The sequence below is a fragment of the Lontra canadensis genome, unplaced genomic scaffold, assembly GCF_010015895.1.
Source record: "Lontra canadensis isolate GAN:19392208 unplaced genomic scaffold, GSC_riverotter_1.0 scaffold12, whole genome shotgun sequence".
In the NCBI taxonomy this organism is placed as follows: domain Eukaryota; kingdom Metazoa; phylum Chordata; class Mammalia; order Carnivora; family Mustelidae; genus Lontra; species Lontra canadensis.
Window position 1 is genome coordinate 9,785,266 of NW_022631006.1, and position 72,089 is coordinate 9,857,354.

General features: G+C 40.1%; 2 protein-coding genes across 3 annotated transcripts; one reads left to right on the forward strand and one right to left on the reverse strand.

Annotated features, from left to right (window-relative positions):
* Positions 1-217: 217 nt before the first annotated feature.
* Positions 218-39,413, reverse strand: MAPK6 (mitogen-activated protein kinase 6). 2 transcript variants are annotated; one of them, XM_032856463.1, is made up of 6 exons: positions 39,249-39,413; positions 17,118-18,307; positions 15,058-15,202; positions 9,499-9,663; positions 4,546-4,747; positions 218-2,580 (listed from the first exon to the last, which is right to left on the reverse strand). In XM_032856463.1, exons 2-6 carry the CDS (start codon positions 17,670-17,672, stop codon positions 1,479-1,481), a joined length of 2,169 nt encoding a protein of 722 aa, XP_032712354.1. In that variant the 5' UTR covers positions 17,673-18,307; positions 39,249-39,413; the 3' UTR covers positions 218-1,478. The 2 variants fall into 2 exon arrangements, with proteins under 2 accessions (XP_032712354.1, XP_032712356.1); XM_032856465.1 differs by lacking the exon at positions 39,249-39,413 and adding an exon at positions 38,571-38,767.
* On the forward strand, positions 23,171-39,569 carry LOC116867392 (proline-rich protein 2-like). Its single transcript, XM_032857042.1, has 2 exons — positions 23,171-23,266; positions 38,586-39,569. Exons 1-2 carry the CDS (start codon positions 23,171-23,173, stop codon positions 39,567-39,569), a joined length of 1,080 nt encoding a protein of 359 aa, XP_032712933.1.
* The last annotated feature ends 32,520 nt before the right edge of the window (positions 39,570-72,089 follow it).

A 72,089-nucleotide genomic window follows, 5' to 3' on the forward strand; every position in this document is an offset into this window, starting at 1 on the left:
AGTCCGCTTGAGATTTTTCTCTCTCTACCTCCCTCAGCTCCTCCCTCCATGCTTGCGTGCTCTCTCAAGTAAATAAATAAATAAAATGTGTAAAAAATAAAGTACAGCTCCAATTTAAAGATGCCAAAGAGTAGAACTAGGTAAAGCTTTTGCTAGTGGTTTTTATTCTTTCTAACAGGTAATGTGCATTACCTAAAGAGTTCAACAGAAGCCATACTCATTGGCCATGTTTTATTTGTCCTTCTCTTTGAACAGGATAAGCAAAGATACAGACAGTATTCAATAAAATAAAATATAAAAAACAAATTCTAAGAGACAGCAAAGCCACATGCTACATTTAACCTAATTTTATTCATGCTTGCCTTGGGATGGGGAATAGATCATTCAGTAAAAACATACAGTAAAAACAAAATATGTCTTATCATGTACAACTTTTAAACTACAATAATGATGTACCTTAGTTACTTCCATGCACACAAGTCTAACATTACAGTTTTTTTTTTTTAAATAAACACAGTTAAGACTTCTAGGAGCATTTTATAATAAAGTAATTCCTAATGTTTCTTTGTAGATAGATCAAGCACCTCCAAAATACAAATTCCTATACACAGTGAGCGCTTTACTTAAAATGAATACTTAAGTAAATTAAGTACGTGGACAGCCTTAGGATGAGCTGACATTATATAATCAGCTAAGTAGGCAACAAACCATAGTGCCAAATGGAAAAGTGTGTTTGCAAATAAATTTCAAAAACTACGTTAACTTTTTATAATTAAATACAGAAAATATACTGATTTGCTAAAATAAATAAGATGTGATGTAGTAACACTTCACTATAAAGAATGCATACCAGAACATTTATAAACGGTGCGTGAATCTTATTAAGAATAGTTTACTACAATAAACGCTGGCTAAATAGAAGTGCATATGTGAAGCACTATGGGTGGTCTATGTTTTGCCACATACTTTTGTTACCTTGAGGTAGATAACACATGTGTACCAAATTCGGCATTCATTTTCAGTTGCTGCTGGTATCATGTGTCTTAAGAAATGTGTACAGTATGAAAAACTTGAAAATACTCATGAATGAAAAATGTTTTAGGAAAAAAATAGATATTTTCATGCAATTATGTACAGTCTCACTGTGTAAATTTCAAGGCAAGATTTTTGTTTCCTGTAAAACAGATCATTGTTCTATGAGAGAATGTTTTTTACTTGTCTTAGTGCATTTCTTTTGTCGCCTCCTGCATTGCATTATTTTGCTCTATTCTTTATTTTTTGTGTGCAAACGACATGCCAGTTAAAATGAAAACCATCTCACATGTAGAAAAAAAAGTATGGATTTTAAAAACCAAGAACTAATAAAATCCTTTCTAAATGACACCATATGATTCAAGTAAAAAAATGACTGAAACACTAGTAATAAAAAAGACAACACATTTCATGAAGAATACAAAGAGAAATGTCTGCTGAGTGTTTTAGTTCAGATGTTTCAGAATGCTGCTATATGTCTTATGAGGAATCTGAGGGGAAGATTTCATAGCAGAAGGTGTTAAGGTGGCCTGTATTGACTTAAGTGGGGACCCAACCGGGCTGTGAAACTGCGGGATGCCTATGGATTCAAGCTGCTTGTTAAAGAGGAACTCCCCACTATTGTTCAGAAATCCTTCCTCATTTCCTCTCTCCCCAAGCTTCCCATCCTCTACTGGCTCAGTTTCTAGCATTTCAGTATCTTCTTTCCTGCTAAAGAACTTGTCCAAGTAACTGGTATAAGTGTTTTCCTTCTCAATTTGTTCATCCTTCCTTACCTCACAACAAAACTGATTAATGAGAAAACAGTCCTCCCCACCACCCACAAACTGGCTATCCCAAGAAGATTGGTACAAGGCTTCTAATTGAGCCAAATTTGCCATTCCTTTTTCCTGTTTTTCTCGGCTTACTGACTTTGATATCAAACCTTTCAATTCTAGTTGGGACACTGAGCTATTCAAGTCATTTAATTTATCAACAACATCAGTAGGCTCATGTTGTGAACTAAGTTGAATAGTTCCTGCAATAAAGGAATCAAAGTCAAATCCCTGATTCTTTTCCCTTTCTTTTTCAGCCAGTTGCTGTGATGCTTCCTCTAGAGCTATCTGGGCTTTAACCAATCCATTCCTTTCACATTTTGACTTGCCCTTCTTATCAGACTTTTCTTTGCTTTGTTCTTTCCAATTGGAAAGATCTATAATAAGCTTGGGTTCATAATAATGGTTAACTTCACTCTCTCTCCAAACTAAGTTATCTAAATATGATGATGACCTTGTTTTGTAGTTACAAGTATGGCTACACTCCAGATCACAATATTTGTTTTCATGATGATCTGGGTACTGCCAACAAGGATCAGTGGAGTAATTGGTATCAAAAGCAGGATCCTCCAAATACTTTTCACGATCTCCATCCAAATATTTTCGAGGATCAACCTGTACTTCTTCTTCATCAGTGACATCAGACAGAGCTCTTGGGTCAAGCTGAACTTCATCAATATCAAAGTTGTTATGTATAGGCCAATCGTGCTCTGAAAATTGACAATCATGGTACCTGAAAAAATTAATGCAGTAATGTGAGTTTTAGGTATAGGATTTCATTTTCAAATTCACTGAGTGCCTTTCAGGTGAAAGCACTCTGCTAGGTCTATATGGGGACAACAGGAGTATAACTCATAATTTTAATGGATAGGTAAAATTGTTACTACATATAGTAATATGAGACAATTTTGGTAATTACCAATGAAACATATAATTACAGTAAAATGCTGAGTCATCCATTCTTAAATTTAAGACAAATATCATTTCACACTTGTTCCATCTTTTCTCTATTCTATTTTTCATTAACCTTCAAAGACAATTGCGGATAAACATTGGACTGGTTGGCATGTCTACAGTTCAATTCCAACAGTTTCATACAGAGAAAAAATACTTCATGGCCACAAAATAGCTATCTCTAATCTCAATCAGGTCTCTTACAGATTTTCACTCTCCTGGTAACAAGTCAGACTAGAACAGAGGAAGCCTTGCTGGGATTCATCAAATAGAAAAATAACCCTCTCCATGTACACGCACTATTGAATGTGGTGTGCTCGTATTGACACATCACAGCAAGGTGGCTGTTCCATGCCCCACACAGAGGCAGACGGAGACAGACAGACAGACAGACACATACACACCAACACACACACACTTGGGGGATGGGGAGAAGGGACTAGAAAAGAGACTGGAAAACATCTGAGTACATATGAAAGAATTACATGTAGACAGTAGAAACGTTCACGTAGACCAACAGGTCGTTGCCAGATGTGTAAACATACAAATACCTCAACATTTCAGGAAGGGAAAAAATGCAATAACTAAACAAACTAAATTAATACTAACTACTTCTTTAATTATTAAATATTGTTCTTTTAAACATAGAGATATATGAAATTTTAAAGTTTTAAGATTGTCATTAGTGACTGACACCTGGCTAAATATTGAAATCACCCGAAGATTTTAAATAATATTGATTCATGGGATGCCCTGGGTGGCTCAGTGGGTTGAGGTTCAGACTCCTGGGTTTCAGCTCAGGTCATGATCTTGGGGTTGTGAGATCAAGCCCCACATGGGACCGTACGCTGAGCTCAGAGTCTGCTTGAAAGATTCGAGAAAATATCTCCCTCCCTCTCTGCAACTCCCCAAGCTCATGCTCTCTCTCTCTAAAATAAATAAAATCTTTAAAAATAATTGTATTGATTCATTAGTATATGCCATGAACCTACTTAGAAGCAAAATTATATTTAAATTTCCCTAGGAATTTAGAAATCCTAAAAGAAAGCTGAGGGAAAAAAATCTTTAACTAAAATGTGTAATATTATCCATTTTGATATTTTATACTATTCAAAGTAGAAGAGTCTCTTTATACTGAACCTGCATTCAAACAGCCCAAGATTAATTTTGTGTCATCAGGAAAACAGATCTGAATAGCATATACCATGAATCAAAATAATTTCTATCCTAAGATACAAGAGATTTTACATAAAAATTTGAGACATTATGGATATACCTATTTGGATACAGTTGTCTTATTACCCAACATTTGAAAAACAATTGTGATTTTTTTGTAAATACAAAAGCAATAGTTTAAAATGGTTCAGATTTCCAACCTTCAACCCTCATGTTTAAATAAGGACCTTTTATTTGTTAACAACTAAACATGCCTTAATGGCTTTGAAAATGTTTCAAAGTAGAATTTACATTTTCCCATTATGTATATATCTTATCCAGTAACTATTAAATATTTAAATTATATAAAGGCTATTCAAAGGTATTAATAACTTTATCAGAAACCCAAAGAGACCATTACTAGGCTTTTAAAACATCTATACTGTCCTGTCCTATATAATTCAAAAAATAAAACTCAATTCATTATGGTTTATTGAAAAGAAAATAAATGGGCCACGATCATATAGTAGTCAGTACTCTGCACTATGAAAATATAACAAATGATATTTTTCTAACAGGATCAATTTACCTTTCCCAGTTATAAATATGACTATGAGTTTCATCCATAAGCAAAATATCATCAACTTCATCTTCAATATGAAAAGGATGACTTGAAATTGGCTCATCCATTGGAAAAGAATATATGCTCATGTAAGGATGGGAAAGCGCTTCTTCTGCTGTCAACCGATCCATTGGGCTAAATGTCAAAATTTGTTCCAGGAAATCCAGTGCTGCAAAAGAGAGGGATAAAACACCTTAACTGTACTGGAAGTCCACCAACCAATGAAGGAAAGAAAAGGAGTATATAATTTTATCAGGATTATATAAGTTTATCAGACAAATAAAACTACTTTATCTGATTTACAGAGTAAAAAGAAAAGACACTCAATAAACACAGTAAATATTTGAAATGTACCCCAATCTCATACTATGGTCAGTTACAAAAAAAAAAGAATACATTAAGTTGAACCATATAAGACTTCTATTTTTGTCAGTCAAAAATGGTCAAATAACAGCAATTTCATATGGTTCAATCTAATACTTTAGAGTTCATAATCTCGGCTCTCCAACTCACTAGCTTAAATGAATTACTCACTAGCAGTAAAGGACTAGACAGGGCTTAAACTTACTGAACTTCAGTTTTTTCATGTATAAAATGGAAACAGAAAGATATAAAGTATAAAAATTAAATGTAAAAGCATAGTGTCTAGTGCTTCATAAAAAATCCTTTCCCCTTTCCTTCCCTTATCTGACTAGCTGTTGTACTAATTTGTTGATCTCTGTTTCACAACAATCACACTCCAACATCACACACAAATGCACTTGATCACTTTAGGGCTTTGGAAGAGTTACCTACCACACACCCAATTCTTCCCACTAACTTAGTTCATAAGCTCCTAACCCACCCTGAACCATTATCTGTCACCAGCCTGAAGGCTGCCTTTATACAACCACACACTTGTATACCAATCCTTAACTGTGAATCGCTTCCCCCATCTACTTTCCCTGTGCCTAGTCATACAGCACTGATGAAAGCTCAATGCAAAAACCACACCCACCCCACCCACCCCCCTCCCACACACAGAGCTCACGAAAAATTCATATTATAGGATTGCAATTTTGCCTTTGCTATTGCTCAGCAATGTTCCACACCATCTCTTTATGCTCTCAATCTTTATCATATCTAAACCTACTGCACATTTATCCTAATACCTACTTCTTCACTAATGGCCTGTCATATATCTTCTTATCCTTACCTCTGTCTCAAAGGAAAAGATAATCCTTTTCTCTAAAATTAAGCTATACTCTAGAAAGGACACTATTCTCAATTCCCAATTTCTTATTAATGTAAACAACAGCTGATTTCTTATAGCCTTTTTATTTTATGAAGTGCTTTCATATGTTATCTTATTCAATCCTCAAATCATTCCAATAATGACTAAAGAAACCTAAAGCTCATTGCTACTCATACCCTTCAGTGGCCTGGAGCTGAGGACTTTGTTTTCTATACCACCCCCCACTTATATTACCCTAATCTAGGAAGTCATTTCACAATACATCAAGCTATTCTTGATTCTCTTGCAAAAGAGTCCATCTTAATTAGCCCAGGGCCCTTGTGTCTCAAGGCAAGAGAGACTCTAAAGCACAGAGCTATAAAGGGCTTACCCAGCACAATCACCATTCTCAGAGGGAAAGGAAATATGTATCCAACTACACAAGAGGAATATACTCTAAAATCCCTAGCATTTGGGAACTGTAAGCAGCAGGAAGAGGTAAGAAAGAAACTAGCCCCTAAGCTGAGCTCACAAGTGCATGCAGCGTACGCACATGTAAAGTATTTCCGTAATTGCTGAAAGTTCTATTGGATAGCACTGCTCTAAAGGAAATCAATCTATTGCCTATGATGGTGTTGTAGTATGCGAAGATACAGAAATGCATGGTAAACTACAGCAAAAGGGAGGATGAGAGCTAAGTATAGAGGAAAATGAAAAAGGATATTTCATCTAAAGACAAAAGACCACTAGGGTTCCTAATTAATGTTTTAAAGCATATGTACTTAATCTTGTTTTTTTACTCTCTGAAGATCATGAACATGTGAGAAAAGAACATGTATTATTCTTACCAAGTCCCCAATGCCTCAGAATATGCTCTGCCCAAGAGTAAAACTCCAATATTAATCAAGAAAAAACTGGTATAGAATGTATCTACATAGTAAATCTTTAGTTTCAGGAACTTGAAAAACTCTGCATTGCACTTGTATGTGAACACAGCTCTGCCACTTATGATCTTTGCCTGATGGTTAATTAACCCATTATAAGAGACATACAGTCAATGCATTATGAATAATTTCAGCCATCAGCCAAATAGTCAAGTTGGTTCACAGCTAAGACATAATCCCAACCCTAATGAGGGCAGGGAAAACGAAGATTCAAATTTGGCTACACGGCAAATGCTGCAACAGCATGTCCTACATTACTAGCTTGCCTCTTTTAATAAGACATAGCAACAGCGACAATGACGCCAAAGGCAATCAAGTTTATTCCTATCCCTTAACCTGGCTGAGCAGAGCCAAACCTGTAGTGGGTTTTAAAAATACACAGGTGGGGCGCCTGGGTGGCTCATTCTGTTTGAGCATCTGACTCTTCGTTTTGGCTCATGTCATGATCTCGGGGTCATGGGATGGAGCCCTATGTGCCAGGCTCTTCGCTCAGCTCCGGGAGGAGGAGTTCCCCCCACTCTCTTGCCCCTCCCCCCTGCTCACATGCATGTGCTCTCTCTCTCAAATAAACAAACAAACAAACAAATAAATAAATAAATAAATAAAGTAAAATAAGACACATGCTCTGCTCCCCACCCCCCTTTTGAATTCTGACCTAATAGCCTGCATTTTTAGAAAGCTTCCACAGATGATTCTGAGGCACAGTCAAATGCTATGTGACTACTGTTCAGTTATGAACAAGGATGTCATCACAGGGGCTTCAAGGTCAGGAGCAAGATAACCAGCCCTGGAATCTGATTGCGAAGATAGACTTAAAGGCCAGATAGGAATGTAAATACTGAAAAGGAAGCCTACAAAACCTGCTGAAATTAAATACAGCTGGTTTCCTTTTTACTTAGGCATTTATTATAGGAGTTTAAAGCACATTTGAGAAAACAAAAAACGTCATGACTTTGCCATCCAGTGCCTATTTCTCAAAACCCTTGCTCCTTTATAAGTTTTTTTTTTTTTTTTTAATTTGACAGAGATCACAAGTATGCAGAGAGGCAGGCAGCGAAGGGGGGAAGCAGGCTCCCCGCCAAGGGGCTCAATCCCAGGACCCTGGGATCATGACCTGAGCCGAAGGCAGAGGCTTAACCCACTGAGCCACCCAGGCACCCCTATTCAGTTATTTTTAAGTAGGCTCCACGCCCAGCACAGAGCCTAACGGGGCAGTGGGGGGGGGGGGGGCGGGCACACACAACCAACCCTGAGATTAAGACCTGAACTGAGATCAAGAGTTGGTTGGACACAACCCACTAAGCCACCCAGATGCTCCCAAACACTTAAATTTTAGAACACTTTGATACACAATATCCTGAACCACATATAATGATCAGAGTGGGTGTTATGAATAAGGGGTATATAATTCAGACAAACCTTAATATGCTTAGAAAACTGTACCTTCCCAACTTGTTGATTCATAAAGAACTATAAATCCTGACACTGATGCATCTTAATACAATTCTTAAAGCTATAAGACACAATCAACTTTTAAGAAAGACGTTTCTCATGTCTAACCCTCTTCCTTAAACATATGTTATCCTGGGTGCCTGGCGGGCTCAGCTGGTAGAGCACGCAAAACCTGATCTCAGGGTTGTGAGTTCAAGTCCTGTACTGGGTATAGAGATTCCTTAAAAGTAAAATCTTAAAAAAGAACAATTGCGGGGTGCCTGGGTGGCTCAGTGGGTTAAGCCTCTGCCTTTGGCTCAGGTCATGATCTCAGAATCCTGGGATCGAGTCCCGCATCGGGCTCTCTGCTTGGCAGGGAGCCTGCTTCTTCCTCTCTCTCTGCTTGCCTCTCTGCCTACTTGTGATCTCTGTCAAATAAATAAATAAAATCTTAAAAAAAAAAAAAAAAAAAAAACAATTGGCATGCTTGGGTGGCTCAGCTGGTTAAGTAGCTAGCTGCCTTCAGCTCAGGTCCTAATCCCACATTGGGCTCCCTGCTCAGGGGGAGCCTGCTTCTCCTTCTCCCTCTGCTTGCTGCTCCCTCTGCTTGTGTTCTGGCTCTCTGTCAAATAAATAAATAAAATCTTAAAAAAAAATTTTATCTTATGGCAGGTAACTACTACAACAGTTAAAGACTTTTGTGTATTATTTATAGCAACAAATCCTAAACACATGTCACTCTGAAACACAAAATTATTTGCTTTAGTGGTCAAAGGTTTGATTTTCTTCAAGTTTCTATCCCTTCCAAGCTTGCACAAACTCTCACATTTAACACCTAATATTCCCAACACGATCTACAAACTCTTATGTAATGTGTTTGTTCATACAGAGTTTTTGCTCTTTCCTCCATCTCTTCCTTGCCCTGAAGTCTTTGCTTTCCCCAACTCAATTTATTTTTTCATACCTAAATCACATTCATGTTCATAGCCACACTTACTTATCATATAACCCTCACAAAACTCCATTTTAGCTTAGTGAGGGACAGTGACTCTAGATGTTTGCCTACGGTAGATAGTTATCAGAGGTATAAGCTGTAAAGTTGATGGAGTTAGAACCAGGAGAGGAATACACTTTATGTAACCTGAAAAATCAGAGTAACAAACCCACAAAGCCCTGCCTAAGAGCCAGACAAAAATGGGAAAGAGCTGAAGTTTTAGATAAGGTATAGTGTCTAAAGATGATTTGGGATACACAGATCCTGCTTGTGTCCATGTGCCCATGCACACACACACCCACCCCCATCACATGATGGTTACTCTTGAGTAACAATACCTTCTCGACTAATTCCTGGAAGCAGCTGAGTTAAAGGTTTGTGTGGCTCAGTCATGTCATTTCTAATGTAAACTGGAATTACGCTGAGAAGCTCCTGACGATCTTCCTCATGTACAACAGGAATAGATTCTAAAATCAGCTGCATCTGTTCAAGTTCATGTGCACCTGAGATTAAATAAACAACAAATATAAACAAACACATTCCTCAAGGTTTACTTATTTGGCAACAGACATTCTAAAGCTGTAGGAAACTAACTTAAATACTGTAATGACCACTGGGAGGAAAATGACTAAATGAATCCTTAACCAGCAGATTTCTTTGCTCTGAATATCAATCTACTCAAAAAGTGCATCTGTGTCTGCTCACGGACATACTTACTTTTGGCTGCTTTGTTTCCCTAAGAAATTGACCCTTTAAGTTTAGCCTCATATTAAGGTACCACAAAGTAGTGAAAAAAGCAATGAAGTGGGATTCAAGAGACATGGATTCTAGTCTTGGCTATACCACTAATTAACTGGCTATGCCTCTGGGAGTACTTAGCATGGTAATGACTTCATTTCATCATCAGTAAAATAGAGGGCTGGACTAGATTCGCACTACAGGAAGTTTTATAGTTACGGGTCAGGCTCAGGTAGCATTTCAGAACCACTATTAAAGAAATAACAGGGGGAACATTAAGCTAAATAGTGACTAGAAATTCAGTTTGCTTTTCCACAGATTTCTAGAATTCATTGCACCTCTAAATTTTTCTTCAGTATCTACGGTGAGCAAGGCACTTTAAAGTACAACTGTGAGGCAAAAGAGACCAAGTCCCTGCTTTTGTGGAGCTTATAATCCAGTGGAAGAAGACAGATAATAACTGTCAACATTTATGTCAAATGGTGACAAACACTATGAAGAAAAATTGAGTAAGCAGGGAGGATAAAGGGCACTTTATGAGTAGGATTGCTAATTAATACAGGATGACCAAGTAAGGCCTCAGTGAGAAGCTAAAAATAGAGGAAGTTGGGGAACACACCATGCATTCACAAGGAGGGAGTTCCAGGAAGATGGGAAAAGGTGAAAAGGCTCAGAGGAGAGTGGGCTTGGTGTGTTTAAGAAACAGCAGTTAAGTGTAGCTGAAACAGAGTGGTGGAGGGGGAGGGGTGTGTATAAGAAATGAAGTGGTACCAGAACACAAACAAAGGGTTTGCTTTATCCTGATTTTGATAGGGAGACACTACAGAGTTTCAAGCAGAAAAATGGCATGTTCTGATTTATGTTTTCAGAGAACTGCTATGGCTGCCATGTGGTAACTAGGCTACAGACAGCAAATATTAAAGCAGAAAAAGCAGTTAAATCCTGCATTAGACCAGGAGAAACATAATGGTTGACTGAACTGTGGGGAGGCAGGTAGTGAGAGAGATAATAACAAGCAGTTAGATTCTATTCATATTTCAAAGGAAGAGCCCATAGAATCTGTACTGACAGAAGTGTAGGATGAAGCCAAGATTTTTGACTCAGCAACTAAAAAGGGGATCTGGTTTACTAAGATGAAGAAGACAGCAGAAAAAGAAAAATACGAGAGAGAAATATCAGGAGTTCAATTTTGGATAGGTTAAATTTGAGACACTATTAGACATCTCAGTCTGTGCCTTTTATTGCGCTGTGCATTTGGAACCTGCACCTAATAAACATATCTCCATCATGCTGCTTTTACTGAATGGTTCACAAATCTCCCTTTACAAGAAAGCAGTAAACTAAAACTGGATCTTTCAAATCATTTCCGAAACAATTCCCATTAACTGTTAAAAGTTTACATGGGTTTAAGATCAAAATTATGTTATTTAGAGGTTTCTTAATCCAATTATTTTTAGTGCTATACTTGAACAATTCTAAATATGCTGAACGAACATTTATAAATACATTAAGTACCTATTACATAATTAGAACAGCACTAAGTTTTGACCCCATTTCAAATAACTTAGAGCATGATCTAACAATTTTAAACAAATTACTTTTCCTTATAAAATATTCATTATTGTGGTAGCATTAAAATTATGTCCACCCAGGGATGCCTGGGTGGCTCAATCAGTTAAGCGTCTGTCTTTGGCTCATGTCATGAACCCAGGGTCCTGGGATCGAGTCCCGCATGGGGCTCCTTGCTCCACGGGGAGCCTACTTCTGCCTCCGCCTCTTCCCTCTGCTTGTATTCTTTCTTTCAAATAAATAAATAAATAAATAAACAACCCCCCCCTTTTTTATTAAATGTCTCAGGATCATGAGTTCAAGCCTCATGTCAGGCACTGAGCATGGAACCTCCTTAAACAAATAAAAATAAAATAACTGTGTGGTGCCTGACTGACTCAATTGGTAGAGCATGTGACTCTTGATCTCAGGGTCATAAGTTCAAGTCCTAAGAGGGGTGTGGACCCTACTTTAAAAAAAAGTCCACAAATTCTTTGGCCCTATTCCCTTCAAAAAGTGGAATTCAGGGGTGCCTCGGTGGCTAGGTGGGTTAAAGCCTCTGCCTTTGGCTCAGGTCATGATCTCAAGGTCCTGGTATCCAGCCCCGCATCGGGCTCTCTGCTCAACAGAGAACCTGCTACCTCCTCTCTCTCTGCCCGTCTCTCTGCCTACTTGTGATTTCTGTCAAATAAATAAATAAAATCTTAAAAAAAAAAAAAAGTGGAATTCAATTCCCTTCCCCCTGAATGTGAGGTATACTTAGGTGACTCACTTCTGTATAAAATAAAGCTGAAATGACAGTGTCACTTTTCAGTCTAGGTCACAAAAAGGTATTTTGCATTTAAAGTCAAAACAATTCAATGGAGAAAGAATAATCTTTTCAACAAATGGTGCCGGCATAACTGGATATCCACATGTGAAAGAATTATGTTGGAGCCCTACCTCACACACAAAAACTAGCTCAAAATGGATCACAGACCTAATTTAAAAGCTAGAACGATAAAGTTCTTAGGGGTCATTGGATTTCATGAGAATTAAAATCTTTTGTGCTTCAAAAGACACCAAAAAGAAAGTGAAAAGATAACCCACAGAATGGGAAAAAATACATTCAAATCACATATCTGTAGGTGATTTGTATCCATAATATGTAAAGAACTCTTACCTCAATTAAAAAATATAAACAACTCAATTTAAAAATAGGCAATGAAAAAAAAATTAAAATAGGCAACAGATCTGGTTAAGTATTTCTTCAAAAAAGAAAAATTGCCAATGCTCAGTATTATCAGTCATTAGAAAAATGCAAAACCAAACCACCATAAGATACTACTTCATATTCAAAAAGACAACTATAAGACAGACTACACTTTAAATAATTGTTGGTGAGAATGTGGAGAAATTGGAACGCTCATACAGTGATGGTGGGAATGTAAAGTGTTATGACTACTTTGGAAAATGGTCTGGCATTTCTTCAAAAAGTTAAACAGAGTTATCTATGACACAGAAATTCCACTCTGAAGTGTATATGCACCCAAGAGAATGGAAAACATACATCCACACAAAAACTGTACACTAATGTACATAGTAGCATCATTAAAAAGAACAAAAATCCAAATTTCCATAAACTGATGAACAGGTAAACGAAGTATGACATACGCACAGAGTGGAATTATCTGGCCATAACGACGACTAATTGATACGTTATAATATGGATGAACCTCTGAAGTACTATGCTAAGTGAAAGATGCCAGTCATAAAGCCACAAGTTATATGATTTATTTATATGAAATGTCCAGAACAAATCTATAGCAACATAAAGCAGATTAGTGGTTGCCAGGAGCTAGAAGAAGGGGGAAATGGGAAGTGACTGCTAATGGTTACAGGGTACCTTCTCGGGGCAAGGGAGAGAGACGACAAAAATTTGTCCTAAAATTAGATGGTTATACAATCCTGTGAAAATACTAAAAAAGATTCAACTGTATACTTTAAATGGGTGAACTGTCTGGCCTGTGAATTACATACTGATAGGATTTTTTTTTTTTTTTTAAAGATAGAAAAGCTTTCTCCTTGCTCTCTTTTGGAGAGTGCTATGGGGGAAGCCCATATTCATTATTCATTACAATATCATGAAGGCACTCAAGCAGTCTTACAGAGAAGCTTGCATAGTGATAAACTGAGGTCTCCTGCTAAAAGTCACGTGCGTAAGCTATCTAGAAATGAAAAAAAAGGGGTGGGGGTAGGCACCTGGGTGGTTCAGTCATTAAACATCTGCCTTCAGCTCAGGTCATGATCTCAGAGTCCTGGGATCCACCCCCGCACCTGGCTCCTGGCTTGATGGGGAGCCCGCTTCTCCCTCTGCCCCTGCTTGTGCTTGCTCACTCTCTCAAAGAAATAAATAAAATCTTTAAAAAGAAAAAAAAAATCTATCTAGAAGTGGGTCTTTCTGCCCTAGTAAAGCCAACCAACATCTTGACTAGACCCACCTAACTAAGTCACCTCCCAATTCCTGACTCATTCGAACTTCGAGATAATCAATGTTTGTTGTTTAAGCCACTGTGTTTTGATGTAAGTGGTGGGAGGGCCACTCTAAAAAACAGTAATGTCAAAAGAGAGAAAAAGACCTAAATTACCATCGTCTCTTCTCTAACTAAAAAAATTTTCAGTACCCTACTATTTCCTAGTTTTCCAAATGGAAATTCCTCTGTCTACTTTCTAAGTATTCTGGCCCTATTTTAAACTAGTCATAAATGTGTTCATTATTTGACACCTTGCTTTCATCCAACTTTTCTCACTAATTTATGCACATACATGATTTTTTTTTTCCATCAAACTCTTCTCACTGATTCAGGCTCATACCCTCATTTATAGAATACCATTTTTTTTTCTCTCTTCCTCCCACCAAAATTCTTCACTATTCCTAAGTAGTGGAAAATCTTTTGACTTCTTTATGCCTTTTGTTACAGACATCAATGATGAACACTCTTAAGTTTATAGCTCCTATAATCTATTCTAAATAATCTTATACAAACTCATACTATGTTTTATAACACCTGATATTTTTTCATTCATGGGTTATTCATCCCTTCCCATTTTGACTAAATCCTCTCTCTTACACTTCTGTGGACTCCCTCATAGCACCAAACTCAGCAAAAAATTATTTATTTGGTTGTTTCTGTAAGATCACAGCAGTGAGACAACAGGATATGGCAGTTCAGGCAACACAGATGACAGGGGATGAAGAATCATTACATTTTCAATGACAGCTAAAAATTTTCGCTAGGAGTGACAAATACTGACAGGATTATGCAACTCAGGTATCATTTAACACAGATTACCAATGAGCATTGTGAATCCACAAAATATAAAATTATGTTTAAGAAGTAAGATAATTATAAAAGAGCACTAGAATTCTGACTAAATTTGAGTGAACAATCACTGAATATATTAGTAAGTTTTTAAAATTTTTTAAATATTAAAAACACCATTTATCTTTTCATTTCAGTATAATAGACTATATAGTAAATTGCGTTATATCATATATACCTTGCTTCACAGATACATGCAAAATTATTCCTTTGAGGTAATTTTTTTCCATATATTTTAAAATTTCTAACCTGCAAAGAGGGTTTTACCAGTCAGCATTTCAGCAAAGATGCAGCCTGCAGCCCACATATCAATGGCTTTAGTATAATTATTAGGAGAAAGTAAAAGACGTGGAGACCTGTACCATTTAGTAACCAATCCTTCAGAAAGATGACCCTGGAAAGGAAACAAAAACATACTTTAATTTTTTACTTTAGCTGAAGAACAGTACATAAAACTTGATACATTAAAGAGTCCCTGATCTTTTAAAAAAAAAAAAAAAAAAAAAAAAAAGTACTGTGAAATCCTAAAACAATACTGTTGATTTCTATGTCTATTTTCAAGGCTCTTGTACTTTTCAGGCTGAATAGAGGTTAAACTCCCCCTGGGACTGATCATCTGTAAGAGGATATTCACATCAAGTCTGCTGACCAAAATATACCATAAGAATTTAGTGCTGATTCTATGTCACAAATTCCAAACATGTTTCAGAAGAGGAGCTATTTTTCACTCAAGTCTTAAGTTACTTAAGGAGCTGGGATGCTTTAAATCAATGAGGGACAGGTAAAGACAGGTAAAGTATAAAACACTGCCAATCTCCTGACAACCTAGTGGACCTGGCTCTACTATGTATCCCATTCCTAATCAGTTTTATTACTTCACATTTATAAAGCATTTAACAAAAGTAGTTATACATATATGACCTTACTTCATCCTTAAAACAACCCTGAAAAATTATGAAGGTAGATATCAACTCTAATCTAGAGGGGTAGATTAGATGTAGATATCTAGTGGTAGATAGATGAAGAAATCTGCCTAAGGTCATATACCTTATTTGGATGTAGAAATGGAACTCAATTTTAGATAGTTTAACTCTCAGTTCAGTGTTCTATCCACCATTCTTCATAAAAAGATGTGGTGAGGGGCGCCTGGGTGGTTCAGCGGGTTAAAGCCTCTGCCTTGTTCTCAGGGTCCTGGGATCAAGCCCCTCATCGGACTCCCTGCTCAGCAGGGAGCCTGCTTTCCCCTCTCCCTCTCTCTCTGCCTGCCTCTCTGCCTACTTGTGATCTCTGTCATATAAATAAATAAAATCTTAAAAAAAAAAAAAGATGTGGTCGTCCATTTCATTTTAAATACTAAATTTCTACATTCAAGTTCTTAAAAAATAAATTATGCTTAATAAGAGATGATACATGTGAATGAGAAGGTCTGCTTGTTTAGATGTATGCTATGGGAAGCCAAGCTAGCAGGGAGTTCCCAGAGGTTCTTTATAACCAAAGAAGCTCCACTTAAATATTATAAACATCAGGGTCCCACAGACAATTTCATTTGAAAACTAAGAGACTGAAGTTCAGCTCAGAAAATATTAACTTCTTCTAAGAAGGCAAATTGTTACCTAAAGTACAGTTACTATGAATCCTTTTAGCTATTCTTTTTTTTTTTTTTAAGATTTTATTTATTTATCTGACAGACAGAGATCACAAGTAGGCAGAGAAGCAGGCAGAGAGAGGAGGAAGCAGGCTCCCCGCCGAGCAGAGAGCCCGATGCAGCTCGATCCCAGGACCCTGGGATCATGACCTGAGCTGAAGGGAGAGGCTTTAACCCACTGAGCCACCCAGGCACCGCCCCCTTTTTAGCTATTCTTACTTCCATTTTATCTTTATGCAAATTTAGATACTAAACAAAATTAAATTTGCCTAAACAAGGCCTAAAAGAATAGTAGAGACTCAAAGGGACAAAAGACCTAGAAGTTGAAATAGAAACTTCTCTTACCTTCAGACAGGACCACAATTCTGCCCTAAACACATAAGAATATATTCCACTTTTAAATAAGGGACAGTTTTAATTATAATAAATAACCATACAGTTTTAGGTATTTGTAAGTAACTAGGATCACACTCCAACTTCCTTTTATAAACATATGGACATTCTGAATGAAAGTAGATCTGTATTAGAAAAAAAGATACTACATAAAGTTCAATACAATTAACAATAAAAACCTGTCACACTATACTATGAAGATACAAGTACCTAGTCATTCCTGATGATGTCCATTAGTTTAAAGGTCTGTCTCACCTAGCCTTCCACGTACCTTATGGGAATAATGGGGATCCATGATCCGTGCAAGACCAAAGTCACCTATCTTCAGCACCAAGTCTTCAGTATTAATGAAAAGATTAGCTGGTTTGAGATCTCTGTGCAGTACGTTTGCAGAGTGAATATATTTGAGCCCACGTAGCAGCTGATACATGAAAAGCCTGGCATGCTCTTCCAGTAAAGGGCCCTGCTCCAGCACATTAGCCAAGTCTGTCTCCATGTACTCCTGAACAATGTAGACACTGTTCAGTTCGGTAAGAGAGCCTACATCGTCTGTTAACTGGCTTCCACTAGGACCAAGAATTTCAAACACTTTCACAATGTTATCATGGTCAAGTCTTCTAATAATTTTGATTTCACGTAGAGCATGTTTGACACTCTGGGGATCAGTAAGGACAATTTTCTTGATGGCTACTCTTTTGTCACAGTCATTGTCTACAGCAGAAAAAACCAAGCCATTGCCTCCACAACCCAATGGTTTTAAGTCCATATACCTAGAGCCCAGATCAAAACCATGAATGTTCATGAGACTTTCAAATTTCTCTGCCATTTTGAAACCTTTACTATTGCCTTTTCCTTTCGAATTGTTGAACTTGTGTAAACAAGGAAGAAAACTGACATCAAAAGGAAAGATCTTTCAAAAAAGGAAAAGAAAAATAATTTTGCTTCCACAACAAGATGATTTCTTGATGTTCATTGCATATGCCAACCAGGCCCGTTGAGTTCCCCTTAGATTTAAAGCTCAAAAAGCTCTATTCATACTGAGAATTAAAAAGATTGCAGTACTCATAGTTCAAGAAAGGGGCAGCAACTCTGCAGACATTTAAAGAAAACACTCAAGAAACTCAAACGGAATGAAATGACATACTATGCACTCAGATTTACTGTGCTAAACGATTTAACATTTAACAAAAATGTGAATAAATATGCACACAACAGGCTTCTATGAACATTCTCCTCACAGTGCAGATACATTCAGTGTTGGACTGGTCCTGAGCAGCATCATTCTAAGGTGCTGGTAAGCACTATTTCCGTTTTGCCTCTTTTCTTCCTTTGTTGCTGTTTATTTCAACAGGAAGCCCTGGCGGCTGTTGGTTAACAGAAGACGTCTTTTGTTAGTGATCAGGTGGCTCCAGCTCACCACAATCACAATCAAAGCTACCGTCCATCTTACTCTGATAAAACCTGGAGGATGAGAAAAAAGAAGGAAAAGAGTCACCACCAGGAAATACTAAATACTCTTCTCTTCAACTTTGTAAAATGACACAAATTGGGCAGTTAGCTATAAATGACTACTGGTACAGAACTTATTTATTTATAGTTACTAAATGGAAAGATGACCCTCAATCAAAAATAGCTATCCATGCTGTAAGCAATTCACATGTACCAGGCTGAGACTCTAGATCCCACATTAGATTCTTTGTATTTATGGTCAGTGGGTTGTATCATTTCTTAAAGGCCAAAGAGTAAAGCAAGGAAGGTTCACAGTATTTTTACAGAACTCTTTAGAATTTGAGCAGTACTGTATTACTACCATTTCTCTTAAAAAAAAAAAAAAAATATATATATATATATATATATACACACATATAACAAGACTGCAATGTGTTACTTCCTTAAAGAACATGTTTACTTATTAACTACACCAGTAAACAGTGAACAAAAATCAGTACAAATAAGAAACCTACAGCGTATGCTCTTCAATTTACAATAGCGTGAAATCAAACAGTGACTAAACCAATGAAAAGGTGTCTGGCTTCATCGATAATCAGAAAAATCAAACCGCCTCAAGAAGATACATTTCAGATTAGAAAAAAACATTTTTAAGAGTCTGTTACTATCAAGTCTGAGGAGGAATGTGGAAAAACAAGAACTTTCATACAATACTGGTGAGTTTAAATTAGTAAAAGAATGGCAAAGAGCAATTTAGAATAAATAAATGCATAAATAAGTAGCATACCTATGACTTAGCTATTTTTCCTCCAAAAAACACTGTCTAGAGAAATACTTGTAAATGAACATACAAATGCCCACTTTTTTGTAACGGCAAAATGTTTTAAAAAAAGCCTAAGCTTTCAACAATTTGAGGATAAATGAATTTTATTTATAGAGTGCACTATTACATAATAGTAAAAATGAACAGAGATGGTTGAAATCACCATACAATAAATTTAAAAGGCAAACTGCAGATAGAAATGTATATGCTGGGGCACCTGGGTGGCTCAGTCATTAAGCGGCTGCTTCTGGCTCAGGTCATGACCCCAGGGTCCTGGGATCAAGCCCCGAATTGGTCTCCCTGTTCCCTGCTCCTCTGGGAAGCCTGCTTCTCTCTCTCCCACTCCCCCAGCTTGTGTTCACTCTCTCGCTGTCTTTCCCTGTCAAATAAATAAAATCTTTAAAAAAAAAAAAAAAAAAAAAGGAAAAAAAATGCACATGCTGAAACCACTTACTTCAGGTTTATAAGCATGTATGATGTTATTTTATGAGTGCATATATAAATGTGGCAAAAGTATTAAAAACATATTTGGCTGTTAAGTACCAAATTCATGATAATCATTGCTTTGAGGAATGAGGGAAGCAATTACCATAAGGGTGGGATTACACAGTATGCTCCAACTACATCTTTAATGTGTTCTTTCTTTTTTTTTTTTTTTTAAGATTTTATTTATCCATTTGAGAGAGTGTGAGTGACAGAGAGCATGAGAGGGGAGAAGGTCAGAGGGAGAAGCAGACTCCCCGTGGAGCTGAGAGCCCAATGCAGGACTCAATCCTGAGACTCTGGGATCATGACCTGGGCCAAAGGCAGTTGCCTAACAAACTGAGCCACCCAGGCGCCCCTTTAATGTGTGTGTGTGTGTGTGTGTGTGTGTGTGTGTGTGTGTGTTTGTTTTTAAAGATTTTACTTATTTATTTGACAGACAGAGATCACAAGTAGGCAGAAATGCAGGCAGAGAGAGGAGGTGGGGAAGCAGGTTCCCCACCGAGCAGAGAGCCCAGCACGGGCTCAATCCCAGGATCCCAAGACCATAACCTGAGCCGAAGGCAGAGGCTTAACCCACTGAGCCACCCAGGCGCCCCTAATGTGTTATTTAAAGAAAAAATTGTGGAAGTATGACAAATTATTAGAATCTCATAGAGCTCAGAGGTATGTATATGAAGAGATCAAATCAGTGTGAGAAGACAGGCTGACAAATAAGCAAAACAGATATCAGATGGCAGTAAGTGATGTAAAAAAATAAAAGAGAAAGAGCCCAGGAGAGTGGTTAGGGAATGCCTCTAGTAAGGTGGTACTGGGAGCAAAGCTCTAAAGTTTGGGTGGGTCTCAGGGGTGCTATGTGGGAGTAACTGCTATGGACAGAGGGGCTAGCACATGAAAGCCAGAGGGTGAGTATGTGCCTCATATCTAAGAAATAACTAGGTAGTCAACATAGTACTCATTTAAGTGTACATGCCCATAAGCAAATAATACAGCCTAAACCTTAAATGGAAAGGCTTCTTGTTGCTGGTTTTTTAATCTAAAAACTGGTATAGGTGTATATATATATATAGTGTTATATTCTGATTGGGTCTGAAGAAATTGGAAGTGGGACAGGTGCAATATTCATTTATTCAAAGGGTTAATCATTTAAAGGCAATGAGAAACTGTACCAAGACATGAAATAAAGCAGCACACTCTGAACTTGAATTATGTGACAACTTTCAATCACCTTCAGATTTGGCTTAAGAGAACTGCTAGGACTCTCAAACTCATCAGCTGTTTTCACAAGGGTGAAGCTTTTATACAACAAGGAATCTGCCTTTATTTCCTTCCTGCTACATATTCCCACATAACTCGCATGTGGAAATACAAGAATCTGAAAAATACAAGGTATAACAGCTACTTGCCACAAACTGAGCAAATCTCCAACTTCAAGAAATCCACATCCATTACAACTATGTGACAGAGAAACATATGATATGGATAACTCAGAGACTAAGTAGATACAAAATCCTTAAGGCAACAGCTTTTTAAAAAGATTTATGAGAGACAGAAAGTGCACATGCAGACGCCACAAGAGAGAAAGTGGGGAAGGGCAGAAGGAGAGAACCCCAAGCAGACTCCCCTAACGTCAGGCGTGGAGCTAAATCTCAGGACCCTGAGATCATGACGAAAGCTGAAATCAAAAGTCAGACACTTAACCAAATGAGCCACCCACTCGGCCTGGCTACAGCTTTATTTAATAAAAATTGATATTTACTATTGTTGAGTTCTTTTAATAAATATGAGCACTTCTTGTATCTGCTTAACATTGTAAAGGACATTAACAGCATAACAGCTTTCTTTGTTTTACTCTAACAGACAGTTTCTTCTGTTTGCGAGTTTTTGTCTGCTTCTCAAGGAAAAAAAAAACTAACTCAAGGAAAAAAAAAAAACAAGAGAACTCCTAAAAATTCTCTTAGTCAGTCTGTATAAAACATTTAAAAGTTAAATTTTGCAAATAAACTTTTGAATTAAAATATTTCGGGGACACCTAGGTGGCTCAGTGGGTTAAGCCTCTGCCTTCGGCTCAGGTCATGATCTCGGGGTCCTGAGATCGAGCCCTGCATCGGGGTCTCTGTTCAGCAGGGAGACTGCTTCCCCCCTCTCTCTGCCTGCCTCTCTGCCTACTTGTGATCTCTGTCAAATAAATAAATAAAATCTTTAAAAAAAATATTTCAGACTTTTAAAGGACTTTAATGAATACTGTCTCCCCTTCCCAATTCTTCTATTTGTATACACCTTGATGTTTCCAGTTGCCTACCAAATGTCCCTTTAAAAACAGTATTTTTTAAAGTCTCCAGTATTTCTGGGATCTTACATTTCTAGTCTCCATCTGAAACAGATGTTTGTTCATACAAACATGCACGTGCATGCATACTTTCTCTCTTTTCTGTTCTTGCCCTTCCGTGACCAATCCCTTAAACCTCAACTTTTAGGTTTTTGATAAATGTACATTTTAAAGTCAGTTCTACAGACTTGACATAAGAACATTAAAATCTCTAAGTACTCTCTTAAGCTTCTAGTTCACTAGCGGAGCAATCATAGTCAAGCACAAATAATTTAGCTTTGCTAAAAAGGACACCACTATTATTTGACTATTCGCACTATTACGGAACTGCAGCCAGATTACTGGAGAGAGGTAAGAGAATGAGAGCTCTACTCAAGACTTCCACCCACATCTGCTCTCTTTAAATTACAGTGAAACCAAGAAGAATCACAGACCAAAAACTACAAGGATGACAATACTTTTTCAGAAATCTCTGTGACTGGTCAGCACTCAACAGGGGTAGAGTAGGTAAAAATCCACCTTGGGGAAGGCAGGAACTTGTGCCTAGGCTGAGAACTGCAGAGTCCTCATTAAAGATTCAGGTGATGACTATATTGAAAGACTTGAACAGACTTTTCAGAAATACAAGACTATTCTAAGAAAGAAAGGAATATTAATCACCAAACTGTAACTCTAGGTCAGAATTATGCCAATAAAAAGTTGGGGGTGGGGGGTGGAGCAGACCAATAGCAATGCTTGCCCAATGGTATGCCTCACTGCTCTGCACCATTCTTCAAAATCCTTCAATAACTATTAGACCAAAAGCTACTGGACCACGTTTTCATCCAGGAGCTTGGAAAGTAAGCCCACCTTAAGCAGTAAGTTGAAGGCAATGTTACACTGGTGTATGATGAAGTGGATCCAGTGAATGTTTCCAATTCAGTCATGCTCCATTCAGCAAGTAGTTGCTAACAATGTTATATACCTGTTAATACACTAGGTACTGGGAATAAAATGGTAAGTAAAAACAGACTTGTGCCCTGCCCTCATGGGGTTTACAGTATGGCTTTTGCCTCCCCCCTTTTCTTCTTATTAGTTTATAAACAATAATAAACTAATAAGAAGAAAAGGGGGGAGGCAAAAGGGACAAGTGGTACTAAGGAATGGTACAGGATGCTGAGAGCCTGCACACTGGGGGATTTGACCCAATTAGGGAGATCAGAATGTATGCCTCTGGAAGCCATAAAAAGGCTTAGTGACCATGAAGATCCTCCTTATCACCCTGATACTGGACTGTGAGGTGTCCAACTACCTTCCACTTCCCACATCCATCATGGAATTCTTGGGCCAGACTCAAGTATGCAGATACAATTCAAGTGGACCAGCAGATTACTAGTCAAGCACACTCCATTTGAATCAGCAACCTAGAAATGTCCCATTTAAACCACTTTCTCTATTATCTTTGACATTTAACTTCATTAAAACAAGTTCAAAGAAAGATCTGGGGCTCCATATTCCTTTTGCACTTCCACACACTTCAAGGGAGGAAAACAGTAACTAAGATGAGACAGTAACTTAAAATAACCCTTCCCAGCATCCAGTTTCTCTGCCTCCAAACCTCAGTGCTGATACTGTGTTGCTTGCAGAGGGATCCTTACTTAAATTTTAATTAGCTGGGCCAATGTTTTGCTTTTAATAATGGGGTGGAAAAAATGAATTATAGGGAATGATTTATAAAAATAAAGTTGGCTTGGGTGCCTGGGGGGCTCAGTCGGTTAAGTGCCCAACTCTTGATATCGGCAGAGGTCATGATCTCAGGGTCCTGGGATTCAGCCCTGAGACACACTCTGCACAGCGGGGAGTCTGCTTGGGATTCTCTTTCCCTCTGCCCCTCCCTCCCTCGTCTCTCCCTCTCCTTCTCTAGTGCATCTTCTCTCAATAAAGAAATCTTTTTTTTTTAAAGATTTTATTTATTTATTTGAGAGACAGAGAGAGCATGAGAGGGGAGAAGGTCAGAGGGAGAAGCAGACCCCCATCAAGCGGGGAGCCTAACACAGGACTTTATCCTGGAACTCTGGGATCATGACCTGAGCGGAAGGCAGTTGCTTAACTAAATGAGCCACCTCAACAAATAAATCTTAAAGTCCTCAATAAATAAATCTTAAAAAACTAATAAAGTTGGCTTTATGCTTTCCCCTTTGGCTTTCTTTCCACCATAAAATGGAAGTAAAAGTTTTCTATGTGGCACAGTCTGGGCTTCCTACGTTTATAACGCAGTTCCCTGAAACTGCATTAGCCACACTGGTCTCCTCAAGCACTCCTTTCCTTCCTTAATCACCACCTGCTTTCTGTCACTGAGCCTACCTCCAAGCCAAGAGAAATGCAGGTACTCTGAGTCAAGTCTAAGTATATTCAGTAAAGTTATAAAATGCAAAAGAAAGAAGATAGTAACTTCACGCCGTTTCTCCATTCTGAAGAAACTGGGTTTTCCTTCCCTTCTTATCTAAGAACTACTTGGCCGCATATCAGAAAAGGAGTCTGGATGTGCAAAGCAAGTTTGAGGTGAGAGCCTTAAACATAAACCTTACTTACCTGGTTTTCTCCTCCATCTTCCACCCGGCCGCTTATCAGGTTAAATGTTGACATGGGTCATAGGGCCTGATCACATACACTGACAGCTCTCCACCTCCCCACTCCTCAATGGCTCTTGCCTATTTTGCTCTTCTCCCAGGTCAAGTGAGTAACTTGAGTTAAATGGAATCCAGCCAGCCTCACATCTACTCAGCCAGAATCCAGTTGCTTTTGGAGAGAAGGGCAAGGTTGAGCTCTACTTAAATTCACATAGGACTATCTCTTAACCCTGGCACAGAGAGGTGTTGTTATAGCAAATTCATCCTTCCCTAAGATCATATCTCAAGCTCTCACCAAAGTTACTAAATTTCTAGGGCAGAGAAGGCCAAAGGCTACAGTTTAACTGCGTGTTCAGATGCATTCTTGACAATGCCCTTGTTCCTAATGTAAGGTAGCCCTTATAGTTATCAGAGATCCTTCTCAGGATATGGACCTCAAGGAGGCTCATGATGTAAACAATGTCAATGAATGATCTTAGTCATCTGGAGTGAGAAAAGGGACCTTGAAACTCAAACACCAAAGTCTAACAAGGCCTTGCCTGCTACTAGTAACCAGTGTGTGCAATAGAACAAACTTAGGAAGTCAAAGAAAGGATTGTTTGGCTTCTAACAAAGTATCCAAAAACGCTTCTACTCCCCAAAAAACTCTTCCACTCCCAACTTCTGTTCTTAAATTGTCTGAACCTTTGCCTAAATACATGTTAACATTAGGGACTTGCATTTGCCTTTGACTGTTTAAAAAGCCAGTATGTGGGATGCCTGGGTGGCTCAGTCAGCTAAGCGGCTACCTTCGACTCAGGTAGTGATCCCAGGATGAGCATCGGGCTCCTTGCTCAGCGGGGAACCCACTTCTCCCTCTGCCTCTGCCTGCTACTCTGCCTGCTTGTGCTCTCTTTCTGACAAATAAATAAAATTTTAAAAAGCCATTATGTTCATTTTGATGCTCATCTCTAGTTGCTATTTCTTCTAGGGTATCTGTATTAGAATATAAAGAACTCCACAGATGAGATAAATTGGTCAAAAAATCTTTAAGGACCCTTCCAATTCTCAGTCTATCATCTATGAAAGCCCCGTACAAGTCTTTTACTTCACTGGTCATTTGTTTCCAAGCACTTATTACGGTGGTATGCCCAGATTGGGGGATATGTGATTCAAACTGCTGTATATTAAACATTAGACAAACACAATCCTCTCTATATATTTATGTCTAGAAATTTTAAAATAATTATAATAACCCTTCATCCCCTCTCTTATCTTTCTCCTGCCTAAGCCCTCATTTCTAAGACTCCTCTCCTAACTCATGTTAAGGAAACACTGGTGCATATATATAAACAGGAGACATGTGGGCAGCCTCCTTCTTCAAGTATCTTTGGCCATATGAGGATTCCAACCAGATGAAAATATAAATTTCTGTAGCAGTCAGGATAGGTTAGAAAATTTCAGAGTTAACAAATAACCCCCCCAACATCTACTGACTTACAAGAGAAGTTTTAAGTCTTGCTAATGCAACAAGTCCAACACAGCTGTCATGCAAGTTGTCAAAGTAACTACTAGCTCTGCCCACTGCAAAGAAGTGGGAATATTTCGCTGCTCTAAAGCTTCCATCCAAAACACACTTCACTTCTGCTCACCTTTTACTGACCAAGGCAGATCACATGGTCACACCTGCTTCAAGGGAGTAGGAAAATGCAATCCCAACATGGTTTCAGTAGCAAAAAAACAAGATGTTCTGAACAGCTTTGACTAAAACAGCTTCAATTCTACTATCCATCCATTTTTACTCTACAAAACCTTGCTGAGTGTTTATCATATGCCAGATGTTGTTTTTGGCATAGTATAGCAGGGGTCAAAATAGGTTAAAAAAACAACAAAAAAATCACACTGACCTCATGGAGCACAAACTCCTAGGTCATTGTAGTTAATTCCTCTCTGTCCCACTAACTTCTTCCTCCTCTCTTTTCTAATACTATTCTCCTTCCCTGTCTTAGGCCATTCTTCCCTCGTCTAGTCTAATCTCTATTCTTCAGGTGCCTCTGCTCTTCTAGGGTACCATTTCCCAGGGCACCACCTTACCACTTTCCCCTCCTTCCGCTTTGTTGTATGTAACTCTATTTTAAAATAAAAAGTTTGAGGGATGCCTGGGTCGCTCAAGTCAGCTAAGCGGCTGCCTTCGGCTCAGGTCATGATCTCAGGGTTTTGGGATTGAGATCTGCATCAGGCTCCCTGCTCAGCAGGCAGCCTGCTTCTCCCTCTCCCTCGGCCTGCCGTTCTCCCCGCTTATCCTCTCTCTGTCAAATAAAATCTTTTAAAAAATAAAATAAAATAAAATAAAACGTTTGAGGGGCGCCTGGGTGGCTCAGTCAGTTGAGTGTCTGACTCTTGATTTCAGCTCAGGCTGTGATCTTGGTGTCATGGGATCAAGCCCCACGTTGGACTCCACACTCAGCATGGAGTCTGCTTGAGTTTCTCAGCATGGAGTCTGCTTGAGTTTCTCTCCCTCCAGCCCTCCCTCTACTCTCTCTCTCTCTCTAAGTAAATAAATCTTTTTTAAAAAATAAATAAAAGATTTGAAACTCAGTTGCTTTAGTAATACTTTCTGAGCATAGTACCTGGGTGCTTAGTAGGCACTTTTTATTAACTGTACTAACTGAATTAATGTAAACAGCATATTTTATTTGATAGTAAAACATTCTGGAGAAAACAAGCTCTAGCCTCAACTTCCTCAGAATCTGCTCACACTTTGACCTACTGGGGGAACATCAGTGATGACTCCTAGATATGGTACTTTCCTTTCCAGGAATTCCCCCCAGGAGTTTCACTGTATGGTAAACACATAGATTTGTCAATATGTGAAGAAAGCAAGGATTTCAACTAACTCAGACTGAAGAAAAAAAAGAAAAGTTCAACTTTGTTATAGCTCCTGTTTTATTCTGTTGAGGTAGTAAGAAGGGATTATGCCACTGAAATAGTGTCTTATATTAGCAGACAAGCAGGATTCTATAAAAAGTCCCATTAGCCCATGTGATACCAAGTAGGTATCATGAAGATATGTGAGACCTTGACATTATTCTGATTATTCTTCAGTCCATCCTAGCAGGCTCTATGGCATTTAGCACCACTGCTTTCCAGACTGCACACCAAATATAACTGCTGTCATTTTTCAGCTAACCCTAGTGAGGGTATGAAGAATGCCACAACATGCAAGGCCATCCATACAAAATATTTCTGGACTCTCATCAAAGGGAGAACCACATGCTTTATTGGTGAGTACCCAATTTTTTTAAAAAATGAATCAGAATAGCATATAACTTTCCTGGAATATCCTTCTTCCTTTGTTTCTCATTTTCTTCAAGGCTGAACAAAGCTTACAAGATTAAAAAAAAAAAAGTGTAAGTTTCCTATCAGATTCACACTGAAGTTTCATATTACCGAAATATTCCTCTCTGATTTCACTAAAACCATATTAAAAGGGAAAAAAATGAGTTAAGGAGATGTGACATCTAGTCCAGGGTCCATGGCTAAATTAGCTTATAATCAAAGCATTTCTAGGCCTCAGTTCCTCATCAGGAAAATGATGTAGCTAAACTACGTGACTTCTATGGCCTCTTCCAGCTCTAAAGTTTTATCATTTTAATGAAAAGTTCAGGATTTCCACTTCTGATTAGAATGCAGAAAAATTACAAAACACCATTACTCACACCATATAACATGATAAGACAGATAACCTACAATACTGTAGTTTTTGAAAAACCCATCAGGAAAGCTAAAGATGCAAAGAAATCTAAATAAACTAAATTCTAGAAAATATTAAGCCTTTCATAAAAGACACCATGGCTATTCTCATTCCTGGCAAAGCAGCAAAGCAAGGAAATTTCCACTAACAGAACTGAGAAGAAACCAGCCAAATTTATAACCAACTTTTATTACCTGAATGTGGCTGCAATTAACAGATTAGAATTCAGAGGAGGCCCAGCTATAAGTCCCACCTGCCAATTCCTTCCCACAGGTCATCACAGAGAGCTAAAGTCTGAGGGCAAGGCAGGAAAGCTAAGAGAGTATCTCATAAAATATACAGGCCTCCATCACATCCAAGGCAGCTGCTCTGAAGGTGGAGGACAAGTCAAAAAGCATGAGATAAACCCCTCCAATGCATTCTGAGTACAAGGCAGATAGTATCCCTAAGGCAAATAAACAGGGCACAAACATGAAGTAGAGAAAAACTGAGGAGAGGGGTGCCTGAGTGGCTCAGTGGGTTAAGCCTCTGCCTTCGTCTCAGGTCATGGTCTCAGGGTCCTGGGATCGAGCCCTGCATCAGGCTGTCTGCTCAGCGGGGAGCCTGCTTCCCCCTCTCTCTGCCTGCCTCTCTGCCTACTTGTGATCTCTCTCTCTCTGTGTCTAGAGAAAGAAAGGAAGGAAGGAAGGAAGGAAGGAAGGAAGGAAGGAAGGAAGGAAGGAAAAGAAAAGAAAAGAAAACCAAACCTGAGGTGGTATTGGAGAGCAAAGAAAATGTCCAAGCAGTCCAAAGAGCTGCTGGCAGCTAAGCTGAACAGGTTCAGAAAGCTGACAGGATAGAAGTATAAGAGTTCATAGAAAAAATTTTCTAAAACCAAGGTGTCTGGGTGGCACAGTTGGTTAAGTGTCCGACTCTTGGTTTCAGCTCAGGTCATGATCTCAGGGCTGTGAGACTGAGCCCCATGTTAGGGTCTCTGCTCATTCCAGAGTCTGCTTGAGATCCTCTCTCCCTCTCCCTCTGCCCCTCCTGCTCGCTCTCTCTCTCTCTCTCTCTCTCAAATAGATAAATCTTTAAAAAACAAAACAAGGTGACATGGGTGGCTCCGTCAGTTAAGCATCCACCTCTGGCTCAGGTCTTGATCACAGGGTCCTGGGATCGAGTCCTACATCAGGCTCCTTGCCTAGCGGGGAACCTGCTTCTTCCTCTGCCTGCTGCTCCCCCCGCTTGGGCATGTGTGCACTCTCTCTGACAAAATCTTTTTAAAAAAATAAATAACAAGACAAAACTAAACAATTTTCCAAAACTGACAAAAGACACCAACTCACAGACCCAAGTACTCAAATGAACTACAGGCAGAATAAGTAAAAGAAACCCATACCTAGGTCTATCATAGCCAAACTGTTGAAAACGGCGAGGTGAGGGGGCGGGGAGAGCAACTGTTAAAAGGAACCAGGTGAAAGAGAGAGTTAACTATATACTAGGGAAGTACAATAGGAGGGATATCTGATTTATCACTAGAAACGATGAAAGCCAGAAGACAAGAGAACATCATTTTTCAAGTGCCAAAAAGAGATATATCAACCCAGAATTCTGTACCTAGGGAAATGAAGATGAAATGAAGATCTTCATTCAAAAATGAAGACGAAATAAAGACATTTTCAAAGAGACAAAAGTGAAAAGAATTGGTCTCCCTCACAATGTGGGAAACAAAGGCAGAAGAATTATTAAATTTCCTTACTACCTACAGCCCACTGACAAGTCCTTGAAACACGCAGAGTGACAATCCTCTAGGGACTCAACTGCCTCCACGTTGACACTTTGCCAAGGGCAAAAGGCAATCCTAGTTCGACGCCCCCACCCCACCAGATCCAGTAAGCCTACTTTAACATATAAAAATTCTTTTGGAAACTTCCTTTATCTCTAAAACCCCCAAGATACATGGTAGCAATCACCTCTCCCCCCACCCTGCAACCCAAGGATATGGCCCACCAATATAAATCTGAAGGGTCTCATGACTAAGGTTTTATTAGACAGTAATAAACAATCTTTTCCTAACAATAGGTAGCCCCTTCAAGGTCCTGGAAACCTTGCTTCCAAATTCCTTTGAGACATACGCTATCCCTAACCCCCTCCCAACTTGAAATTATATAACAGGCCACTCTTCATGACCCCGGTGCAGCTCTTTCTGCCCATGGGTCCTGTCCCCGTGCCTTCATAAAATCACCTGTTTGCACCAAAGATGTCTCAAGAATTCTTTCTTGGCCATCAGCTTTGAACACTAACATCTTTCCTATAGCACTTCAGAGTTTTGCTAAAGAAATGTTAGAAGTTCTTATGCTGAAGGAAAATGACAACAAATGGAACCTGCATAAAGGAACAAAATCTCCAGAAAGGATAAATAATTAGAAAATATAAAAGGTCTTTAAAAAACAAACAGAAAACTTATCTACATGTTTATTTTTTTTTAAGATTTATTTATTTGACAGAGATCACAAGTAGGCAGAGAGGCAGGCAGAGAGAAAGGGGGAAGCAGGCTCCCTGCTGAGCAGAGAGCCCGATGCGGGGCTCCATACCAGGACCCTAAGATTATGACCTGAGCCGAAGGCAGAGGCTTAACCCACTGAGCCACCCAGGCACCCCTACATGTTTATTTTTTTTGAAGATTTTATTTATTTGAGAGAGCGCACATGCACACGAGCAGGGGGAGAGGCAGAGGGAGAAGGAGCAGACTCCCCCAGCTGAGCAGGGAGCCCGTCACAGGACTCAATCCCAGGACCCTGGGATCATGACCTAAGCCAAAGGCAGATGCTTAACCAACTGAGCCACCCAGGCACCCCCTGTCTACAGGTTGAAATGTCTTTAAGAGACTACTGATTATTTAAAGCAAAATAATAATGTATTACAAGGTTTATAGCACATGTAGAAATAAAAGACAACAAGCGCTCAGTGTTGGAAGGGGGTGAACCGAATCGTGTTATCATAAGGTTTACAGTATTGGTGAAATAGTTTTGATTATTTAAAAAAAGAAATTATGATAACTACTGAAAGGCTCATGCGTCATCTTTAAACACCTTCTTTTTTGGTCATTATGTTTACTTAATAACATGCCCATCAATGGAAAGTAAAAGGAAGGTTAAAAAGAAAACTAAATAAATCACCAACTGCAAGTAGTTTTTGTGTACTTTTACATCAATCATAACATAAACCAGTATGTTAACATTAAAGTACCATCACAGATTCATGGATAGTTCCAAAGGAAATGGAAATTAACCATGATAATCAAGGTAAACATACATATTTTAACTGAAATAACTTTGAGGGGCTGTACTTCCTGCTTTAAAAGTATAAACTTTCAAGACAGTAAAAAATTGTATTATGGACTATGGACCCAATGTTCAAATTGGAGGATATAAGTATGTTTGGCACATATCTATCCCACATTATCAACTATTATAAAAGCAATTAATGGGAAAAAAAGAATTTGTTTATATAATAAAGGCACTGAACATGAGAACAGCATTTTTAATATCTGAATTTTCAAAGAATATAAAAAACAAAAATATCAAGCTTGATTAAGAATGTATTATGCGTAAAGCAGTGTACTGGACATATACTCTTATAATAAATCCTAACTAGATTGTATGGGTTTTATGCACTTTACTTCAGAGAATTTAAATAATACATTCAACATTACACATCAATAAAAGAACTATGATCTGAATCTCAGATTATAAACCAAAGCCCAAGATCTTCTTTCAAATAATGATGATTTTTTTTTTTTATTGACCAGCACACCAAGAGAACTTGGTGATAGATTAGATATGGGGGATAAGGGGAAGAGGATTTAAGAATAACTCCTACATGCCAATTACTGAGAGGGGGAAAACTGGGAGAATGATACGGGAAAGAGAGTTCTATTTTGGATACGTTAACCCTATTCATGTAGTGTCTATTTAAATAAGTGAGTAGTAACTGGATAATGTGTCTGGAGTTCAGGCAAGAAGTCTAAATGTAAATCTGAGAATTACTCACATGTAGATAGTACTTAATAAATTGAATGAGACCATTTGGGGAAAGAATTTAGAAAGGTGGAGGAGGGCAGGAACTAAACTCTGGGATATGCCAATACATGAAGGCAAGTAGGTGACAGAAGCCTGTAAAAACTTATGCCAAGGTGTGAAGTAGGAGAAAAACAAGAGTAAGTTTCATAAGCTAAGAAAAGCAGGTGAATATGCAGAAAACAATGGTCAACTATATTGAAAGCTGTCAAAGATCCTGTAAGATGGATTTGGCAAATTAAAGTCGTTGATGTCTTGATTAGAGCAATTTCAAGTGGTGAGATGGCTTAACAGAAGTCAATCCGGAACAGGCTGAGGAGCAAAGTGAAGAGGACACACAAAGACAACTCTTGAAAATTTGCTTGAAAGATATCAGAGAAATCAGAAACTAGACAATAGCTAAAAGAGAAAATGGAATCTGAGAGGGTTTGTAACAGATTTCTATATCCATACTGTTCAATATGGTAGCCAATTACTGAATAAATGAAATGTGGTGAGCAGGGCTGAGAAACTAATTTTTTCTAAATAAAGTTTTATTTATTTATTTTTATTTATTTGACAGAGAGAGACACAATGAGAGAGGGAACACAAGCTGGGGGAGTGGGAAAGGGAGAAGCAGGCTTCCCACTGAGCAGGGAATCCCACACAGGGCTCGATCCCAGGACCCGAGGACCATGCCCTGAGCCGAAGGCAGATGCTTAACGACTGAGCCAACCAGATGCCCCATAAATTTTTATTTAAATAGCCACACATGGGGTGCCTGGGTGGCTCAGTCAGTTAAGCATCCATCTGCCTTAGGCTCAGGTCTCGATCCCAGAGTTCCAGGATCAAACCCACATGGGGCTCCCTGCTTAGCAGGGAGTCTGCTTCTCCCTCTGATCCTTCCCTCCTCCCCCCCATGCTCTCTTTCACTCACTCTCAAATAAATAAAATCTTTTTTAAAAAAATAAATAAATAGGGTCGCCTGGGTGGCTCAGTGGGTTAAGCCTTTGCCTTCAGCTCAGGTCATGATCTCAGGGTCCTGGGATGGAGCCCTGCATCGGGCTCTCTGCTTAGTGGGAAGCCTGCCTTCCCCTCTCTCTCTGCCTGCCTCTCTGCCTATTTGTGACCTCTCTCTGTCTCTCTCTCTCAAATAAATAAAATTTTAAAATCTTACAAAATAAATAAATAAATAGCCACATGTAGCCAGTAGCTACCAGACTGGACAGTATAGTTTACAGCACATTTGTATACTAATAAAGACAACCCAACAGAAAGGGAAAAATGCATGATGCAAGCAAGAGATGAGTCCTTAAGAAGTGAAGGGAAGGAATCCAAAGCGAAAGCGGAAGAATCTACAAGGGATAAACATGAGTGAAGCAAAGCCTGAAGTTAGAGCAACCAGTGGGAACTGATCAAATTTAACATCAGAGTATAATTTAAGCCTGGTTGAAATCTCAAGCATAAGAATAAATTACAGAAGGCTAGAAAAGCTAAGCAGGAGAGCTTGGGAAGGTAATTTGTATCTACTGAGTATGCATTCAGTGCCAGGCATTCTCTGTGACAAATTATTTTGCTACTCAAAACCATAAAGTACCTTGTCAGTCTTATTTTACAAACAAGAGTATGGATGCTCTGAGAAGTAAAGCAACTTCACTGAAATCACATATATAGTAAATGTCAAGATTTAGTCACAGGCCAGTGTGATTCACTTTAGGATTAGAATCTTACCATTACCTAAGGTGGCAGGTTAAGAACCAATGTTTCCACACCTGGAAATAACATTAAAAAATGGCAGATAAATCTGGCAGCTAACAAGTACCAATGAGCCTGGAAGTAGTAGGCCCGAGGTAAAAACGGTCCCCTCCACGCTATCTATAAGCTAATTAAGGAACATTTATTTAACAACTATTTTTAATTTTTTTTAATCTAAGTGAAAATGCCTTTATTAACACAAACAGGAAAACACATTCTTGCAACTTATTTTACAAGAGTATCAATCAGAAAACTGGCAGTGCTTTATAATAACTACAAAATCGTATCTAGGCAAAAAAAAAAATCCTATCTGGGCATACTGAAAAAGTAGGCAGTTAGAAACTGACCATCTCTCCAATTTGTAAATGAAGGAGGAAATTATTAAACTGAGCCTAATCAGTTATTAAATTACAGTTTAGATTACTTTAAATTTAGTGTCAACATAAATCACCCAGATCAGAGCTGTCCAATATGGTAGCCACTAGCTACTTGCAGCTATTTAAAAATAATTAAAATTAAATTAAAAATTCAGTTCCTCAGGTGCACTAGCCACCATTGTTAAGTGCTCAACACTCAGATGTGGCTAGTTGGCTACTTCAATAGACAACAAAGAATAGAGCCTTCCATCATCATAGAAAGTGCTACCGAACAGTGATTAATTAGATCTTCAACTTTTTTCAGGAGAGCCAATAAAAGGAATAACTCAAAAGATCTGAGTTTTCCAAATCAGCACTAGCCAGCTGAGCAACGATGTATGTGTATCATTTAACAGTGCTTCTAGAAATGAATGTGCATTTGAATCACCTAAGAATCCTATGAAAATGTAGATTCTAATTCAGTACGTCTTGGGAGGGGGTCAAGAATTCTGCACTAACATATTCGTAGGTGATGTTAATACTGCTGGTCCAGCAATCACACTTTGTGTACTAAGATCTTAGTTCTCTCTGGGCCTCAGTTTCCTCAGCTGTCAAGTAACTGGGAAAGGACAATGGTCATGAACCCCCTGTAAACACTAACATGCAGTTTGTACAGAATGAAATGCAGAGATTTCGCTTTTTGCACAGGAAGTTTCTTCCCTGAAGTAAATGCCAGGATTCTAACAAACAATATTTGTGCTACCATTTTTTTTTTCCCATGAAAAGACATTCTAAATTTAAATGAAAAGCAATGGGAAAATGTGATTTGCCATATAAATATTCAATCTCTGTACAATTTTTCAGAAATGGATTTAAAAGGCTGATGTCTATGAAAGACAAACCACTAAGAATCACCAGAGGGGCACACTATATTTTCTAAATACATAGCTCATAGAAGAAAAAACAAACAAACAATGCAGGACTCAGCCTGTACTACTGTTACCTTAAAAGCATCAGTTCTACATGAAAAGCAACTCCCCGGAAAAAGCCATTAACTACAATAACATTACTGTTGTTTTGTTTTTGTGAAGTTTCATTCAAGGCTCTGAGCAATAAAAAAGTGACCAAAATCCCCATGCCACTAACAGGCAACAAAGTAATGTTAACAGTCCACAGAACAGGCTAAAAGAGCTGACATGGGATAGCCAACAATGCCACAAAGAACTACCCTTGGGACAGCCTCCTATTTCAACAGGAGCCCTACAGTCATACATGGTTCAAACAGGCAATGCAAACAATGAAATGGACAACAGTGTGGCTCACCATTTCATAAAGCAGTATCTCATAAAAAGGAGACAGCCTAAAATATCCAGTCTGTTCATAAATTCTGAATTATGCATGACAGGTAATTACTTATATTCTTAAAAAACAAAGAAAAAATTGGAGGGCTCCTGAGTGGCTCTAGGTGGTTAAGCATCTGCCTCAGCCTCAGGTCATGCATGATTCCAGGGTCCTGGGATTGATTCCCAGGGCAGGCTCTCTGCCCAGTGGGGAATCGGCTTCTCCCTCTCACTCTCCCTCAATGCTTCCCCTGCCTCCATGCTCTCGAATAAATAAATAAAAACTTGAAAAACAACAACCCTGGAAATACATGTTCAACTTCTAGGTGATAGGATGTTTTGAAAATCTACATTTTTTATATTTATATTTTTATATTTCCTTTAATAAGAAATATATTTTAAAGTTTAAATTAAACTTCATTAAAGTTCTTCTATATAAATCATGTCAGGCACTTCCAAAATCTTTCCAAAGATTTAATTCACTTTAACAATACACTTTACTACTTAGGAAACTCTTCAAATAAATCACTTTGAGAAGATAAAACAGTATATAAAAAAAACCTAAGAGATGAGGAGGTTTTCTTCTCACTTTTAAAACAAACTGCTATTCTCACTCTTTTTTTCCCTCCCAATCTTAATTTAGGACAACCTGCTAAAAGGTGGCTTTTAAAAATCAGTCAAAATATCTTATTACCAAATTTCAGTGTGGGTCCTAAATTTGGAACTGTACGTTCTGCTTATCTTTAAAAAAGACTGATGAGGGTTGCCTGGCTGACTCAGTTGGTGGAACATATGACTCTTGATCTCAGGGTTGTGGGTTCGAGCCCCATGATGTGTGTAGAGACTACTTAAAAATAAAAAAAATTTTAAATCTTAAAAAAAAAAAGAAGCTAAAGTGCCTATAACAATACCTACTTCATGTTGTCTTTATTAAAACAGAAAATTCATATGTATCATAAAAACACAGAGAAAATCCATACAGATTAGGAGAAAGCACTATTGTATAATTCTGTCTGAATGAAATGTTCATGTTCAGAGCTATATCCGATTAATACTTTTGCACTTTTACAACACTTAAACTAGTTTCTAGATATTATAAATGTAACTTTTACGTTACCAATGAGAACATAAGCCTAATTTCTACTCACACCATAAAATTCTTTTATAAATAATCTGTAACAAATCTTTCTCAGTAAGAGAAAACTGCTAGTATCAAACCTTTTAACAACTGACCAGCAATTAATTTCACCTTTCCTCTCAACAAATGTTATAAAATTCCACCTGTAGGATATCTGATCTCCTTTTAAAATGCAATTTAAGAAGCCATTACTCTTAAAGAAACTGTAGTTCTTTTTGAGAGAGAATTATAATGTGGATAGAAACATTTTAGCCCTATCATTTAAAAAAATACAGTGTTTAAAAAAAAAAAAAGGGGCCACGTAGCAGTCCGTGGGCAGTATGAGTCATCACCCAACTCAAAACTTGCAGCACTTCTGAGCTTCCTCCTACCAGACCCCATCCCCTACACCAATGTACCCTGAGTCAGCAAACCTCACTATTTTGTCAGTTATGAATTCTCACGATGTTTAAATGAACTTATGCAAAACACTGCAACACATTTAGTACTAACACTTGTCATTAGAACATGTACTGTTTCTTTTACAAAATTAACCCATCTTCAAATCAATCTTCTTTAGATTCTTTCTCAATCACAAATAGTCAAACACTACATTGAATCCTCCTTTGCAAGTAACCAAACTCCAAAATATACATAAAGGTTTTTATAAACAATTCTGTTTGCCAGTTGTTTTTTTCCTGAACAGTAAAATCTAAATAATAAAACATGTCCTGCTCAAATCTGGCATATTTCCTAGATGACTGCAATTACTGAATTTAGAACACCAATAAGCAATTTTACAAGTTTCACCAGGCAATTCTTATTAAGTGATGTAACATATATATGTGAAAGGACTTTACACTCCCTGGCACATAGCAAGCAGACCCTTCATAAACGTGTTTGAACAACTACCCGTTAGAGATCTTAGAGATTCTCCCACCCAATTCAAGATTATTTTTCAAACGTTAAAATCTGACATCTCTAATAATAAACTCTAGAGGTAGCTCCTTTTCAGGGCCAGGCCTTGTTTGGACTGGACCCTACATTCTTCTAGTCAAATTACTGTTTCCACCTCAGTTTCCCAAGGTTGAAGAGAGAGACTATGTCCAAGCAGAACCTTAAAAACTAAAAAGGCTAGAAGCAGCAGCAATCAGAAAATTACTCTGGAGAGGTCTGCACTCCATTTTGTCCCCCGTTAATTTTTTTTCCCCCTTGACAAATCATCTTATAACGTTAAAAAAAGAAAAAAAGTTAATACTGATTTTTAAGAGCATTTTTAGCATTGAGGAAAACAACAGGAATTTTGCTGCAAATGCAGTAAGGCTTCTAATCCCACCACTTCACTGGACCTCTGCCAATGAGCAAGCAAAAGAGAAAATAAAACAGGAAAGGAATCAAAAAGATCCTGCTTCACAGAGCTCCCACGTAACACCTGAACCAGTGGAGTCCTATGAAGCCGAGGAACAAAAGGCGGCCAAGAGACCTCTACTTCTCCACGCACCTCACCAAGGCAGGCAGCAACGCACGGCCAAGCCAGGAGGCCCTTTTCGGTGACGGACAAAACAAGTTTCCATTGAAGCACTTTCACAGACCAGCGCTCCGCGTCCCGAACAGCCAGGGAAAGGCTGCACCAGGGTGGGGGAGCAGGGGAGCAGAGAAATGAGCAATTCCGAGCCGGACAAGTTTTCTGTACCTCGTTTACGACCAGAACTCAGAACTTGGGCAGAGGACTCCGGGACTCCGAAACCAGCCGGGTGAGCGGAGCGCGCTACGCAGTTCGCCGAGTCCGCCGGGGACTTTGCCCGGCCGGAGTCAGCTGAGGCCGAGTCACCCGAGTGGGATGGGGGAGGAGACGCGGGAGCATTTCGAGGGCACCGCGCCAGGAAGGCGAGACTCCGCGCCACCTCACGCTCCCCGGGCCACCCCTCCCGGCCGCCGCCCCTCGCCCGCCGCCCGCCCGCCGGGGCGGGCTTCGAACCCGCGGAACCGCGCGCGGGCGGCGGCGCCGCAGCCGAGCGGCGGGACCCCAGGGCTGGCGGGCGCGGTCCGGCCGGGAGGCCGGCGAGGGGCGTGCCGGGTGGGAGGGGCGCGCCGGCCGCTCCGCCGGCCCCACGCGGGGACCCCGGCCCGCCGCCCGCCAGCCTGCCAGCCCGCGCGGGGACGCGCCGGCCAGGCCCGAGCGGGCGGGCCGGCGGGCGGACGGGCGGGCCGGAGACGGAACAAAAGCGCCTTTGTTGAGCGGCGGCCGCCGGAGGGTCACACACAATGGAGGAGGGAGCCGGCTCCGCCGCCGCCGCCGGGCCCGCCGCGGCGCCCTTCCGCGCCGCCCCGCCAGCGCGCCCCGCACACGCACACACACACACACACTCACGGGACTTCTCCGGCTCATCGAGGGAGTGCGGGGCCCGCGGACAGCCCCCAGTGTCGGCTCAGGTCTCCGGCTGTGCTGGCGGCAGCGGCGTCTCCGAGGCTCTCGCTTTGCCGCAGTCGCCGCCATGTAACCCCGACCCGCGAGAGAGGGCGAGGGAGAGGGGGCGGGGTTTTCGCGAGCCACGCCCCCTCGCGTCACAGGCTCACTCCACGGGTTCCCCCGCCCCCGCCCGGCCCCGAGCGCTTGCACGCGCCGGAATTTCCAACGCTGGTGACTGGGCTCCGCGCGCTACGGGGGCGGTGGGAGAGGCACGCGGTCTAGTCAGCCGCCTCCCGGGGACTGGGCCGGGGGCTGGCGGGCAGGTGGGCAGATAGGCCCTCCTAGCTCTGCACTTAGCCCAGCACTACAGCTCAAAGTGACCAAACTCCTTGGAGGGGAGTCGGGGCGGTGGTTTACCGCGCACCTCCGACTGGCAAGCCACTGGGCGATCCGAAAGGAGTTAGCCTCCGTCCATGTGCCTAGCGATGGGCCCGGAACACTATAGGTTGGGCCTGAAGATGGATTGGCTAGAAGGCAACAGCCGAAGTACCAGGCAAACGCTGTTGGAGGCCCAGTGCTTAGAAGGTCATTAATTCTGCCTGAGGATACGGAGGAAGGAGGAATGCTTCTAAGTGAGGTCGCCACGGGTGACCTTTCAGCTGGATCAGAAGGAGCCCAATATAACCGGAAGAAGGGGGGGGTGGTACTGTGAAAGCAAAAAACAGGAAGGAGGAGAGCACCTGGCTTGTTGCTGAGCTGGGGCTAGGCCTGAATCATAGAATTTGGGAAATATAGATTGGTGCCTTCTTGGGACCACTTGGATAAGAACAAACTTGTTTTATTTAGCACGGCTTGTTGGGTCCAAGGAGCCTTTCCAGTTTTTATGGGAAATTTATGTAGGTATTTATGAAATTAGAGACGCGGGTCAGCATATTTTTTCAATGACTTAATCATTTCTGACGAGAACCAAACGTTTGGCAGTCCCTTATCCATTATTAGATACATCTTCAAGCTTCAAGCTTGAGGCAAATAACCACTTTAAAGATCACGTAGTACCCTGAAGTTAAGTGATTGGGATGGAACTTGGATTTCTATTTTCTATATTTAAAGCAATGCCATCTGAGTACCAGGTGTGAAGAGGAGATGGCAAATAGATAAAACCAAGAGAAAGGGAAGGCCTGGTCCAACTGCAGGATTTCTAATTTGTGGTTGCAGCTTCTCTGCAGCAAGAGCTCCTTACCTGTGACCACTATAGGTCCCTACTGCCCCTGCAATAGGGTACTCTCGGACTCTTGAGACACCTTTCCTTCCTCATCCATCAGTGTTTCATCACTGGGAGGAGGTAGGAGGAAAATAAATACTGCGTTTTTCCTTGAGAGCCTGTCATATAGTGTCAGCTCCTGACTTCCCGCAAAGACCAGCAAAAGAAACTGTTGATCAAACAAAGCTAAGTTTATTGCTTACAACAGCAAGTGATATCACTATGTTGATAAGTCTTAGTAGCCTCTCAAAGAGGAAAGTGTAGAATAGTTAGAAGATTCAGGGCATCTGGTTTAAGACAAGTCTTGCAATGAAAGCACGATTGAAATTGGGCTAAATTTGTGATATAATCATTTAAGATGATTACAGGCAGTGGAGAGTTTTGAAGCAAGGCTAGAAGAGCAAACAATTGTTTGATAAACCCAACAGTAATTGTGTTGAGGAGCAGGCTCTTTATCCAGATGAAGGCTATGTCAGTCAGTAGTCTCTTGTTCAGATAAATAGACAGTGAGGAAGTTCCTGAAACTGCAATTAAGTTATTTGCAACTTCATCTTCTTGGGCAAGAATTTCTTGGAATTCACGTCGTGTTTATGCAAACAGTGGAGATGTAAAGTCATGTTACTGCAGTCTGTCTGAGTTCTTACTCCTCTCGTTTCTCAGTAAATAGTCTTAATTTTTCACACTGCAGGTTATGATCAAGTAGTAAGTAGTGAAATGATTTTAGTGGATTATGACCAGCATTTTTCTTCTTAAGAAAAGAGAGCAAAAAACTGAAAGCATTGCCCACAGGGTAAATGTGATTTTGTGAAACTTTTGTTTCCATTATGTACTATATTTCAACAAATCTGAAATGTCATAAATTATGACACACCATTACTTTATGTACTATTGTTTGAAAGGAAAAACAACAAAAAAGGAAATAAAATCTCTTATCAAAATATGATACTCTGCTATATCGTGATTTCAGAAATATTAACATAGAAGTATTTCTTAAACTTGATGAAATAAGATATATATAAATATGCCAATTGGATAAACAATGTAAAATGTATTTCTACTTATCACCCGTTATTGCTACAAACTATGCTACTGTTAAAAGAGTCTGAAAACCACTATTGTAGCGGAGTAATGCAGGAGAGTAAATACACCATAAATCAGCATGACACGAGGGCTTCCAGAGCAGAAATGCAAATTACCTGCTCTTATTGGAAGGAACAATTAATGAGAACATCAGGAAAGGTTCAGCTGGAAGAGAAAATATCTGAGCTGGGCTTGATTCCATCAGGAAGGATCAGGAAGAAGATTTCTGAATGAGAGAGCAGAACATACAAAGGCAGGAACTTGGGTGGCTCAGTCAGTTAAGCATCTGATCTTGATCTCAGCTCAGGTCTTGATCTCAGGGTCATGAGTTCAAACCCCAAACTCAAGACCCTGAGACCAAGACCCCCACTGGGCTCCACACTAGGCATGGAGCCTATTTAAAAAAAAAAAAAAAAGTACAAAGGCATGAATGTGCAGAGCACACTTTGGAAATGAAAGAAATCTGACAGGCCCAAGGGAATGAAGACAAGTTAGCACCAGACTGAAAGGCCTTGATTTTATGCCAGAACTTTTGGATTTATGCTAAAGGAAGTAGGAGACACATTGAGAGGATACAACTAGTATTTTAGACCAATGATTCTGGCATACATGGGAAGGGTAGGTTAAATAAACAAGAAATTAGAGACAGCGAGAGAGTAGGAGAATCCATTGTTTTTTCAGCCCTGCATCCTTAATCTGATAACAATACTCTGATGTCCTCTAAGAGCCACCCTTTCCTGAGTAAGTCAGAATTCTGTCACAGTAATGGAAAACCCAATCCAAACTCTGGTTTAAGCATGAGAGAAAAAGAAAGGGAGAGAATGTGTCTCTACTGGGCACAAAAAAGTGATGACAATACAAGTGATATTCTTGGGACAGAATTAGCTAGTCTTGGTGAATGCTGAGATGAGTGAGGGGTGAGTCTGGAGTCACCCAGGAGCTCCCACTTCACCTGTTTGAGCTTAAATTCCCACATTAGGTTACTTGTTTAATTTTTCCCAATTTGATTACTATCTTCCTATTAAGATAAACTGCCAATGTCATTATTTGCAAGATGGAGGGAAAAACAGATTTTTAAGAATACAGACCACTGGGGCGCCTGGGTGGCTCAGTGGGTTAAAGCCTCTGCCTTCAGCTCAGGTCATGATCCCAGCTTCCTGGGATCTAGCCCCACATCGGGCTCTCTGCTCAGCAGGGAGCCTGCTTCCCTTCCTGTCTCTCTGCCTGCCTCTGCCTACTTGTGATCTCTGTCTGTCAAATAAATAAATAAAATCTTAAAAAAAAAAATACAGACCACTAAGCTTGATGCCAGTCCCTGGAAATTTTACAATATTAATCATTGAACACGTGTTAGGGAAAATGTAACAGTTAATGGGAGTCATTGATTGTTTTCAAGTAAATCATTACAAAGAAATACCACTTCCTGGGGCGTGTGCGTAGCTCAGTCGGTTCCATGTCTAACTTTGGATCGGGTCATGATCTCAGGGCCCGGGATGGAGCCCCGAGTCAGGCTCCATGTTGGGCAGGGAGTCTGCGTCTCCTCCCTCTCCCTCTGCTCCTCCCCTTGCTTATGATCTCTCTGCCTCTTTCAAATAAATAAAATCTTAAAAAAAAAAAAAAAAAAGAAAAGAAAAGAGAAATACCACTTCCTTTCTTGATAGGTTTATTATGTCACTGAACAAGTGTTGGGCATTTCAAAAAGTCAAGACACCTTTTGGATGAGATGAAGAGATATGAGTTTATATTACAGCAGAGAGAGGTTGATTCAAACAGTGCTGACTAATGGAGTGACACAAATCTTGAGGTTTTGACTTCTCAAAAAAAAAAAAAAAACGGACTTTCCCCCCCCCTTTTGGCTAGTCCTGAGTAATATTTTTTCTTTTTTTTTTAATTTTTATTTTTTATAAACATATAATATATTTTTATCCCCAGGGGTACAGGTCTGTGAATCGCCAGGTTTACACACTTCACAGCACTGAGTAATATTTTTGTCAATGTTCTGAGTTAAGATACCAAATTTAAGAACTCAAAGAGATCAGAAATGATAGATGACAGAATAATTATTCAAAATCACGTTTTTTTCTTAAAGATGACATTAATGTTAATTACAGTAAATATAAAGTTTAGTATCTTCGTTCAGATAAATCATTGGAGGGACACCTGGGTGGCTTAGTCAGTTAAGCATCTGCTTTCAGCTCAGGTCATGATCTCAGGGTCCTGGGATTGAGCCCCGGCATTGGGCTCCCTGCTGAGTGGGGAGTCTGCTTCTCCCTCTCTCTCTACCTTCTCCCCCCCCCCATCATGCTCTGTCTCACTATCTCTCTCAAATAAATAAATAAAAATCTTCAAAAAAAATCATTTGGAAAAGGCCAGGATTTGGGAGATTCAGCTTGACCTGATACTGTGAGAGTAAGTTACAGATACTCATGCAGTGTGAGCAACTACCAAAAAACTAACATAATGTAAACTGTGCTTATGTGTTCAAATGTAGATATCACATAAAAAGAGCTACCATATGTAAAAAAAAATTAGGATTCATTTGGGAGAGACATCCAGAAAAAGTATGGAAATCTTGTCCTCTGAAGAAAAGATGAGGGAATTGGGTCTACTTAACCTGCAGAGGAGAGAGTAGATTTATTCCATGCTGCTCTAGAGTTCAGATCTAAACCATCAGGAAGGCAATTTCCAAGAGGAAGATCTTGGCTTAGCATAAGAAAGGACAGTTTTGAATATTGGAACTGAGCCACAGTGGACAGGACTTCCTGGTGAAGTGAGCTCCACATCACTGGAAGCATTCAATCAGAAAACAATGGCCACCTGTCAGGGATGCTGTAAAAGGAATTAATGGGAGGAAGAGGGGCCTGCAGAGAGGTGATAACATCCAAGGTCTTTGCTAACTTAAAGCTTCTATGTGTCTATGTTTATACTCTTAATTTAAAATGATTGCTCTCTTAGACATGGTTTCTAAAAGAACACATTGTACTTTGATTTGTAAGTTAAATAACTTTCCACTGAAGAAATTGTTTGCCAGGTACAGTTGACTCTTTGTTCATGGTAGCTTTGTTCTATAAAGTCACCAAGAACGCTGAATCAGTGGCTGCAGAGCCATTGCTCCTAGGGGAAATACAGGGTTAGGTTCCCGCAAGCCTCTGGTCACAATGTTTTTGTCAGCCAGTCAATATGTAATTTTATGTGTGCTTCTCTTTAGAGACACCCAATTTAATATATATTGTTGATTTGCTAAGTGTCCTAAAGTACTATAACTCATGCTAAGTGAAGATTATCTAACATATTTTCTCTGGAAGGCATATCACACCTTTCTTACACTTAGGGACACTACCCATGACATCAATATTATGCTTAGAGGCCATTTTAAACAGCTATATCACCAACACAGAAGAAGAAAAGGCAAAAAACATGGCACTAAATAGACCATGGAAAAGACACTTGTTTATAGCATGAGAGTTGAAACAAGAAGGCAGAGTACTGCCTCATTCAACCTCACTGGGAACAGACACAGAGGGTAACAAATTTTTCACCACTCTGTGCATGTTGGCAAATGACAGCAAAAAAATGCTGACTACTGATTTTGCTTTTCTTGTGTTCTTAATGGATTGACATCTGGTTTATAGTTCATACACTTTGGGACATATAAATTAAAATAAGTAGTCAAATTTGCATACAGAATCTGTGAATAATGAGCATTGACTCTAATTAAAATTTTTGAAAGTTGGGACAGCTGGGTGGCTCGGTTAGAGGCCAACTCTTAGTCTCAGCTCAGGTCATGGTGTCATGGGTCATGGGATCAGGCCCTGCATCGGGCTTCACACTCAGTAGGGAGTCTGCTTGAGATTCTCTCCTTCTGCCTCTTCCCCTGTGCACAGGTGAGCACACACGTTCTCTCTCTCTCTTTTCCAAAATAAATAAATCTTTAAAAAAAATTATGAAGGGGAGATACCTGGGTTACTCAGTGGGTTAAGCATCCAGCTCTTGGTTTCAGCTCAGGTCATGATCTCATGGGTCATGAGATCAAGCTCCCCATTCTGGCTTCATGCTCAGCAGGCGGTATGCTTGAAGATTCTCTCCCTCTGCCCCTCTCCCCACCTGTGTGGGCGTGCACACTCTCTCTCTTAAATAAATACATTTAAATTTAAAAAAAATATGAAGAGGATGTTTCCAGTCAAAATCAATTGAAGCTGTATATAAATTTCATTAAGAGGCAGATCAGTGGAATGCTTTTTTGCAGTGGGAGACACCTATAAATTAAAATCAGAGATCCCGCATTTCACTTGATAGAACAACAAAGAGCTTTCCCCTCAGGAGAATGGTAATAGTGTCATTTATCAAGTTCTCACCAAGAAGCCTGTTTCAGGTAAACACTTTATAAACATGATATCATTCTCTTAGGCTATGATGAATGGGATTTTGTAGAAAAGCTGCAGTATGCTACTTAAATTTTTTAGATAGACCCAGGCTTTCTGTGTAATAAGATTGCTTTATGAAACAAAAATCTGTGCACTTCTTGAATAATGGTGATGTAACTAAACACTTAAATGTACTGGGAAATATCTATTGGAGTAATTTTGAGAACAACCCAGACTTCTGCCACATGACCACTGTAAATAAAAGGAAAGAATAGACATCATGTCCTTCAGCCTATCCACGGGGAGTGATAAATATTTTGAACCATGGGGACAAAGCACCTTTCACTATACAAGGTCATTCCCTTCCCTTTTACACTCCAAAATAGACAAGCTATCTGTCACTTGGGGAAGAAGGGAATCACTATCTATAACTCTAAGTAAACTTGTGTGGAAGGTTTGTTTACATTGATCATTCTGAGTACTCAAGTTATCAACTAGTTTATAGTATGCTTTAGTAGGTCTGCCTTCCACAATCCTCACCTCCTATTTGACAAATATTTTGCCACTCGGTCGTTGTTACTACTAGAGTACACGTCCCTGAAAATGTCATCATCCCTAGAGGTCAGTACCCGCCTCTGGGGGCTTGACTGAAGTCATCACAGTGTCTAACAATACCCTAGGTGTGGTGTCCTGAAAGGAAAATGCCCAGGCCCTCAAGAGGCCTAAGATCCATCTGCACACCCTGGGTAGCTCTATCTTTGTGAATGCCCCCACCTAGGCTGCCACAGGCCTCTTCCCCTCCCCCACCTTCTCATACCTAGGGCATTATACAGAACCCCACATTCAGAAAGACCCCATGATTGGTTCAATACCCTATTGCTGCCACCTTGAAATTCCTAACAAATTTATCTTTGAACTCAGGTTCCGTAGTGCAGTTGATGAGACAATGGGGTACACACGGGAGCAAGAGAAGACAGAATGTACACGTGCACCGTTCCTTGCTGCCCCATTCACACATAGCATTCTTGGGGCCCGGTGAGCTCAGAATTCTGGTAGACCCACAATGTGCTGGATTCAGCAAAACAAAGTGAATAAATACAAGGGGTGTTATGCCTACAGCTGAGTAAGTAAGGGTGCTGATAGCTCTGAAAGGCCGTGCTTTCCACTGAAACCAGAACTTGCTTTGAACGCAGAAGGAAGACAATGGTATTCTAAGAAACACAAAAGACCAAGGAGCCCTGTTATACCCTTTCTTTCTTGTGTTTCTTGTCTGTATTACAAACCACCTATGCTGAAAACGTTCTCATTTCCTTTCAGTCCTTTCTTACCCCTCAATAAGGCAAAGTGGTGGAATGTGTGTGTATCAAGAAGTGAAATAATAATGGTTAAGTTAGTTTTCTGCAATGTTCCCACTGCTCTAGTAAGAAGAAAATATATATCCATGTATGAACTACAAAACAAAAATTGTGTCATTTTTGTTGATTTCACACAGGAGTTAAATGCTCTTGTATTTCAAACTGGCATTGTACAATATAAAATTCTTGCTAATAACAAAATATTTCCTTACTTGGAGTGATATTAAATAGTTGTAACAAACTGTCTATCTAAATTAAAAAACCAGGACAAATCGAGAGAGCGACCAGAAGAAAGGAAAAATCTTTCTGTTTCAGTACCTTTAGCTGCATTTTTTTCTTTTTGAACAAGGATCCCCAGAAATTATGACTTTGAACCCCTCAAAAGAATCCCAAGAACCCTATTCTGGAAAAGGTGAGTTGGGGAATGACTGCACACCTTCTCCCACTCCCCTCACTGACAGGCTTAGGGCAGGAGAGGTGAGAGACTGTCTCTGCCCAGTGGATAAGGCATTCCAGGCTGCCACAGCGCCCAGCCACCCACACCGGGAGCTGCATTTCCTGTAGTAAGCACACTGGCTTCATTACTCATGGAGGTAGGAAGTGGAGGAGGAAGGAAGACCTTCTTCCGCTGCTGCACCACATTTTCCTCATAGAAACAAAGTTGTGGTCACAGTTCTCATCCTCTCCTAGAGTTGCACATGTGCTAATGGGCTCCTAAGAATGGGCCTGAGAATCTAACCCCAGTTTGTCACCTTGTTTCTCTGGGGAAAATGCATTTGCAAACAACCAAGTTAGAAGTCAGCTTTTGGAACATATCTTGATCTTACAGGGCCCGTCTGTACCTTCCTAGCTCAGAAATGCTACCCACAGAGAAGGATGGTGTCTGTAAGACCTATGTAAACAACTAAACATTAATGAGAAGGTTATTAAAAGTAATAAATTCATAGGGCACCTGAGTGGGTTAGTCAGTTTAAGCAACTGACTCTTGATTTCAGCTCAGGTCAGGATCTCAGGGTCCTAGGATCGAGCCCCATGTCAGGCTCTGTGCTTGGCACAGTACCAGCTTTGGATTCTCTCTCTCTCTCTCCCTCTGCCCCTCCCCCTGCTCATGCATGGCATGCTGTCTATAAATTAATAAATTAATTAGTTAATTAATTAATAAAAGTAATAACTTCACTTCATCCTCACAGTGGTATGAAGAATCCAGTCCTGTAGATCTGTAGCTCGAACAACTTGACTGCAGGTTCCCCAGGGGGTGCTTGGTCTCTGGCAACCAGCAGCACCTACCAAACCTGATGGTGTGTGTAAACCGGATGCCAGTCCACATAAGACACAAGAAAAGCTGTGCTCATCTGGCTAAAGATCCAACTAATATGGTATTCTCTGACAATGCTTTTGAACTTCTGTGTTTTATTCATTGTAAACTCTAGTATTGAGCATAGGGCCTGAATATAATGTTCGCTCAATAAATGTTTGTTGGAAATGAAGTGTTTTTTGAATATTGTAATTGCTCTCTATGACATAAACTTCAGAAAGGTAAGGATTTCCTCCAAGTATCCACTTATTTATTTATTTAAGATTTATTCATTTATTCATTTATTTGAGAGAGAGAGCACAAGAGTGGGGGGAGGGTCAGAGGGAGAAACAGACTCCCTACTGAGCAAGAAGCCTGATGCAGGACTTGATCCTGGGACTCTGGGATCATGACCTGAGCCAAAGGCAGTCACTTAACCAACTGAGCCCCCCAGGCACCCTCCACTTATTTAATAATTTTTTTAAAGCAACTTGGTTGCTTCTTGGGAACATACTTGGTTATTTTAGTGGTCCTTTACTATGACCTCATGTATCTATGAGGCCCCCCCTTTTTTTTAAGTTTTGGGGCAGAATTTGGTGCACGATTCCAGGTATAGCTTCATTATCATTTTGTCAAATGCAAGATAAAATAATGCTTTCAGTTTTATTTTCCACATTCTTAGCAATAAGACCTAGCATTTTATAAGACTTTAAGAAACAGTCAACAATAATTTGTGGTTCTCTTTCTCTCTCTCTCTCTCTCTTTTTTTTTTTTTTAAAGTAAACTCCATGCCCAGTGTGGGCTCAAACTCACGCGCCTGAGATCAAGATCTGCAGGTTCTACCGACTGACCCAGCCAGCCAGGCGCCCCTCATGGTTCTCTTTCTTGAAATAAAACATAGCTCCAAACTCCTCTTCTTTTGAGTATGCTTCAGACTAACAATCCAAAATACATTATCCAAAATTAGTACAGAATGAAACTCATTTGCCATACTTCTGTCCACTCACAGAGGTTTGTGCAATTTATCTTTTCCTCAGTTTAGATCCATCTGCTTGGTATTTACTACTCCAGAGAGCCTGAGGACATCTCAGCCCTGTGACTTTTTTTTTTATATGAGCCTGCTTCCAAGCAGTCCCTGCAAGTTTTAAATATGACAAGTTCCCCAGCCGTAATCCTTGAGGGCTCCATTCTGAAATCAGGAGAATCTGTCTGGTATCCCGGCACCAACAGTAGACAGCTGACCTGAGTCCTGGCCCTAGGTCACCACTTATTATCATTGAATCTTGTTCTTTTTTTTTTTTTTTTTAATTTGACAGAGAGAGAGAGAGATCACAAGTAGGCAGAGAGGCAGGCAGAGAGAGAGAGGGGGAAACAGGCTCCCTGCTGAGCAAAGAGCCTCATTCGGGGCTCGATCCCAGGACCCTGAGATCATGACCTGAACTGAAGGCAGAGGCTTACCCCACTGAGCCACCCAGGTGCCCCAGAATCTTGTTCTTTTAATGGTATCAATAATACCAGCCTCACCTCCCTCGAAGGGTCGTTCCAAGGATCACCTGGGACAATGTGCGTGAAAATGCTGAACGACCGCATAAATAAGGGATGCTATTAATATTTCACCCAGAAGCTTGCCAGATTAAAACATGGTTTCCTGAAGTTAAGCCAGCTCTTTCTTTCTTTCATTCAATTAATTCCCCAGATATTCTTCAAGTGCCTACTTTATCCAAGATAGAACTTTCTTGGTAACTTCGATGGCTAAGATTTTTTTTCCCATTGTTTAATGAGTAATTTGGTAGAAACTTTTAAAAAAGTGCCATGTTCCCTGTTGCCATGTTATATCTCTCTCAAAGAAATGTGGTCAAACAGTGAAGCATGAGACATGCTCATGCTTGTTGCTGCGAAGGTGGATGGCCAGAACACAATCTGTTCCTTCATCTCCCCACAGAGAGCAAGAATGCCTTCTACCACTCTCAGGTGAGGACAGGCAGAAGGGAAAGTCCAGCAGAGGTGCAGCAGAGGGGACAGTGAAGAGGGGGTGAGCAGTAGCTGTACACAACCTCTCAGATCCCAACACTCAGTATTACAATAAATAAATTTACTTACATAAAAGTGGTTTAAGGCAATCCCCTTTAATTTGGCCTCTGGTCCATTCAGCAAAGACAAATGTCTTCCATTTTTAGAAGCTTCTGATGAAGATTGATAGATACTGTTTCCAAAGGAAAAATAAAAGGCAAGTGATTGTTGAGGAAGAGGGGGGAAAAGACACAATTTTAAAATGATTTAGCTGTACAGCAGGTTATGAAGGAGGGGAAAGGAAGAGATTAAAATGGTTCTTTCCCTCCTCCCTCTGTGACTCAGGGATTCATCCTAAAAATAATTTTCATCCCAGTCTGGGGAAGCTGAGCAAAGACTCACGTCTTCACATTCCAAGTTCCATGATGGCCTTGGACAGGGAGGGAACAAAAGAAAGATGAAAATAGGGAACAGTAATTATTAAAGGTAATCTGGAAAGGACTTTACCTATTCCGAAGAGGTGAGGTAAAATTAAAGGCCTGGCTAGCTGTGATGAAACAGGCATTTTCTGTTCTTGCCCTAGTCTGAGGTATGTGGTGTCAGCAAGGATGAAGCCTCAACTTGCCTTTCAGCCTTATTTCCCACCAGCTTTTCTGGTGATCTGTGTTTTACTCACTCAAATGAATGTTTGTCTTTCAACATCATTCTCCTTGCTTGTTCTTTTTTATTTTAATTTTTAATTTTTGTTATTTTTTTAAGTTTAGGTATCATTGGTCATTTCCCTTTCTTTGTATCAGCAATAGGGGGTTCTTTTTAAGGTATTTCTTTAGTCATATTTAATTTATAGAGGTATGCTCATTTTTTAAAAAATATCTTAAAAAATATTTATTAAAATATTTTTATTTTGAAAGTATTTATTTGCTTTTTTAAAAAAACTAAACTTACAGAAAAGTTGTGCATAGAGCATAATGTATAGCATAATAAACTTTTTTTTCTTTTCACCCGAACAATTTGAGATAACCTGACATATCTGTGGCAGACATTGAGATGCATGGACTAGATGCCCTTCAAGGAAGGACTTGTTGCCCAGCTGTGGGGACAGTGGTCAGCACACAGCTGTCAGTTATCATTGCATTCAGGGTTGGCTTCCTTGGTAGAGAGCCCAGGGAGATGTTCCTTTTCCCAGGTGACCCAAATTCAATGGCTGATCATGGAAGGACAGAAGGGACTAGCAATTCTGGCCCCGTGTAAGACAACCTCGATGGGCCATTTCCACTCAAGAGCTCCCAGTGGGGTTAGCTGAGGCTATCCCCTGCAACTCAGATCAACTTCTACCTCTGCCCAGTCCTGTTTGCTTCCCCTCCCATCCACAGATGCTGATCCCACGACTCTCCCTAATAATTATTCTGAACACTGAAGTCTGCTTTAGAGTCTGCTTGCTGGGAAACCCGAACTGCTGCTCTTGGAGCCAGGAGAGGTCTGAGAAAGCAGACAATAAAACGGAGTTTTGGATCTGGATCACTCGCCCCTCTGCTGGTAGGAGGACCTCGCCGTTGGTGATAGGTGGAGTACATACAGATCGCTACTAGGATGTAGTAGCCCAGCTGTTAAGACCTTCACCAGCGGTGAACTGGGGATAGTATAGCAGTGAAAGAGAGTATATTCGCTGGTGCACTATGTGGGGGAAAGAGTAACTGTAAGACAGTTGAATGGTTATTGTTTAGCTCCACTGAAACTCCAGGCACAGAAATAAAAAAGCTGAGAGAGGCCTAGTGGACAGCTGAAAGCCAAGTGTGAGCGCCGGAAGGTCTCTCTCGTAGCAAGAGGCTTTCGTCATGGGCAGTAGAACGGCAGAGAGCTGCAGACCAGGTCGAGCTAAATCATCAGGTAGCCGAGCTCCAAAGTTTAAACTACCAACTGAACTAGGTGCCCTATGCTAGAGAAAGCACTGTGGGTGGGAAAGAATGAGACTCCGACACGTGGAATGGGGACATCTGAGTTGATGCCCCCCCAAATCTTGAATTCCCAGATTTCTCTGGACCCTCTGTGCCTGCAGAAGTGAGCCACCCTTCCCTACTAAGAGCTGCATATTCCCTTTGCTTGAGATAATGCCAATGCCTCTCGGCCAGACAACATGTCAGCCTCGGGGATCTGCCCCTACCTACCCTCCTATCCACTAAATCTATAATTAAGGTTAAGGGGCAGTATAACCCAGCTGGGGACATGCTAGGCATGATAAGGCAGGAAAGAAACCAGACCCCAAAGGCGCAAAAAGATCTAACTAGCACGGACTGCAGGAGGTGGAGGAATATATGTGGGACTAGATTTTGAGGGTCCTTGATTAAGGCGGGGTTAGAACTTGAGATTAGGTAACAATTTGTGTGTGCTTTCCCAAAGTATAAAATTTACACCCTGAAAAAGCCCCCAGGAAATGGTGCAAACTTGCTGTAAGACGGCCTCTATGAAGCATGGTAAAAGCGATGACCCAACCTAAATGAAGTCAAAATACCATAAATGTCTTGGCAGGTAGTAGAGGAAAGGATTAAAATGTTAAGAGAAATATGAGACGCCTGGGTGGCTCGGTCAGTTAGGCATCTGCCTTCGGCTCAGGTTATGATTCCCAAAGTCCTGGAATGGAGTCCTGCATCCGGCTCCTTGCTTGGCGGGGCGCCTGCTTCTCTCTCTGCCTGCCACTCCCCCTGCTTTTCCTCTCTCTCCTTTCTCTCTCTCTGACAAATAAATAAATCTTTAAAAACAAAACAAAAACATAGCCAACCAAAGAAAAATAGGTAATTTGGACTTCATCAAAATTAAACGGCTTTGTGCTTTGAAGGATACCATCAGGAGGGCTGCCTGTGGCTCAGTTGGTTAAGCGGCTCCCTTCTGCTGAGGTCATGATCCCAGGGTCCTGGGATCGAGCTCCACATCGGGCTCCTTGCTTCCAGCAGGAAGCCTGCTTCTCCCTCTGCCTGCTGTTCCCCTGCTTGTGCTCTCTCTCTTTTGTTTCTTTCTGACAAATAAATAAATAAAATCTTAAAAAAAAAAAAAAAAGAATACCATCAAGAAAGTGAAAAGACAGGGGTGCCTGGGTGGCTCAGGTCATGATCCCAGGGTCCTGGGATAGAGCCCCACATTGGGCTCTCTGCTCAGCAGGGAGCCTACCTCCCCCTGTCTCTCTGCCTGCCTCTCTGCCTACTTGTGATCTCTGTCAAATAAATAAATAAAATCTTAAAAGAAAAAGAAAGTGAAAAGACAACCCACAGAATAGGAGAAATTATTTTCAAATCATATATGCAATAAGGGTCTAATATCCAGTATCTATCTATCTATCTATCTATCTCTATATCTTTACTCAATAAAAAGAAGAGAAATAACCCAATTCTAAAACAGGCAAAGAATTTCAATAGAGATCTTTCCAAAGAAGGTACACAAATGGACAACAAATGCATGAAAAGATGTTCAACATCAGTGGTCAGTATGTAAGTGCAAATCAAAACCACAGTGAGAGGGGCACCTGGGTGGTTCAGTCAGTTGAGTGTCTGTTCTTGATTTCAGCTCAGGTCATGATCTTAGGGTCCTGGAATTGAGCCCCATGTCAGGCTCCGTGCTTGGTGCAGTGTCTTCTTGATATTCTTTCTCTCCCTCTCCCTTTGCCCCTCCTCCTGCTTGAATGTGCGTGCTCTCGCTCTCTCTCTCTCATGCACGTGTGCTCTTTCTCATAAATAAATAAATAAAATCTTAAAAAATAAACCATAGTGAGACGCCACTTAGCACCAACAGAATGGCTATAAGAAAAAGATGGAAAATAACAACCGTTGGTGAGGATGTAGGGAAATTGGAGACAACATACATTGCTGGTAGAAATGTAAAACAATGCAGCAAGTTGAGAAAACAGTGACAACTGCTGAAATAGCTAAACATAAAGTTACTATTGGCCTAGGAATTCCACTCCTTCGTAATACTGAAGAGAACTGAAACATACATCCCCACAAAAACTTATATGCAATTATCCATAGCAACATTATTTATAATAGCCAAAAAGTGGAAACACCCCAAATGTCCATCCACTGATGAATGGATAAATGAAATATGCTGTATCTGTACTATGGAATACTATTCAGTTGTAATAGGAATGAAACTTTGATCCATGATGCTACATGGATAAACTTTGGAAAATATTATGCACAGTGGAAGAAAGCAGATGTAAAAGGCCACATTTATGATTCCATTTGAAAGACATGTCCAGAAGAGGCAAATCCATAGTGACATACTGTGAATGAGTGGTTGCCAGGGGTTGTCGGTACGGGAGAATGAGGAGTGACTGCTAACTGGCCCAGGGTCATGTTTTGGTGGGATGAAATACTATAAAATTGATTGTTGTAATGACCGCACAAACTTGTAAACATACTAAAAACCACTGTTGGGGCGCCTGGGTGGCTCAGTGGGTTAAGCATCTGCCTTTGGCTCAGGTCATGATCCCAGGGTCCTGGGATTGAGCCCCACATCAGGCTCCTCACTCAGCGGGGAGCCTGCTTCTCCCTCTCCCTCTGCCTGCTGCTCTTCCTGCTTGTGCTCTCTCTTGCTATCTCTCTCTCCCTGTCAAGTAAATAAATAAAATCTTTAAAAAATAAAAATTAAAAAAATAAAAAATAAAAACCACTGCTCTATGCTTCAAAATGGAGAATTTTGTGTATGTTCATGTTACCTCAGTTTTTGAAAAAAGGGTTCAGGGACATGGGAGTGCTGGTGTGGATATATTAGTAAGTAAGATCAAAAACTCCCCAGATGACTGCTCCACAGGAGAACCTGGAGTACAGTGTCTACCAAAACAAAAAGCATGTGTTGGTAAGTGGCACCACGATCACTGTGAAGTCTAGTGGTGGCTTTCTTTTGAAGACCGAACGTATAAGTAGGGGAAGCTGCTGTAAACCTGAGCTCCTTATTAACAATGGACATAATACAACCCAGAAATAATTGAGCCAGATGGCATCATGCAACTGTCAGAAATCATGTGGATACAATTATGATAATGAGTGGCAAGATCAAAGTGGTGGCCCTGAGTACCCGACTTACAGAGAGTTATGCAGATAGTTAATAAAGCATGGTGTCACTTGCTAAAAAATGGATGGGCAGCAAATAAGGATACTGCTCAGTCTGTACAAGCAAAGGAAAACAAAGAGCGTATAAGGAATGGAATATGTGGGAGCTAAGTTCTTGTATACTATTGAAATTAAATTGGGATTAATCTGAACAGTCATTATAAATTAAGATGTTAATTATAATGCCCCAAGCAACCACTAAGAAAATAACTCAAAAGATAGATACATATGTACTAAATAAATAGAGAGAAAAAGAGAGAAATGACAAGAGAATTGGAAAATATCTTTTTAGCACAAAAGAAGGCAATAATATAGGAACTAAAAAAGACATGGCATATAGGGAAGAAATCAAAATGGCGGATGGGCAGATACAAATCCTGAGTATAAAATGACTCAGCCAGTTGATTCTGCTTCTGTCACTGACCACACTATTGCTGCCACAATGGAAACATGAATGAAGTGGCCATGGTGACAGAGATTGAGATTATTCTGGGTCAATAGCATGAGTTATTACTTATCAGGACTCATCTAGCCATTACCACTGCCAAATATCAAACTTGACAGCAAAAGATTGATGCTGAGCTCCTGATAGAGCACCATTCTTCAAGGAGACCGGCTAGGCAGTTGGTGGCAAGTTGATTGCTTCGGGATCTTTCTACCTTGAAAAAGCCAGTAATTCATCTTGATGGGATGAACATATACTACCGGTAAGGGGTTAGATGTCTGGTCTTCAGGCATCGCCCTAGCCTTACACAATGTTTGAGCCACCATCAGGGGACCTCCCATAACATTGCATCAGACCAAGGAACTCAACTTACAGGAAAAAAAGGTGTGAGAGTAAACTTATGACACTGTTATCTACTGGTCATATCACCTATGGTAGCACTCTGAAGCTTCTAGCCTGATAGAGCATTGGAATGCCTTGCTGAAGGCACGGCTGAAGAATTAGCTCAGGTGAGATTCTCTGAGTACCATCTTTCAGGATATGTTAAATCTACTGAATAAATGATCTTCATACGATCTTCATATGATGCTATGTATCCAACAGGAAGAATAGATGGGTCTGTGAGGCAAAATATGGAAGTAGGAGTGGTCCTACTTATCATCACTCCCAATGGACCCTCAGGGAATTTGTGCTTCCTGTTCCTGCTATCCTGGACTCCACAGGGTGAGGGCCTGGTTCCTAAAAGGTGAATATTTCTACCAGATGGTACAGCAAGAGTTGCTTTGATTTACTAACGAAAACTGCTGCCTGGGCACTTTGGGTTCCTAGGATTCAGGAACGAGTGCGCTATAAGTAGAGGACCAATCTTGGCATGGTATTTACCCTGATCATTAGGAGGAGTTCAGTTTGCTGTTATACAATAAGGGTAGGAAAGAATATTGATGAAGGATAGGTGGAAGAAAGGCAGGGAGGGACAAGGGGCCCCCACCCTAAGAGGAAACCACCCTCAAGAGGATTTTACACCATCCTGGAAGGAACCCTCCACCCTTTCCCACAGGAAAGATAGATGACGAAAACCTGATTGGATGACAGGTGCATGGAGGATTAATCAAATTAAAACAGCCCACCAACAAGCCCATAAAAACCCCTAGATCTAAATGGTAAATCAGCAACCCTCTCAGGGCCCTTCCTTCTTGGGGAGCTTTGTACCAGGGCTCAATAATCTTTGCTTTGTCACCCACCACTCTTTGGTCTACTATCTCTTCAATCTTCAAAGCGGTGTGACCAAGAACCACGGCACTAAAGAAAAAGAAATCCTGTAACACCCCAAAAACAGCTGCAGCGGAGGGCTGTAGATTGTCCTACAAACCTTCCTCTTCTAAGTTTTCCCAGGAGGAGATGCTCATCCGAAACCTGGAGAGGCTACTTCTCAACAAAAATGAAGAAGTGGATCTGAGAGCAACACAGGGTAGGAACATGGCGATGAGCCCCTGAGATTTCCCTTTGCAAGACTTCTTGTCTGGGCTACTAGGAGGACTGTCAGCAGACAGCCTCACTTTCAGCTCCTACAGCTGCAGAGAGCTGCCTCATCAAAGCTCACACCCTTTGGGAAATGGCCCATGTCCAATGGCTGATCAAGACCTGAATTTAAAGCCCAGCCCTGGCAGCCTGGTTTGGGATCATAATGAAGGGCCATTTCAGTGCCAGGCCCCCTCATGGGGTTAATTGAGGCTGTTGGGCCTTCCTTACACGCAGCTTGGTATTCTTTCTGTCCAAGCCTGTTTCCACCTCTTCCCTTCCACAGGTGTCAATACCAAAGGCACTCCCTAATAAACATCCTGGACACTAAACTCTGACTCAGAGTCTTCTTCCTGCAGAGTCTAAACTGTAAAAATGCCCTATCATCTCAAATACTTCAGGGCTTGTTTCTTACCAATGAGCACTTTCATCTAGATAACCTCTGTAGAATGATCAAAATCAGGAATTTAATATTGATATATGTTACTAACTAATCCTCAGCCCTCATACAAATTTTGTTAGTGGTCCCAATAATGTCCTCCCCCACCTCCCCCCAGAGAGTATGTACTCGAGCAAGGGGTTTGGGGAGGGGTAGAGGGATAGGTTGACAGACAACCTTAAGCAGACTCCATGCTCAGCACGAAGCCTGATGCGGGGCTCAATCTCATGACCCTGAAATCATGACCAGAGCTGAAACCAAAAGTCGGACAATTAACTGACTACATCCCCCAGGTGCCCCCCAATTATGTCCTTCTTAGAGGAAAAGGATCCTGTCCAGAAATTGCACATTGTATTTAGTTATCTCTTCAGTCTTGAAGAGTTCCCTAGTCTTTCCTTTATTTTCATGATCTTGACACTTTTTAAGATTACAGGCCACTTCTTTTGTAGAATGTCCCTCAATTTGGGTTTGTCTGGGTTTTTTTGTTTTTTGTTTTTTTTCAAGATTAGCTTCTTCACAACAGAGCTCTTAGAGGAGTTGTGCCTTGTTCTTGTCATTTCCCCCGAGAGGTGGCACACGACTGATGGTGTGATTAAAATGGTGTCTGCCAGGGGCGCCTCGGTGGCTCAGTGGGTTAAGCCTCTGCTTTTGGCTCAGGTTATGATCTCAGGGTCCTGGGATCCAGTCCCACATCAGGGAGCCTGCTTCCTCCTCTCTCTCTGCCTGCCTCTCTGCCTACTTGTGATCTCTGTCTGTCAAATAAATAAATAAAATATTTTTTAAAAAATACAAAAATAAATAAAATGGTGTCTTCCAGGTTTTTCCACTGTAAAGCCACTCTTTTCCCCCTTTATAATTATGTATTTTGTGGAGAAGTACTTTGAGGCTATGTAAACATCCCATTCTTCGTCAAATTTCCTATTTATTCTTTTATTTATATCCCTATTGGCTATGGAATTCCTATACTGTCATTATTTTCGTGCTCAAACTGTCCCACATTTGGCCAGTGGGAGCCCCTTCAAGTTTGGTCCTTTATCTTTCTAATATGTCTCCACCATTCTTTTTACACTGACTTGCTTGCTGCACAAGATAGTCGAAGCTTTTTTTTTTTTTTTAAAGATTTTGTTTATTTATTTATTTATTTGTCAGAGAGAGAGAGAGAGAGAGAGAGAGCGCGCGCACGCCAGCGGGAGAACCCAAGCGGGCAGAGCTACAGGCAGAGGCAGAGAGAGAAGCAGGCTCCCCACTGAGCAAGGAGCCCGATGAGGGACTCGATCCCAGGATTCTGGGATCATGACCTGAGCTGAAGGCAGCGGCTTAACCAACTGAGCCACCCAGGCGTCCCCGAAGCTTTTTTATATTTTTCCTGCCCCAGCCCTAGAATCAGCCATTTCTCCAAAGAGCTCTGGCTCCCTTTGGTGGAGAATGGCATTTAGAAACCAAGATTTCAGCATTAGGTGTGCTCATTGCTATTGAGGTCTCACTGTTCTTAGGCCCTTTCAGTGGACAGAGCTAAGGACTACATGAAATACATGTATGTGTATACATAAATACATATGTATGTATATCTATATCTATGTTTATGTATGTTTGCATAAACACACATTTGCATCTATATTTCTGTATGTATACATATTCAAAATCATGAATTCACACTGATACCTCTAATTCCAATCCAATACCCACCAATTCATTCTAGTTTTTTCACTTTTCATATATTTAACTACCACCTTTACCAGTGAGAAAACTGACTCTCGTTATCCTATTTCTACTTATTTAATCAATCCTTCTGCACATAAACAACCTCCTGCGATTGTTCCTTTCCTCTGGTGCGGACATGCTTCTCACCCTGCACTGGGCTCCTGCTCCGCTCAGATACCTTGTACATCTTGCTTGGGCTCTAGTGCCCCAGGATGGACCACCAGGATGAGGAAGCCTACATGGTCACCTTCATCTCCCTAATCTGACTCTGACACCTGTGTCAGGTGGCCTTCATGTGTGGGTGCCCCCCTAACCCACCTGGGACTCTGCACCCACACTAGGCCTCCACTCTCCTACTTCCCTCCTCTGTCTCAAGTAGATAGATATCTTACTGCCCTTGGGCTCCAACACCTGGCACCAGGCTGCCTCACTACAGGGACTCCATTCTCATTCTGCTCATGATATTACACTAGTATCCCCCTCCTTATGGGGACACCCTCCTCATCCCAGTTAGGTCACTATCTTACCCAGATGCCCTCCTTGATGACCTCTTGACCACTATGGCTCCATACCCCTACCTCTATACTGACTTTGGGACTCTATAATGACTTTTGGACTGATTTGTGCAGGAAGAAGGAAGAGAGTGGAAAAAAGGAGGAAGAAGCAGCCCAACATTAGTTCATCTTTTAGTTAATTTTTAATAAAGTAATTTTTCTGAGATTCTCTTCCATTTTAGTCTTTGGATAGATCTATTTCTGTCATTATGTCTGTTAAATTTATATTTGCTGGGAGAGCTGCCTAGTCAGGTCATTCCTTATCTATGATGGTTACCATCTCCTCTACCTGAAACATGGTTCACACAGGCTGATACATAACTGAAAACCCCCCTCTCTCATCATTCTTTTCAGTGGGGTTTTCAGAATAATACACAGATATATCTAGCATACCTGGGGGAAGGGCATCTTGCTTCAATACTTGAAACTTCTCTTCCTTGTTTCCTTTTCTCCTCTTCCTAACAGCACTCTGCTAATCTTCCAAGGTTTGTTTAAATGGAACCTCAGTTGCTTTAAATTTCTGCTAGAATTTTTCTCATAGGAGGTACTTCAAATGTCCTAAGGCTCTATGTACCCCAGATCCCAGTAAGAATGGATTATTCATCTCTCTTCAAATGTCCCAAGCTGTTCCATCTATGTGCCTTTATCTGGTCCATCCTCTCACTGCCTCTCCAAAGGTCAAAGCCCTACCTCCTGCAGGGTACATTTCACATGCTACCTCCCTTCAAAGCCTTTGCCAATATCCCCAATTAAGGACTCCCACAGAACTTTGTGTGCATCTGTGATATATAGCCTTTCCTGACATATTCTAAATACCCTTCTTAGAAGCCAGAAATTAGGGCACCTGGGTGGCTCAGTTGGTTAAGTAACTGTCTTCAGCTCAGGTCATGATCCTGGAGTCCTGAGATTGAGTCCCGCATCAGGCTTCTTGCTCCGTGGGGAGTCTGCTTCTCCCTCTGACTTCTCCCCTCTCATGCATTCTCTTGTTCTTTCAAATAAATAAACAAAATCTTAAAAAAAAAGCTCCAGAAATTAATTCCTTAGGTACAAGTACCATTAATTTTTCATATCTTTAATTTTCATATCTTTACTCCATATCTACACTCCATATCTTTGTGTGACATAGACTAGGTGACCATGGAGGACTTGCATTTAGGAGAGGCTCTATATATGTTTAATTGAAGCATAATAAAGGTTTATATATTTTATCTTTTCTTTGCATAGTGCAGTCTTCGAAAGAGTTAAAGTTCCTAGTAGTCCTTTCTGAAATGAGAACTAAATTTTCTACTTTATAGAAGACAAAGATGTTTACTTTTATCATCTAAAGGACAAGAGTGTGAAAATGTTCATTTTTCCAACATGATGCATTAGGTTGTATTAGTGTATCAAGAGATAAAATCTACTCTCAAGGCAAATTCATATAGGTCTATGGACACCTGAATTTTTTTTTATAATAAATTTTATTTTTTTAAACATATATTTTTATCCCCAGGGGTACAGGTCTGTGAATCGCCAGGTATACACATTTCACAGCACTCACCATAGCACATACCCTCCCCAATGTCCATAACCCCACCCCCCCTCCCAACCCCCCTCCCCCCATCAACCCTCAGTTTGTTTTGTGAGATTAAGAGTCACTTATGGTTTGTCTCCCTCCCAATCCCATCTTGTTTCATTTACTCTTCTCCTCCCCCCTTAACCCCCCATGTTGCATCTCCTCTCCCTCATATCAGGGAGATCATATGTGAATTTTTATCCTGCCCAAATGGCATTCTAAGTTTTGAAGTTTCTTTTGTTTTGTTTTTGTTTTTGTTTTTTGGAGGTGAAAGCAGAGTTTATTGAAGATATGGAGTCAGCAGATGTAGATGGAGTGCTCAGGAGACTCAGAAAGGAAAAGGAGGAGAATGAGTCTCCAGTTTTGAAGTTATTAGATATTGAAATTTTCTCTAGAATGTATGCACTTACTTTGCATAGTGAATAAAATCATATTTTCATCTGCAGAGAAATGGCCCCAATTCTTCACGCCCCATAGGAATTATGTACCTACAGGAGGAGACCGACCTGCTTCTTTTGTGTTGATCTTAGCCTGGATTCTCATAATCTGTCCCAAAGTAGGGCATTATCAAAAATCTAGGCTAGTTTGTCATATTTTTTTCCTCCATTTAACTGTTGATTGCAAGGGCAATTATCCGCTTTTACTCAGGGTGTCTTCTAACTTTTTTGTATTATTTTGTGTATAATAATAACACATTATATGGATATGCAATCAATAATTTCACCAAATTCTCTTAGAGTGCTTTGCTTCCCTAGGCTATCACTACTGATCTTGGTGTATTCAGTAGCCAAAAATATGGACTTTTGGTGTTTTTCTCCTCATGCTTGATCCTACTGATTTTAGACCTCTCTTCATACCCAGTGGTCTGATAGACATTGCACCAAGGTTTTAGAGTTGGCAGTTTGAAGAATTTTGAGCTCCTCTTTCTATATCATGCCACAAAGTGGTAAGAATTCCATGAAGAAAAAAGGGTTGGGGTCCACAAAGAGCTTTCCTGTATACTAAGAGAACTCCTTCTGACAGATACCTGTGGTAGGCTGAGTCATGGTACCATGGAAGACCGTTTTACCCTAATCCCTGGACTCTGTGAATGTTACCTTGTATGGCAAAAAAGGACTTCGTAGGTGTGCTTGAAGATTTTGAGATGAAGAGATTATTCTGGATTATCTGGGTGGACACTATGTGCAAATACATGTATCCTTGGAATAGGAAGACAGGGAGATTTGACACACAAAAGAAGAGAAGATAATGTGATCATGGAGACAAAGACTGAGTGACAAGCCCACAAACCAAGGAGTGTTGGTAGCCACTAGAAACTGAAAGAGGTAAGAAACAGACTATCCCTATAGTCTCTGGAGGGAGAACAACCCTGCTGACATCTTTATTCAACCCAGTGGAACTGATGAATTTCTGGCCTCCAGAAATAAGAAAGAAGAAATTACTGTCATTTTAAGCCAAGTGATAATTTGTTACAGCAGCCACAGAAAGCTAGTATATAGACTTTGTGTGGAAGAAGGCAATAAAGAATAAACATAAACTCCATCCTTAAGCACCTATAAATTAAATCAGAAACAATTTGTAAAATATATGACCCGATGGGTGATTTTTAAATGCAAAGATAAATGTCAAAGTCAGTAAGTACTGTAGAAATTCAGAAAGGTGTGTAATCTTTAATAAGGAGCTGGAGTAGAATCGGTGGGTTTTACTGTATAGGTAGATTTTGATGTTAGACATTTGGACAAAAGGAGAGGAGTTTAGATTTCATCCTCTGGGCAGTGAGAATTCAGAAACAAATTCCCTCCTCATTTTATTTTTTTTAAGGTAGAAAAGTAATCTAGGTTTCTCTTAAAACATCTCAGAGGCATAAAAGTTAGAATGTAAAATTCCCCTATAATTGCACTACTCCCAGAGAAAAGCTTTGCTAACAACTTGATATATATTCTTCCAGATTCTTTTCTGTATATATAGTAATATGTTTATATAATCATTACCCAAATGGGATCATGTTGTAAATATTCTTTTGCAACCTGCCATTAAAGACTTTTCAGCAAAATAAAAAGGAAAACCATATTTTAAGATGATTAGTCTTTTGGCAACACGCACGTAGATCTCTGTAATCTGTCCTAATTACAGTATGGACTGTACCGAGCAGAGAAAAGGAAACAAAGAGAGAAAGAAAGAGTTAGCTAAAGGTTGTTACAATAATCTGGGCAAAAGTAAAGGTAGGGTCTGTGGCAATAACTGATAAAGAAAGGGATTCAGAAATTTCTCTAGAACAAGTCAGGAAATATGTATATATATTTCAAGATCTTGGGCCACATAAATAAAAACTAATTCCTCCTTTTTCCTTTGAGAGAGAGGAAAAACATGAAAGGTTCCACTTACTCACATTTGAAGTTAGTCATATGCTCTGATCATAGTAATAGCAATCCTAAAGGGAAGAAACTGCTTTCTAAGCAGTCACAGCAGGGCTAAGTATTTTTATACGCAGTGATGTGTTTTTTGATTGCGAAAGCATTACATATTTATAAAAGCATTTGTAGAAAACATGGGAAATACTGAAAAGTTTTTAAAAAAAGTATTTCTTTTTTTTTTAAGGTGGGCTCCATGCCCAGCATGGAGCCCAGCACAGGGCTTGAACTCACAACCTTGAGACCAAGACTTGAGCTGAGACTAAGTCTGACACTTCACCAGTTGAGCTACCCAGTTGCCCCTAAGTATCCTTTTAAAAATCTTTGTTTTGGAGTGCCCTGTCTGGGTGGCTCAGTCAGTTACGTGTCTGCCTTTGGCTCAGATCATGATCTCAGCGTTCTGGGATGGAGCCCCACATGAGGCTCCTTCCTCGAGCAGGGAGTCTGCTTCTCCTTCTCCCTCTGCCTGCCATTCCCCCTTCTTGTGCTCTCTGTCAAATAAATAAATAAAATCTTAAAAGAAAATCTTTGTTTTTCCAAATTGGCATTTTGTTGTTGCTGCTGATTACAACAGTATGATTTCATTATAAAAAATGAAAATGAACACAGACATATACAAGGTAGAATATTGAACACCTTCTCATAATGTCACCACCCAGAGGTATAGAGATATGCTGGAATATGCTCACACAGGCTCATTGAGCTAATCGTGTGCATTTCTTCCCAGATCCGTGTTCTATAACTATAGCTTGAAGTCAACCATGGCAGGAGCATTTACACCATGGAAATTAGCAAATATCACTTATCAAGGCTTTATGTTCTGGAGAGCTGGACGTTGAAATTTTACCATTACATCACTATGTATATCTTCCTAGAGATTTTGTGCATATTTGAATATTTGTTTGCAAAAAAAAAGAAAATATTCAATTTTCTCTTTTCCCAGCTTTTATTGAGCTATAATTGACCTGTAACATTGTATAAGTTTAAAGTATGCAATGAAATGATTGATATGTGTATATATTGCAAAATGATTACCATAATAAGGTTAGTTAATCCATATATCACCTCAAATGTTACAATTTGTGTGTGTGTGTGTGTGTGTGTGTGTATGGTGAGTACTTAATATTTATTCTCTTAGAAAATTTCAGACATACAATTCAATGTATTTTTAAAAGATTTTTAGGAACACCTGGGTGGCTCAGTTGATTAAGTGCCTGTCTTTGGTTCAGGTCATGATCCCAGAGTCCTGCGATCAAACTCTGCATTGGGCTCCTTGGTCAGTGGTTTTCCCTCTCCCTCTGTGTGTGTGCTCTCTCTCTCTGTCTCAAATAAGTAAATAAATAAATCTTTAAAAAAAAAAGATTTTATTTTTAGGGCACCTGGGTGGCTCGTTGGTTAAACATCTGTCTTCAGCTCAGGTCATGATCTTGGGGTCTTGGAATTGAGCCCTGCATTGTGCTCTCAGTGGGGAGTCTACTTGTCTCTCTGTCCTTCTTCCCATGCCCTCTCTCTCTCCCTCTCTCTCTCTCTCAAATAAATAAATAAAGACTTGGGGCGCCTGGGGGGCTCAGTGGGTTAAGCCTCTGCCTTTGGCTTAGGTCATGATCTCAGGGTCCTGGGGTCGAGCCCCGCATCAGGCTTTCTGTTCAGCGGGGAGTCTGCTTTCCCCTCTCTCTCTGCCTGCTGCTTGTGATCTCTCTGTCAAATAAATAAATAAAAATAAAAATAAAAAATAAAAATAAATAAATAAAGACTTTTAAAAAACTATTTTACTTTTAAGTAATCTCTACACCCAAGGTGAGGTTTGAACTCACAACCCTAAGATCAAGAGTTGCATACTCTACCAGCTGAGCCAATCAGATGCCCTTACATTCAATATTTTTGTTAAAGATTTTATTTATTTGTCAGAGAAAAAGAGCACAAGCAAGGGAGCTGCAGGCAGAGGGAGAAATAGGTTCCCTGCTGAGCAAGGAGCTTCATGTGGGACTTGATCCCAGCACCCTGGGAGATATTTAACCAATTGAGCCATCCAGGTATCCCACAACTCAATATTTTTAACTATAGTCACCATCCTTTACATTATATCCCAAAGGCTTATTCATCTTATAAATGGAAATTTGTACCTTTTGACCTCTCCTCCTGCCCTTACCCACCTCCCCAGACTCTGGCAGCCATCAGTCTCCTCTGTTTCTATGAGTTCTTCTTTTTCTTCTCCACCTTCTCCTCCTCATCTCCTTCCTCCCTTTCCTTCTTCTCTCCTTCTTCCTCCCCCTCCTCCTCCTTTCCTCCCCTTTCTCCTCCCCCTCCCTGTCCTCCTCCTCCTCCTCCTCTTTCTTTAATATATAAGGGAGATCATTTAGTATTTGTTTTCCTCTGTCTAATTCATTTCAACTTTGCATAATGTCCTTATGTTTCATCCATGTTGGCCCTTCTTTTTCATGGCTGAATAATAGTCCATTGTATATTTACCACACTTTCTTTATCCATTCATCTGCTGATGGACACAGGTTTTTCCCCCCATATCTTGGCTACTGTAAATACTGCTGCCATGAATATGGGGGTGTAAACATCTTTGAGATAGCAATTTCATTTCCTTTGGATATATACCCAGAAGTGGAAATGCTGAATCATATACTAGTTCTATTTTAAATTTTTTGAGGAACCCCCATACAGTTAAAAAAAAAAAATCCCATTTTCTAACTGGTTTTGGCAATCCAACAATATATAATGCTTCCCTCTTCAATACACATTCACCTATTTAATCCTTGCCACTTAGTAGTTCACTGTGTGACTGCATAATAATTCATTTAAATATTCCTCCACAGATGGGTGTTTTGATAGGTTACCATTTTTGGCTATTATAAACAAACTTCCAGTAAACATTTTGTTCATATATATTTGCATATCTGTCATATTCTCAGGATAAATATCTAAACATGGAAATGTTGACTCAAAGTGTATACACCCATTTACAATTTAAATAGACGATACCAAATTGCCCTTTCAAAAGGTTGTCTTATTTTTATACCACCTTCACCAGTATCTGACAATGCCCTGAAAAACATAATTTAAATGATTGCATAGGATTTCAGTTTATGGATGTCTGATAATTTACTTGATCCATTCCCTACTATGGTGTTTCCAGTATTTCTCATTTCTATAAATAATGCTATAATACAGGGGCACCTGGGTGGCCCAGTGGGTTAAAGCCTCTGCCTTCGGCTCAGGTCATGATCCCACGGTCCTGGAATCAAGTCCCACATTGGGCTCTCTGCTCAGTGGGGAGCCTGCCTCCCCCTCTCCCCACCTGCCTCTCTGCCTACTTGTGATCTCTGTCAAATAAAAAAATAAAATCTTTTAAAAAATTCTAATAATGCTATAATACATACCCTTGAACATTGTCATGCAAATTTCTTATTTTCCCAAGATAAAATCTAGATATGGAATTACAGAGTCAAAGGTAAGACTATGTTTATGGTATTTTGATACATATTATCAGATTCAGGTCAGTATTTGGAATTTAAGGTTTTTAAGAATCTACTTCCTGCTGAAAAGAAAAAAAAATACTTCTAATGACTATGACTACTATTGTTTTTGGAAATAAAGTCTCATGGCTCTCAAATACCTTTACACTATTTTCCCATTAGTTTCGTTTTTAGCATTTTAGACACAGGATTCTACCTTATTCCCCCTTCCAAATTTTGTTTCTGTGTTAAATGGCAGATAAAAAGTAGGCATATGTGTGTTTGCAAGTAGGAAAATTAAAGGGTCACATACCTCAACAGGAATCATCCCAGGACCCCGAGATCATGACCTGAGCCTAAGGCAGAGGCTTTAACCCACTGAGCCACCCAGGCGCCCCCAGATCTCTTCTTCGTGCCAGTTTCCCTCCACTAACCAATTTTTTATTAAAGAAAAGCTGATAAGGGTGTGTGTGTGGGTGTGTGTGTGTGTGTGCACGCGCCTCATTTTGCTGATGAATGAGATCTCTCCAGGGTATACCATCACCATCTTGTGGCCTTTTGCCATATTACTGCTAAGGGTTTTAATACGGGAATTAAATAATTGCAATTGCAAGTGGGAAATACAGTGTATCTCCTTTTGGTAATCTGTCTGCAGATTACAGGAAGTATGTTGAGACCCAGATGCGCCTGCATGCCAGGATCTCCCATTCTACAGTGCGATGATATCTTCGCATTTGTACTGTGTTCTCACCTGATTCTAAAAGAACCAATTGAATAAGGAAATCCAGTGAAGAGATTGATTAGCTTTATTGTAAAGTCACGTTTTCCGTTTTGTTTTAGGTTTGCGCCGAATCTGTTTTACTGGTTTCCTTTTGATTTGTAAACATACTGGTTGGCAGGGTCGTTGGTACCTCTCCTACCTTTTTTTGTCTGCCTCTCCGTTATAATGTTGGGAGTGCTTGCCCATTTTTGTTTCAATATTCTCCCTACCTTTGTACTGTTTTATTCTGTTCTTTAAAAAGAATGCCCCCCCCTTCTCTTCTCTTGTGGATGGTTCCTCCTTTCCCTTTGTCTCTATAATCTATTTCTCTTTTTTTCTCCTTCCTTGTGCTTCTCATTTTGCTTCTTTGGTATCCTTGCCGCATATAGCTTTACTTACTCGGTTTCCTCTACCAACAGCCACAAGCACAGGGCCCCGCCTCCTCTTTCCTTGTCCTCCTTTCTTTGTTCCTTCTAATTCCTTCCCCCAGTAGGTAGTCGGTGTTCTGGCTCTTCTAGTGTCGAGTGCGTCAACCTCGTGTGTTAGCTGCATAGGTCTTTTAAGGACAGAGCTCCCTGGTAACCCTGAAGCTTCAGGGAGAAACTTAAATCCTACCTATTCAAGGAAGCCACTCTCTAAATCAACTGAGATTCAAGAGCAAAGGTTTCGAAAGGGCAACCTTTGCTTCAGTCCTAAGAAATGAATCATTACCTGACTCATTATTTTTCTTCTTTTTTTCCCCTCAACATAAGGCAGATTTTCATAGGAAGTAAACTGGGACAAGTTACAAGCTCATATTTGCTGTCCAAACTCTCATTTGCATAGGGAACAGTTAGTGACTAGTGCTTTGGAGTTGATGATTGAATCTTACAAAAGTGAGTTAGATTAATGATGCTGAGAGGAAAGAGATTTGGGAAAGGGGCTGCTACCATTTTTGAAAACGGCTTATTTTATTTTATTATGAGATGTATATTTCTGTCTTTTTCTTGGTAGCCTGAAAACTCTTCCATGAGGTAATTAGTTTTACATTCCAATAACTTTTTTTTTTTTTTTTTTTTTTAAGAGAGGGAGAGACGGGGGGTAGGGGGAGCGTGGATGGAGAGGGAGGGAAAGGGAGAATCTTAAGCAGGCTCTATAGCCAGCAGGGAGCCCAACTTGAGACTTGACCTTACAGGGCAGAGATCATGACCTGCTCAGCAGGCGGGAAGACTGCTTCTCCTCTCCCTGCTTGTGTTCTTTCTTTCGCTGTCTCTCTGTCAAATAAAAAAAAACCTTAGGAGAAAAAAAAAAAAGAAAGAAAGAAAAAAGAAAAGTACACAGTGAAAAGTAAGGTTTCTCTTCTTTCCACCAGTCCCCTAGCTTCTCACCTATGTTTTGGCTTCTGTTGCAGTCTTCTAGTGACAGTGTATCCATTTACATGTTGCACACACACATTTAAAATTTGATGGTACCTTTATATACACGCTATTCAGAATGTTTTTTCCTTTGAACTCATGTGTCTTGAATCTTTCCATATTAAAACATAAAAATAGGGGCGCCTGGGTGGCTCAGTGGGTTAAGCCGCTGCCTTCGGCTCAGGTCATGATCCCGGGGTCCTGGGATCGAGCCCCGCATCGGGCTCTCTGCTCAGCAGGGAGCCTGCTTCCCTCTCTCTCTCTCTCTGCCTGCCTCTCTGCCTGCTTGTGATCTCTGTCTGTCAAATAAATAAATAAAAAATCTAAAAAAAAAAAATAAAACCATAAAAATAGTCTCCACTAAAATTAAGAGTGTGTGTGTGACATTTTGAAAGTCCAATAGTACTACTAAACTCAGTGTTTACATAATTATGAACAAGCTAGTCTTATTAGCTATGTAACCAAGGGCAAAGCTACTTAGGTTCTCTGTGTTTTCTTCAGGTTCCTTATGTATAAAATAAGAATATAATAGGATTGAATGCTTAGTTCTGGCCCAGAAACCCTTATTCACAATCCTGAAAACCAAAAAGCTCAGAAATGGAAAGTATGTAACATTTGATGGCTAATGCTTCCTGGAACTGACTTAAATGCTTAAAGTTCTATTTATCCCTCTCAGTTTGGATTTTTGTACACTTTTCCATAGAAATTCAATTTTGAGTTAGGATATTCCTTAGACATAATTGGATGTGTTGAGTAATAAAGATTATATATGTGCTCTATTCCTTTTCTAAAATCTGGGAAAGTATCTGAATTTTGAAACATATATGGCTCTAAAAGTTTGAGATAAAAGACTGTGGACCTATATAAAAAGTACTCAAAACCATACCTAGCACAAGTCTTAGGTATTATGTGTTATCTGTTTTAATTATTACCAGTTGAGCTACATAGCTCTCTGTACATACATTCATTTTCTTTTTCTTGGAGGTAATGATTGTCTTGGTTTTCTGTTTGCTTAGTTTTAATGTGTCAGGTACAATTTATATCTGAATTACAGAAAAATACCCCCCCATTCAAAATATTCAAACACATCAGATATAAATATATAAAACTGAAAGTGTATTTATTCATAAATTTATTAGTATACTCCTATATTGTGTCGCATCCTCCACCAAAATGAAACTTTCTGAGAATAGATGCTCGTCTATTTTGTTCTCTGTTGTATCTCAAGTGTCTACAATAGTTTCTGGCATAGAGAAGGCACTTAAATCCCTACTGATGGGTGAATCTAGCAGGTATTCTATTAGCTTCATTTTCTTCTCAGGCTGTTTTCTCTTGGAGACTTCTGTCTTCTTGCTCCATTCAGGACCAGCAGCCTTCTAGGATAATAGGGATTCTTTTTGCCTCTTTCTTTCCTCTTTTCTCTTTCTTTCTTTCTTCCGAAAGTAGGCTCTACACCCAACAGGGGCTTGAACTCATGACCCTGAGATCAAGACCTGAAATCAAGAGTCAGTCGCTCCACTGACTGAACCACCCAAGCACCCTAACTTTTGCCCCTTTCCAATATTGAGTTTCCTTTTCCCCTAAAACTTTCTCTTCCTTGTTTAGTTCTTCATTTTGGAGGGTCACAATTCATAGATTGTAAAATGTTTTAGTAACTCTTCCAGTTGCTATTGCTATATAACAAACCACTTCAAAACATAGTGGTACTCTGCCACAGCGCCCACTAATTGTATTCTAGATTGTGTGAGATAGGAATTTCAGAAAGGCTCAGTTGGGCATTGGTGGCCTGGGGTCTCTCACTGAGGTTGTATTCAGATGGAGCTGGAACAACAGGACTTCTACAGCAGCTAAGGGCTGGTTAGGTCTCTCTCTCTTTAAGGTATTTCTTTGTTATTAAGAGACTATCCTGGGGTGCCTGGGTGGCTCAGTGGGTTAAAGCCTCTGCCTTCAGCTCAGGTCATGATCTCAGGGTCCTGGGATCCAGCCCCAAATCTGTCTCTCTGCTCAGCAGGGAGCCTGCTTCCCCCTCTCTCTCTGCCTGCCTTTCTGCCAACTTGTGATTTCTGTCAGTCAAATAAATAAATAAATAAAATCTTTT

Bases quoted from the DNA above. Each gene is read 5' to 3' on its own strand.
- MAPK6 (XM_032856463.1), bottom strand. From the start codon at position 17,672: ATGGCAGAGAAATTTGAAAGTCTCATGAACATTCATGGTTTTGATCTG. The intron at 9,664-15,057 runs GTTAGAAATTTT...ATTTAATCTCAG, and splicing joins TGGTAAAACCCTCTTTGCAG to GTGCACATGAACTTGAACAG. The intron at 4,748-9,498 runs GTATTGTTACTC...TCTCTTTTGCAG, and splicing joins TCCAGGAATTAGTCGAGAAG to CACTGGATTTCCTGGAACAA.
- LOC116867392 (XM_032857042.1), top strand. From the start codon at position 23,171: ATGAAGATCCTCCTTATCACCCTGATACTGGACTGTGAGGTGTCCAAC. The intron at 23,267-38,585 runs GTATGCAGATAC...GTTTACGACCAG, and splicing joins AATTCTTGGGCCAGACTCAA to AACTCAGAACTTGGGCAGAG.